General features: G+C 39.0%; 5 protein-coding genes and 1 long non-coding RNA gene across 10 annotated transcripts; 4 read left to right on the top strand and 2 right to left on the bottom strand.

Moving 5' to 3' along the window:
* Positions 1-14689: 14689 nt before the first annotated feature.
* Positions 14690-21302, top strand: LOC130996597 (probable purple acid phosphatase 20). Its single transcript, XM_057921897.1, has 3 exons — positions 14690-15588; positions 15668-15756; positions 21005-21302. Exons 1-3 carry the CDS (start codon positions 14713-14715, stop codon positions 21219-21221), a joined length of 1182 nt encoding a protein of 393 aa, XP_057777880.1. The 5' UTR covers positions 14690-14712; the 3' UTR covers positions 21222-21302.
* LOC130996598 (uncharacterized) lies at positions 15859-17501 on the bottom strand. Its single transcript, XR_009092688.1, has 2 exons — positions 16317-17501; positions 15859-16225 (listed from the first exon to the last, which is right to left on the bottom strand). It is a non-coding gene; the product is annotated as an uncharacterized LOC130996598 (long non-coding RNA).
* A 789-nt stretch (positions 21303-22091) lies between the features above and the next one.
* Positions 22092-24837, top strand: LOC130996596 (probable purple acid phosphatase 20). The gene is made up of 4 exons (XM_057921896.1): positions 22092-22511; positions 23191-24063; positions 24357-24445; positions 24553-24837. Exons 1-4 carry the CDS (start codon positions 22362-22364, stop codon positions 24731-24733), a joined length of 1293 nt encoding a protein of 430 aa, XP_057777879.1. The 5' UTR covers positions 22092-22361; the 3' UTR covers positions 24734-24837.
* Positions 24838-37353: 12516 nt separating this feature from the next.
* On the top strand, positions 37354-40613 carry LOC130996594 (transcription factor MYB3R-1-like). 3 transcript variants are annotated; one of them, XM_057921892.1, is made up of 9 exons: positions 37354-37981; positions 38178-38241; positions 38400-38457; positions 38688-38782; positions 38891-38994; positions 39085-39213; positions 39390-40144; positions 40231-40327; positions 40477-40613. In XM_057921892.1, the coding sequence occupies exons 1-8, from the start codon at positions 37893-37895 to the stop codon at positions 40251-40253; spliced, it is 1317 nt and encodes a 438-aa protein (XP_057777875.1). In that variant the 5' UTR covers positions 37354-37892; the 3' UTR covers positions 40254-40327; positions 40477-40613. The 3 variants fall into 3 exon arrangements, with proteins under 3 accessions (XP_057777875.1, XP_057777873.1, XP_057777872.1); XM_057921890.1 differs by having other exon boundaries at positions 39390-40327; XM_057921889.1 differs by lacking the exon at positions 40477-40613 and having other exon boundaries at positions 39390-40428.
* Positions 40477-42092, top strand: LOC130996595 (elicitor-responsive protein 3-like). Of its 3 annotated transcripts, XM_057921894.1 has the most exons (6): positions 40603-40736; positions 40890-40963; positions 41224-41289; positions 41406-41532; positions 41633-41747; positions 41884-42092. In XM_057921894.1, exons 1-6 carry the CDS (start codon positions 40603-40605, stop codon positions 41950-41952), a joined length of 585 nt encoding a protein of 194 aa, XP_057777877.1. In that variant the 3' UTR covers positions 41953-42092. The 3 variants fall into 3 exon arrangements, with proteins under 3 accessions (XP_057777878.1, XP_057777877.1, XP_057777876.1); XM_057921895.1 differs by lacking the exon at positions 40603-40736 and adding an exon at positions 40477-40574 and having other exon boundaries at positions 41633-42092; XM_057921893.1 differs by having other exon boundaries at positions 41633-42092.
* Positions 42093-47396: 5304 nt separating this feature from the next.
* Positions 47397-51478, bottom strand: LOC130996593 (digalactosyldiacylglycerol synthase 2, chloroplastic). The gene is made up of 5 exons (XM_057921888.1): positions 51191-51478; positions 50258-50641; positions 49661-49927; positions 48634-48983; positions 47397-48206 (listed from the first exon to the last, which is right to left on the bottom strand). The coding sequence occupies exons 2-5, from the start codon at positions 50537-50539 to the stop codon at positions 47717-47719; spliced, it is 1389 nt and encodes a 462-aa protein (XP_057777871.1). The 5' UTR covers positions 50540-50641; positions 51191-51478; the 3' UTR covers positions 47397-47716.
* Between the last annotated feature and the right edge of the window lie 673 nt (positions 51479-52151).

Genomic DNA, 52151 nt, shown 5'->3' with positions numbered 1-52151 from the left:
CACAAACTCGACTGATATATATATATATTAATAACTCGAAACTATAATAATTTTCAAATAAAATTTGCAAAGGAAGTAAATGGTTTTGGGCTGTGACAGAACTACTATTTGGAGTTTTTATTTATTTGTCGTTCTATTTGAATTGAATCCAAATAGAACAATTCATTTTGAGTGTAGTATGATTTTATATTTTTATTTTATTTATAATTATTATTTGAATTGATTTTAGTCTATTTAAATTTTTATAACAATGAAAATAGAATTTACAAAAAATAAAGATCATTGGACGAGTTTGGCCCGACCGCTCGATGGCCTGAATGAGGCTGGGACACGTTTGTAAAATTGCAGCCCAGTCGAATTCCGAACAAAAAATAATACTCTCTGGTGAAAGCTTGATTCTGAGCGGTAGTTAGGCTGATTCTTGGTCAATGGCAAATAGCCTAAGCTGCAACACTCTCTCCTAGAAATCAACTCCATCTTGTCCAACACCAGCGAATTAACTACTGCTCTGAGTAGTACTGTCTGTTCTAACCATGACATCTGGTCAAGAGGTTGGCATATGTATGTCTCTGCGCATTGAAGTTTATCCACACCACGAGACTCCAATTAACATGGCCATGCTCCAGCTTATTCCCAGATCTCAAATAAGTGCTTCATTGTGCCCATTCCAGCCTCTTCGAGCCCTGCCTCATCAGTGTGTCCTCCCAGACACAAAACAACACAAAACAAAGAAAAACGACTCAATCTAGACCAGGACACGACACGGCACAAATTACGCATTTAAAGCAAATTACGCAAATAAAAAAAACATGCTCTAAAACACCTTAACGGTGATTAAATCCACAACATGCTAAGAACAATAAAAAAATTCTTCGCGGCCCATTTGTGGAATCCCATTTCTAATTTATTACATTAAAAAAGAAAAAAAAATGGATGATAATGGGCAAAAACAGCCCAAAACAGCCACCAAATTGGGCCCAAAGAAAAAGCTGACCCAGCAAAAATCGGCCCAGAACCCAGGCCCAGTCAACCCGCCTCTTTGACCCGGTCAGATTAGGGTTTTCAGCCCCAATTCTCAATTCTCGGTTTCCGCGCCGCACACCAGCCTTTACGCCTAGGGTTTCGCGCCGCCTGAGCGGCGCTGCACAGCTTTTTCCCGCCGCGCTGCACAACCGTCGAGCAGCACCAGCACACGCCGATATCAGGCGCCGTCGTCTACCATCTACCAACTGCCGTGCATCACAACCATATTTTGACATATGATTCACGTGCCCGTGATCCATTTCGGATATCAAACGAATACATACAAAAACCAAGTGCCTATAGGAAGAGGATAGAATCTTACTTGCAAATCCGGCAATGATCTACTCCAGTGTTGATCTTCCAACTTGTTCCCACGGCAAGACTTGACGTTGGATGGCAACGATCTTCAAGTCCTCTCCTTTTCCTATGGAAACGCGCCGCCTCACTTTCTGTGCTCTCACAGATTTATCTCTATTTTACCTCACGTAATGTCACAAGTAATTAGAATTAGGGTTGTACCTATTATTTATACTGGGTTTTAAAACCCTAAATAATAAGCCCATCATCTAATTAAACTAAAATAAAGCCCAAAGGCTTAAGTGAGAAATAGATGGACGGACGCCCCATATGGAGTGAAGCCTTTATTGAGCCAAGCGGGGATCTACTAGCTTGAATAAAGTTTGGCCTCCCAGTGCTCGATTTTCCTATTTAGTCCAGAATAAAATCGAGACACAAGTATTAATTTATTCCACTAGAAAATTAATACTGAATTACCTCTTTATTCTTTAGGTGAGTCGGGGCTAGTATTAGACTTAATTAATCCCTGTGTTTAAGATATCCAATATCCATTAATTAATTAATTCCTCTGACGATCAATTAATTAATTAATTAGTCGTTTAATTATAAACGACATCTCGAGTGCTACCACTTAAACATATTATCGTATCGGAACTAATTCCACCTGCAGGGTTTAATACGATAAACTTATTAAGTTCCTCGAGAGGATATTATCATCATGTTATTAGAAGGACACGGATCCTTATTGCAATATAATCGCATGTCAAATAATAATTGCTATCACCCAAAGTATCGAGTATATTGAGCTTCAAGAGAACTATCACCCATGATAAATCAAAGCAATAGTCAATCTCTTATTCACACCGATTAATCCAACTAAGGTTAAGACTATTTAAGTCGCCGAGATCTTGATTCTTAATTAGTCGGAATATAAGAATTCATCTCACTGAGATCTTGTTCAATATACGAAGGTACTAGCATAAATAAATAGCCAAGACAAACTATTTATCCATTTATACTACAATCTAAACCAGCAACTCGTCCATAGTTGCCCCGATTGTGAACTCAATTTATATCTCAACTTTTTCCAATTATATGATCTTCTGTGATCTACAACACACCATATAATCTATAGTATGAGATAAATTGGACTATAATAGGATTATGCAATAACAATATTTCAGATAGAAGGATCACAGTAAACTAAGGAATCAATGTCTACAAGCATAAAGTCTTGCTTTCAGTATACAACCCTTCACTATTGGGGGCCGTGGTGGTGGTGGTGTGCTCGTATCTGGTCCCACCGGCGCCGGTGTGTGGTGGTGGCAGGAGGCACCCACGGGTGGGAGGAGGGGGAAGTTAGGTTTTGGGAGATTGAGGAAGATGATAATGTGGATGTTTTTTTATTATTTTTTTTATTTTTTTCCGCATGTCTTAAATGTGCCACCGTGTCAATTCTAGCTGCCACCATGTCATTTTTGGCGTCGGCGTAAGAAAAAACCGATTACCGAACAAAAACAAGAAAAAAATGAAAGGTTATGTATTTAGAGGCAAATTTTTTAAAATAGGAGCAAAAACCAATTCCGTGTAAACGTTATGGATTTACAGGCAGATTATTTTACGTAATCAATTAGTATACAAAACTCATTGAATTTAATATTATACTCATGAAGTTGATAACATTATTATTACACACTATTTTAAATCAAGTACTAATATTTAAATTAACATAATTTTTTTTGTTACCAAATAATCTAACTAAAAAATAATGATATTTTGATATTTTTGTATAGTTTAAAATTTTAAAAACAAATAAATTTATTGTATCTTGTGCATCGCACATGAGGGCATACTAGTATTAATATATAGGGGTGACTAAACGGGACGGGTCGGGTACCATACCTGATTTTTGCGGGTACCCGACCCCGGTTTTTCTTCCTGCGAGATACCCGACCCCGACCCCGACCCGCCGAGTGATGTCGGGTACCCTAATACCCGACGCGGGTACCCGATGTGGGTATTAGGGTACCCGCATACCCAACATTTTGGCTATTTTTCAGATTTTTCCAGATTTTCTTTAATTTTTTCAGATTTTTTATGGTTCCATGTTGGGTACTTGGGTGTGAATATGATTATGTGAAGTGTGATTTCGAATTAAAATGATAAGTGTAAAGTGTTAATGTGAAGTGTGATTTCGAATTAAAATGATAAGTGTAAAGTGTTAATGTTAAAGGTGCCTTCAGTAGTTGCAATTAGATGTATTTATTTAATTGTTTCTTGTTATTTTTTTAGTAAGTAGTATAATTAATTATTAATTATAAAAAAATTTAATGTTGAAATAAACTTGTAGATTGTGATTTGTGTTCGTGGATTTATTAATATCAAACTAATTCGAAACAAACCAAAGTGCAAGAATTTATTAATATCAAACTAAGTCACTTGTACCTTTGAATTTTTACCTTATATTTTAAGTTTAAATGTGTAGTATAGATTATTCATGGATTTATTAATATCAAACTAATTCGAAGCGGCATTGAGCATTCAAGCCTTGAAATGCACGTAATGCACAATATTCAATTTATTCAGTATTCACGTTAGGGCACAACAGCGTTCAAGCCTTTAAATTTAAATTGTTGAATTAACATTATTAAATTATATAAAATAATAAAATTATATGTTAGTTAAAAATTAAGCGGGTATCAGGTATACCGTGTAGGCAATTAAATTTATAGCCTATTAAATCCTACCATGTGGAAATTACAAATTAAATATAAAATTATATATTTTATTTTATATTTTGGAATTAAATTAAATATAATTCCAAGATTAAATAAATATATAATTAATATTTGATTATATGGATTTATTGACCAATCAGAAATTGACATGTGGAAAATCTACATAAAATATTAAATATTTTATGTAGATAAATATAAATATTGAGGAGCCAATCAAACTGTGCCACCTCAGCCCTAAAAGCCCAAAATGATAGGCCAAAGCCCACAGCCCACTCCATTCTTCACCTATAAATATGGGTCATTTGTGGAGTCAAAAGAAGAGAAATCATTTTGAGAGCTCAAGCATTGAAGGAGTAAATCTCTACAACGAAGTCATCTCCAACAATCAAGGCGTTCTGTAAAGAAAATCAAAGAGTTCTTCATCAAATTCATCCAAGTCAACGTTTGATTCAGAAATAAGGTGAAGCCCTCTGGATTGACGTTATCAAATCAAATTCAAGTCAACATTCAAGTTCAAGGAGATCAAGAAATTATATTTCCCTCCAAGGATTTGAAGAAGTTTGAAGAGGAGAATCAGATGATTAAAGTAGAGAATCGCAACCCGCAACAAATTCATTTCAATCCACATATTTTAGATTTGTACACGTTTTTATATTTCATTTATTGAATACAATAAAATTTGTGTTTACAAATTTTGGCACGCTCGGTGGGACCTCTCTACCTCTCATCTCTTCTCTTCACCAACAACAGCTCAAGCAAATTCAAATGGCTAACAAAGCTTCTAGTGCCGCCACAAAAATCACTTCAGAAAATGTTGGTGTTATCACGCTAGGAAAAGCTAGACAATTGGAGGAGATTTCCAAGTCTGCTTCAGAAATGGATGGGCATTCAACCGCGAGCTAGTCTCTTGAAGCTCCCGTCATGGTGACAAACGCTTCTATTCTGGAGGAACAAATTGCTAGTATAGCTAAGCTTGTCGAAAATATGAACAAGCATATATTGGAGCAAGACGCCAAGATCTCAAAGATCATCTTAGAGAAAGGAGAAGGAAGTCGAGTGAATGACGAAAAAGATGAAGAAAGCGATGATTCAGAGTCATTCGAGAAACACCATGAAGAAAAGACACCTCCAAATAACATCCAAGTCTCTTCCGATGGTTTCATTCAAATCGACCAACTCAAAGAATTCATCGAAGGAACTATGAAGGCTAGTGGTAGCTCCAAGTCATCCATGATCTACTCCAAACCTTATACTAAAAGAATTGATCAATTAAAGAATCCTCTTAGTTATCAACCTCCCAAGTTTCAACAATTCGATGGAAATGACAATCCTAGACAACATGTGGCTCATTTTGTTGAAACGTGCAATAACGCTGGCACCTATGGAGATCATTTGGTCAAGCAGTTTGTTCGTTCACTCAAGGGAAATGCTTTTGATTGGTATACAGACTTGGAGTCAAACTCAATAGATAGTTGGGAGCAATTAGAGCAGGAATTCCTCAACCGCTTCTATAGCACCAAACGAACTGTTAGCATGGTGAAGCTCACAAGTTCGCGTCAATTCAAAGAAGAGCCAGTCATCGATTACATCAACCGGTGGAGAAACCTTTGTCTCAACTACAAGGATCGATTGTCTGAATCGTCTGCCATCGAAATGTGTATTCAAGGGATGCATTGGGGCTTACAATACATCTTGCGAGGAATTCAACCTAGAACATTCGAAGAACTAGCCACTAGAGCTCATGACATGGAATTGAGTATGGCGGTAAGCGGAATCGAAGGGCCTCCGATCCAAGAACCTCGCAAGTTCAACCAAGAATTCAAAGCCAAAACACCAACAAAAGAATCTATGGCAGTGAAGGCAACTTCCATGAAATTCTTGAAGAAAGAAGCTGGCCAAGAAAATGATCAAAATGCTCCCCGAGACATGGGGCAGAGAAGATCGATGTTGAAAGAAAGGCAACAAAAACAATACCCATTCTTAGACTCTGATGTTTTAGAAATTTTTGATGACTTGCTCAAAGAAGGACTTATCGATTTGCCAGAAATGAAGCGACCTAATGAAGCAGGACGAACGGATGACCCAAAATATTGCAAATACCATCGGTTGGTGGGACATCCCATACATGATTGCTTCATCTTCAAAGACAAAGTCATGCGATTGGCTCGAGAAGGAAATATATCTCTTGAAGAAGATTGTGCTGCTGCAAATGTCGCCACCAATGACTTAAGTGACATAATAGAAGATGTTGGAGCTCTGTATGATACATCCAATCAAGTAGATGAAAAATTCAAACTAAATACGAATGAAGATGATGATGTCTTGGCAATCACATTCTCCGATGAAGATTTGCAGCTTGGATCTGAACCTCATAACAGACCATTGTTCGTGAGTTGCTACACCCAGGAGTAGAAGGTCAATCGAATTCTCATCAATGGAGGCTCGGCGGTCAACATTTTGCCACTAAGGACTTTGAAGCAATTGGGGATTCAGGTGGACGAACTATCAAATAGCCGATTAATGATTCAAGGTATCAACCATGAAGGACAGAGAGCTCTTGGCACTATAAGGCTGCGATTGCTAATGCAGGATATGGATTCGACGACGTTGCTTCACGTGATTGATGCTAAGACCTCCTACAACATGCTTCTCGGTCGACCATGGCTTCATGAGAATGGTGTTATTCCTTCAACATTGCATCAATGCTTCAAGTATTGTCAAAATGGTGTTATAAGAAAAGTGGTTGGTGATCAAAGGCCGTTTACAGATGCAGAGTCACACTTTGCTGATGCAAAATTTTATTTGGAGAGAACCAAAGTTACAATGGTGAAAGATGATACACAACATGATGAGTCGGGATCTTGCCAGGAGAAGAAGAAGGTAGAATCATTTTTGGAGATGGAAGGATTCACAATGCCTTTAACGAAGATTGATGCCAAGAAGCCTATTCTCCAACCGCTTGAAGAGTTTGTCCGACCAAAGAAAAATGGCACCACAAAGCACGGGGATCTCTCAGACAAAGAACTATCAAAGCACTTTGGTCCGAAGGCATATACACTTCTTGTGAATGCTGGATACAATCCTCAAGAAAGCTCTATGTCAAAGTCAAAGACCAGTAACACGAGCCAAAACCCCAAAGCAGGCTTGGGGTATGCAGTGCAAAGTGCCATTCGTATTGCCATTAAAAGAGCTGCTAGTAACTATGCCAACACCCAACAAATCCAGGAATATTCAAGCATTCAAAGAGTTTCTGTTTTCAAAAGGATAGGTACAAGAGAAGTTCAACGAGCATCTGTCTTTAAAAGACTTGGCAAAGGCAAATCATGGAAAAGAGGCAACACAAAAGGGAGTTATGGACTGCACGTGACAAAGAAGCTAAGGAGCTCGATCCCTTCTCGTATGAAAAGATGTACCACTTTACTTGTGACATGTGGGAGAGAATTGAAAGCCAGAATGAAGACTGTTATCCTTACAAAGATGGTCGAAGATGAAGAAGATAGAGAAAATATAGCTTCTTCCGATTCAAAGATGCTCGAAGACGAAAAAGAGAGAGAAAGCGTGGCTTCATCTTACTACAATACTAATAGTGCTAGTAATCCAATTCCTCATACTGCTCAAAGTCAAGTGCGCCGAGAAATTGAAAGTCTCATTAGAAGTGGCGTTATCACAACAAGTGTTGCAGAGAATATGGTCTTCATACGCCAGAGAAATGGAAGAATAAGGATGTGTGTTGATTTCAAGGGTCCACGCCAGCAAGATGAAGATGTTGTCACATCAAATCATATCACCTGCGAGGAAGTAGTCGCTGGAGAGGAGAATCTGCACTTGCGCGTCAAAGAACTAGAAACCCTGGATGTGGAGAGATCAGAAGCTCAGCAGAAATTGGAATACTATCAAGCTTATCCCCCAATATCCTTCAACAAAGCAGCACAAGTGCGCTCTTTTCAAGTTGGAAACCTGGTCCTCGGTGCAAGGAGGTCGATTGTCATCACTCTCAACGGCAAGTTCTTAAAGCACTACTATCCTTGAAAGCTGGTAGATGTTGAGGCATGTACATATGCATATATTTAAAAAAAAATAAAAAAAAAAGAGCAAAAAAAATTAGAAAATGGAAAAGCTAAAAAAGAGATGAAAAAAAGTCAAGCCAGAAAACAAGAAAATAAAAAATAGAGCATATGAAGACAGCTCCATGACGCACGAGCCTAAACTGCATGTTACTCCTGGCCCATATGAGTATAAACTATGTACGGCACCCACCAAAGAAAGTGTATGTGGTTAAACTGCTAAACTTCTCCCACCAAAAGGTAAATTATGTGGCTAAACTATTATATGCTCCACTTTGTCTATATAGTGGTAAAATAAATAGTCACGCCTGGCCCGCAAGAGTATAAACTGTGTACGGCGCCCCCCAATCAAAATTCAAGTTCGCCTTTGAACTACGTTTTGACTTGATCCCTTTCAAAAGGGTACGTAGGCAACTTAGATATCTCTAAGTTCAGTCATAAGTTGGAGTTGTCCATCCTTTAAATTTGGGGAGTAAAATGAATGGTGGGCATATTGATTGTTATGCTTGGATGATTGAAGTCAAACGGTGCATTAATCCAAAAGAAATAATGAAAGAAGACGAGTGAAGAAACAAAACAATAAGAGAGTCAATAGTTGACAAAACTTCAATAAAACGGGCCCAAACCTTCAAAGCGTTTTGATCAAATTTAAATTCCGAGTCTCTACATCTCTTTAACACACTTTGAAAGAGCTCTCTCCAATATTGAAGTTGATTCTTGGACTTGATCTTTGAGCTTCATGACGTTGACGTGAAGGGTCTTCGCTTTGTTCGAATGTTGGATCTGACTTAAACTTTGGACTTTATAATATTGATGCATAGGGAACGTTGATGCAGACCTTCGTCTTGCTTCTAAAGTATATGTCAGTGTGGAGGGCTACACCTTGCTTCCAAAGTATATGCCGTGGTGGAGAGTTTTGCCTTGCTTCCTAAGTATGCGCCGAGCTGCGAGCTTTATAGTGGAGTAGAAGCACGGGCTCACCAAAAGTAACAACTCCTTGAACCGGTAGTAGTGCAGTGGAAGCACGCGCTCACCAAAAGTAACACCTCCATTAGAACTAGACTCGAGCGATCTTTAAAGGTCGAACTCACAATGGCCCAGATCTGAGCGCACCCAGAATCTGAATAAAAGCCAATTGAGAGCCACCTAAAAGTGCAAGATAAACAGCTCTGATGAGTAGATGAAGAAAGTTGTATCAGCAAAGCTCCTCGGTTGAATGCACTTGATCAAGAGTTGAAGTTGGGGCAACATAGAACTCCTATATGGAATAAACCAGCCAAAGATCCTCAAAAAGCAAATATCCGCGCTCCCAAGAAGAAAGTTGTATCAGCAAAGCTCCTTGGTTGAATGCACTCGATCAATCCGTATCAGCAAAATTCATCAGTTGAATGCACTCGAATTTGTATCAGCAAAATTCCTCGGTTGAATGCGCTTGATCAATTTGTATCAACAAACTTCCTCGGTGGAATAGCACTTGATCAAGAGTTGAAGTAAGAGTCGAAGTTTGGGCAATTCTCCATCTCTAAAGCCCCAAAAAAAAAATCAATCTCCTCAAATTGAAGAACTTCTCCGTCCAATAGCCTCCCCAATCCCTCGATGAATAAAATGGTCGCCTCTAAAAATGGTGAGGAGAACACCGTCATCGGTCTGGAAGTCGCCTCGCTCAAACAACCACCGCTTTGCTCTGCTTCATGTCAGATTTGGCAACTAAAGGGCGCCGACCTCCTTGTTCCTATCGACGAGAATCACTAGCTCAAAGGCTACAACAACTTGGAGAAGAACGCCTCTGAAGGTTGCCCCATCTCATTCTCTCGATCTACCCTATCTCTCCGCAAATTAAGAAACTGCCTCTTCCATTCGCCCGCCGCAGCCGACCCACTCCATCCCTCTGTGCTCCAAGAGGGTTCCAGCTGCTGCTGCATCCACTCCGAAGAAGTCGCGATCGCCGCAACCTGTCGTTGCTTCTCCAATGCTCGCACTCAAATTGAAGGTCTCCATAGAAACAGAACCGAGTCTGCACTCTCCACTTCTCTCATTTTCAAAATATGTCGACGATACTGCTGCCTCGAATAGACATCGCACCGCTGCCATGGTTTGCCGTCATGCTTGCTCCGCTTCAGCCCCCATATCCTGAAATCCGGCGAGAAGCCTCTCAACTCCACTCCCTCTACGCTCCAAGCTGTTTCCGACTGTTGTTGCGCCCGCTAAAAAGAAGCCAATGACTGCTGCAAAACCAAAGCCAAAAACCGCCGCCGCAAGAACAAACACGAAGCCTAATCAGGAACCAAATCGAAGAAAGTAAGGCAAAAGTAGTGAAAATCCTCTTTCAAGCAATCTGTCGAACATGTGAAGGACATGACAAAGAATCAGATTTCTCAAAGCTATGGAAAGGAGAACTCAGCAAGACTTCAACACCAAAGAAAGAAAACAAGGAGGAGAAGGTTTTGGATGCAGATTTCTGTCTGAATATGAAGAAAAAAATACTCCCTCCGTCTCACAAAAACATGAACAAAGAGAAATGCACGGATTTTAAGAAATGTTAGTTGAGAGTTAAAGTAAGTGGAAAATAGGTCCCACTTTAAAAGGTGTTGTGAGAGTAATGAATTAATTAAGGAAAAGTAGTGGTGGGCCATGATGTACTAAAATGGAAAGGTTCATGTTTTTGTGAGACACCCCAAAATGGAAAAACGTTTATGTTTTTGTGAGACGGAGGGAGTATGAGCTTTAAAACCCTTTTATAATGGTAATCTTTTATCATTGATAGAAGTCTTTCTTTCATAGAATTGCTTGAAGTTCGAAAATTTCTCCTACTTATCTACTCATCTGCTTAAAGTTATCCAATAGTCACATGAAGAATTCAAAACGATGGAGTTTCTTTTCATTGTTATCTGCTCAAAGTAATCCAATAGCCATATGGAGAATTCTGGAGATTTTCACAAAGTTATCCGCGTTGTTGCACTTGCTCGAAGAAATCCAAAGCCTTTGGATTAGATTATTAAGTCCGAGACAAAGAAGAATTCTATTGCGAAAAGAGTCCTCTCGCCGCCATGACATCTGGAACCTGAAGAGCAGAGATGGTAGCCTTCGTAGCTAAGGAAATCTGATGCGCAACTTGTGAAGTCTGATACATCTGAGGCGTCGCAAGAATTGTAATTCTAAGAAATTGGCTCGGTGAAATTCTTTTTGGGCTAAATAATCACTTTAAGTTAATAAAGCCCAAATTGATGGACTATGTCATCAAATGCGAAAAGAATGGGCTGTTCAAATTACAAAGATTATGATCCCAATACTACTATTATGTGGTAAATAATATTTGCATCAATTCGAATTTTTCATTAGTGGTATCTGCTATTTGTCTAAAATAGTGGTTTCATTGGTGACAAATTTGTTAAAGTAAAAAAAAAAAAAAAAGAACTCCTAAATACGAGTCTAAACTATTTACAAAGTCAAATTTGAATTCAAATTCAAGAACTCCTAAATACGAGCATAAACTATTTACAAAGTCAAAGTCAAAGCCAAATTCAAAAACTCCTAAATACGAGTCTAAACTATTTACAAAGTCAAATTCGAATTCAAATTCAAGAACTCCTAAATACAAGTATAAACTATTTACGAAGTCAAAGCCAAATTCAAAAACTCCTAAATACGAGTATAAACTATTTACAAAGTGAAGCCCAAATTCAAGAACTCCTAAATATGAGTATAAACTATTTACAAAGTCAAAGTCAAATTCAAATTCAAATTCAACTCCTTATTATGAGTTTAAACTATTAAATAAGTTCGAGACTCGTCCATTTCCAAAGACAAGATGTCCATGAACAGGTCTCGATGGAGCAATTTGTAGGCAATTAAATTTATAGCCTATTAAATCCTGCCATGTGGAAATTACAAATTAAATATGAAATTATATATTTTATTTTATATTTTGGAATTAAATTAAATATAATTCCAAGATTAAATAAATATATAATTAATATTTGATTATATGGATTTATTGACCAATCAGAAATTGACATGCGGAAAATCTACATAAAATATTAAATATTTTATGTAGATAAATACAAATATTGAGGAGCCAATCAAATCGCGCCACCTCAACCCTAAAAGTCCAAAATGACAGGCCAAAGCCCACAGCCCACTCCATTCTTCACCTATAAATATGGGTCATTTGTGGAGTCAAAAGAAGAGCTCAAGCATTGAATGAGTAATTCTCTACAACGAAGTCATCTCCAACAATCAAGGCATTCTGTAAATAAAATCAAAGAGTTCTTCATCAAATTCATCCAAGTCAACGTTTGATTCAGAAATAAGGTGAAGCCCTCTGGATTGACGTTATCAAATCAAATTCAAGTCAACGTTCAAGTTCAAGGAGATCAAGAAATTATATTTCGCTCCAAGGATTTGAAGAAGTTTGAAGAGGAGAATCAAAGGATTAAAGTAGAGAATCGCAACCTACAACAAATTCATTTCAATCCACATATTTTAGATTTGTACACATTTTTGTATTTCATTTATTGAATACAATAAAATTTGTGTTTACAACCCGATACCCGCATATTTTAGCAACACAATACCCGATCCCGACCCGCACCCCGTAAAAAGCGGGTATCGGGTACCCAAAATCCGCACGGGTATCGGGGTGGGTCGGGTATACCTGATACCCGCAATCTGTTTAGTCAACCCTATTAATATATGATCGGAGTTGGCAGCCAACAGATAATTGGTAAAATTTGAACATATAATTTTTTTCGTCGAATCGTCGTGACGAGATTAGCTACCCAATCACTATGTGTAGGGATGTTATTCAATTCGAAATATGCTAGTTGGTCCCCATAAATGGATAATTTAAAGGGTTAGGAGTTAGGATTGAAATTTTTTAGTTCAATAAAATTTCAATTTGAATGGTCCGAGCTAAATAACCTAATGACTAGATAGGGTTAGCCGGAAAATAACCTAAATCTTATAGGGCTAACTTGAAAACGATTTGTTGTCCTGATTATATGAATATTTTCTAATTATTTAATTTTCAAACATCATTACTTTATTTGTGAAAATTAGTATAATAATTAAGTTTTTTTTTCCCCGAAAGGTTTGCGGAATGCATTTTGATTCAATATTCAAAAATTATACTCATCATTTTAGTTTTCTATGTTTTTAATCTAATACTTAACCTAAAATATTTAGATGTAAAAATGATAATCATTTAAGAAAAATATGTGCATCTATCCTTATCCCTTAAAGTGTTGCATATTAGTTACTCCATCCGTCCACTAATTTAAGGCCTACTTTCCTTTTTGGTCCGTCCACCAACTCAAGGCCTATCTATTTTTAGTAAGTTTTTATTCATATTTTAATTGGTGGTTCCCAATAATCAATACACTTTTTCTCCACTCAACTAATAAATAATACACTTTGTGGGTCCCTTTCTCCACTCAATCAATAAACAATATATTTGTCCCCTTGGGATGACCTAGTGGTTGGGGTGGTTGCCTGTTGTCCAAGAGGTCACAGGTTCGAGTACTCTCGGCCACAATAATTACTAGGTGGGGTGTGTGTGTGACTTGTATTATTTATAATGTAATTTCATCAAAAAAAAATATACTATATATTTTGTGGGTCATTTTCTCCACTCAACTAATAAAAAAATATACTATATATTTTGTGGGTCATTTTCTCCACTCAACTAATAAAAATATATTTTTTCTTAAAATTCGTGCTTTTTCATGTAGGCCTTGAATTAGTGGACGGAGGGAGTATTATATTAGGCGATGTTGAGATGTCACTTATTTATATGTGTATTTGCTTGTTCCAAATATAAATTATAGTCGAGAAATATATTAGTTAAGGTTTTTTTTTTTTTTTTTTTCAATTTTTTTAGTTCGACTAGCCTCATGAGTTAGCCTAAGAAAGCCAAAAGTTTAAAATTTGGGTAAAGAATATATAGCCCAAAAAAATTTAAACTCAAATTAATAGCCTATAACGAGATAGCTCGTAGTCCAATAAGATTAGCCCAAATTTCGGTGTGTTGCCCGATTTAAATATCCAATCCAATCCAATTAATTAAAAGTCCTTTTCCTTCAAATATCCACTGCAAAATTTTGGGCACAAAAAACAGGTATTAGTAATGAAAAATGAATGCACATTTTGCGAAAATTAGCATGGAATGAAAAAACTCATTACTACGTACATCCTTGTCAAATATCATAAAACATGCAACTTAAATATTCATCACTTTCCGTTCAAAAGAAGAAAAAAAGAAACAGATTGTTCCTAAAAAGGTCTTAAATTTCTAGTGTTTCTTTGTGGCAATGGCGCCAACAATTCGAATTATGTTCTCGCTGATATTTACTGCCCTCAAATTTTATGAAGCTTTCACACATTCAGTATCCGCTGTTGAAACTCCAGTGCTCATGGAAAACCCGCAGCAGGTAATTGTAACTTTCTTTTTTAAATTAGGTTATGTATAATCCTTTTATGGAGATAGGTCATTGATTCTTTATAATACTCGGCTAAATAAATAACCGGTCGACCTTCCCCAAGTACAGTTATTGGAGTGAAATAAAAAAGATGAAATTAAGAAACATAAATTGATGCAGGTGCACATATCTGTGAGTGGCAAACAACACATGAGAATATCATGGATTACTTTGTTTCCATCTTCACCAACTCTATACTACGGCACATCGCCGGGAAAGTACACTCACACTGCAAAAGCAAGCCAGAACACATACCGCTTTCTCGACTACGACTCCGGCGAAATACACGACGTCGTCATCGGCCCTCTCACCCCGAATACCTCTTACTACTACCGTTGCGGCTCCACCAACTCTCCTCCAGAATTCTCCTTCACAACTCCCCCCTCACAATTCCCCATCAAATTCGTCGTCGTAGGAGATCTCGGCCAAACCGACTGGACGAGCTCGACGCTGGACCGCATCGCAGAAACCAAGTACGACGTGCTGCTGCTGCCGGGGGACTTGTCGTACGCGGACATGAACCAGCCCAAGTGGGACCGGTTCGGGATCATGGTGCAGCCGCTGGCGAGCCAGCGTCCGTGGATGGTGACGCAGGGGAACCACGAGGTGGAGAGGATCAAGCTGCTCCACCCAACCCCCTTCACCGCCTACAACGCCAGGTGGGTCATGCCCTACGAGGAGTGCGCCTCGCCTTCCAACCTCTTCTACTCCTTCCAAGCCGCCGGCGTCCACGTCATCATGCTGGGCTCCTACGCCGACTTCCGCCCCGCCTCCGACCAGTACCGCTGGCTGCAGGCGGATTTGGGGAAGGTCGACCGGAGGAGAACGCCGTGGGTGGTCGCCGCCGTGCACGCGCCGTGGTACAACTCCAACGGCGACCATCAGCAGGAGTATGAGTCGGTCGGGATGATGCAGGCCATGGAGGACTTGCTCTTCCGGGCGCGTGTCGACGTCGTCTTTGCCGGCCATGTCCATGCCTACGAACGCTTCGTAACATCTCTTAATTATGTTTATGTAATTCCATTCCCAAATTAATATTTAGTACTTTTACTCGTATTAATTAATTCAGGTACGTGTGTATAAGGACAAGCCTAATGAGTGTGGGGCGATGCATATCACAGTAGGGACGGGGGGCAATCATGAAGGCCTTGCTTCATGGTGAATACTATTGTTCATTTAATTTAATTTTCTCCACATACCATACATGAAGGTGTTGAAAGTAAATCTACAGAAGTCAAGATTAGCAAGCAGCAAAAGTCAGAAAGAGAAGCAGCGTGCCTTTATTTATCTGTCAAAGATTTACCACGGATCCCTTAATCATAGGGATCCTGGTAAGACTTTAATATCATGTAATACATTATAAAAGATGATAGAATTCTTCAGAAATAAGGAGCAATACAACATCAAGAGAAATACAATAACAATCATTTGCTTCTCTTTATCTTTCTCTATGCATTATGATAATAGCATGTTTTAACATGGTATCAGAGCAGGTTCAGCAGGTTCAACCATAGGAACTCAGAAACGAATCATCATCGTTCATAATCCAAAACCAAAACCATTCCTAGCCAATACACCAAACCATTCCTAACCAATACACCAAACCAAAACCTCTGTTCTTCATTTCCTGAAAAAAAATGCCAGGAGAGATTGAAGCCATAAACCAAACAGATTCAAATGAATCAATTCAACAAATCCACAGAATGGATCGAACTTACCCAAATCCACTCGACTGGTGTGAAGAAGGGATCAATAAGCACAGAAAACTGATCGGAAATCACCGATTATTTCAGTTCCTCTCCGGATTTGATAGGAGATATGACAGACTTCGTCGGGACATTCTCAAGGAAGTTCCCTCAGCCGAGTCGGCATTCTCAAGAGTGAGATGGGAGGCCGCCCGGCTACAGCCGGCAACCAACCCGGACCCTTCATCATCGGGAGCCATCGGGACCGGGATTGCCACCGTCCACTGCCATACGCCTCGGCCGGAAGACGGCTTTCAGCCGACCACCACCGGCAGAGGTCAGCCAAACCGCTCAGGCAGCTCTTCATCGAACTCTCCGAGATATCAAATTCACCGTCAAACAGCAGCGGCAACTCCTCCGCTGCTGCAGCTGCTGCGGCGCGGATCTGATCAACGGCATCGCCACGCCACGGCCAGGCAGCAACATGTCGCTGACCGCCGACGTGTCGGTGAAGAACCCCAACTTCGCGTCATTCCGGTACCCGGAGACGACGTCGGCGCTGTTCTACCGCGGCGCGGCGGTCGGCAAGGCGCGCGGCCCCGCGGGGAGGGCGCGGGCACGGCGCACGGCGAGGATGAACGTGACGGTGGAGATGATCGCGGATCGGGTGCTGGCGCAGCCGGATCTCGGGTCGGATATCAACTCGGGGCTCCTGACGCTGGGCAGAATGGAGTATCGGGAATTAAGGGGGAGGCGGCTGGAGGAAATTGGGGAGAATTAAAAGCAGGTATAGGGTTTGGTGTTTTCACACCAAACCCTCCATCTTTTCCTTATTATCATAAAAGACCCCATTTTATGCCAACTAACCCCCCAAGTTCCGAGATATTACAAAAGCCACCCCTTGATTCTAATGAATTGCAGAAATTACCCCATGTTATGCAAAAAGACCCACCTACTCTTATTAAATATCAGAATAGCCCCCATTTGCAGCCTAGTCCCTCGAAATTTAGGGATTTATATAGTATACCCCATTTTATGCAAAACCAACCCCAAAAAATGCATAATCATGATATTGACCCTAAAAGGCCTTCAAACTTTTCCGCTGTGTACCAGATGTCAGGTAATAATAGGGATAGAGATAAAGGGTGGATTTTTGATTGTGGAGCCACTGATACAATGACTTTTGATAAAACTGATATTATTAAGTCATCAACATCACATCGTACGCATGTTCAGACTGCAAATGGTGATTTGACTCGTGTTAAAGGAGCCGGAACTATAGAAATTTCCCCTACTTTACGTCTCTCAAATTGTCTTTATGTCCCGTCTCTTTCACACAAACTCTTATCTATTAGCCATGTTACAAAAGAATTCAATTGTACCATGATAATGCATCCCCACTTCTGTTTGCTTCAGGATATCAGGACGGGGGAGATTATTGGGCGTGGCACTGAGCGGGATGGATTGTACTATGTGGATGAGATAGCTCAACAAGGCAAGGTGATGCTGGCTCACGGAACTGCTGACCGGGAAGCCTGGCTTTGGCACCGTCGGTTAGGGCATCCATCCATGGGGTATCTTAAGCTTTTATTTCCTAAATTAATAAAAAATGATGAGAATTTATCTTGTGAAACTTGTGTTTTAGCTAAAAGCCACCGAAAATCTTTTAAGCCTAATGACACACAAGTAAACTCCATATTTTCTCTTGTTCATTCTGATGTTTGGGGTCCTTCACCCGTGGTAGGGGGACAAGGTTTTAAATATTTTCTGTTATTTATTGATGATTGCACTAGGATGACATGGGTATATTTTTTAAAACACAAATCTGAGGTTTTTGAAAAATTTACTCATTTCCATACTATGGTTCAAACTCAGTTTCAGAAAAACATCCAAACCCTTAGAACTGATAATGGGGGGGAATTTGTTAATAATTCAATGAAAATATTTTGTCAAACAAAAGGGATTATTCATCAAACTACTTGCCCCCACACTCCTGAACAAAACGGAGTTGCCGAAAGAAAAAACCGAATTTTACTTGAAATGACTCGTTCTATGATGATTGAGTCTCATGTTCCCTCCTCTTTTTGGCCCGAGGCCGTGAAAACCTCGGCTTACCTTATTAACCGTCTCCCTACTAGGACTCTTAAACTTCAAACACCATTACAGAAATTGTCTACTCTGGCCTCCATACCTCTTGCCCTTACACTTCAACCACGGGTCTTTGGGTGCTCTGTTTTCGTTCACATTCCGAAACATGAACGCACCAAACTCTCTCCTTGTGCAGTCAAGTGTGTGTTTGTAGGTTATGGAGTTAATCAAAAAGGATATAGGTGTTACAATTCCAAAACCCGTCAAATCATCACCACCATGAACTGTGATTTCCTTGAAACTGAGTATTTCTACGATAACCACCTTACCAGTCAGGGGGAGAGTGAGAGTGAGATCGACTTGTTAAGTTGGTTACCAATGCCAGTCTCGGAAGCAGATCCAACAGAAAAAGTTAGCCTTGCCACCGAGCATGTTTCATCCACTCCAGAACAATCTAGTCCGCTGCATGAGCCTATATCTTCTCCGCCACTGATATCTGAGGTAAGATCTTCTGAACCTACTATTGTGGCTTCTGATTCTGCTGATAATATTTCTCAAGTCATTGAAGAAGAACAGGAGGATAATACAGTAGATGGAGATACTGGGAGATATGTGCTACCACCCAGGAGTAATCGGGGTGTACCTCCTAAACGGTATACCCCAGAGAAAATTGTGAGGAATTCGCGATACTCAATTGGGAATATCGCCAAGGGAAACTTGTCCAAAAATGCCACAGCCTATGAAGCGGCCTTATATGATGAGGAGATTCCACAAACAGCAGAGCAAGCCCTGAAGATCGAGCATTGGAGAAATGCTATGAAGAAAGAGATAGGAGCCCTAAACCGAAACCATACATGGGAGAAGTGTAGACTACCAAAGGGGAAGAAAACTGTAGGATGCAGATGGGTCTTCACAATCAAAAGGAGACCGGATGGATCTATTGAGCGTTACAAAGCTCGATTGGTCGCAAAAGGATACACACAGATGTATGGAATCGACTATGAGGAGACCTTCTCACCTGTTGCAAAGATGAACACTGTCAGAGTGCTCCTCTCAATTGCTGCTAATAAGGACTGGGATCTTCATCAGTTCGATGTTACAAATGCTTTCCTACATGGAGAGCTTGAAGAAGAGAGAGAAGTCTACATGGAGGTGCCTCAAGGCTTTTCAGGAGATTTTGGAGAGGGTGAAGTTTGCAAGTTGAAGAAAACCTTATATGGGCTCAAGCAGTCTCCCAGAGCTTGGTTTGGAAGATTCACCGCAGCCATGAAGAAGTTTGGGTACCAGCAAAGCAACTCAGATCACACCTTATTCTTAAAGAAACGAGGTGATCTAATCTCTTGTTTGGTCATTTATGTTGATGACATGATTATAACAGGGGATGACACAGAGGAGATTCAAAAGTTGAAAGAAAGCTTGTTCAAAGAGTTCGAAATGAAGGACTTAGGAAAACTAAAATACTTCCTCGGAATTGAAGTTCTCAGATCAAAGAAGGGGATCTTCATCAACCAGAAGAAGTATACTCTAGATCTCCTAGCTGAAACTGGGATGCTAGATTGCAAGCCAGCAGAAACTCCTATTATCGTAAATCATGGGCTACAAATTGTGGAAGGAGCTCAGTTAGCCGATCGAGGACAATATCAGCGTCTGGTAGGGAAACTTATCTATCTTTCCCATACTCGACCTGACATTGCTTATGCTGTTGGTGTTGTTAGTCAATTCATGCACCAACCACAGGCTGACCACATGGAAGCTGCGCTCAGAATTGTGAGATATTTGAAGAAGACTTTTGACTATGGAGTGCTGTTCAAAAAGGCTGGACACCTTGAGATACAAGCTTATACCGATGCTGACTGGGCAGGAAATCCAAATGACAGAAAGTCAACAGCTGGATACTTTGCATCTGTGGGAGGAAATCTTGTCTCATGGAGAAGCAAGAAACAAAAGGTGGTTGCACTCTCAAGTGCAGAATCAGAATTCAGAGGAATCAAGAGTGGGTTAACCGAAGTCCTTTGGCTAAGAAGATTGTTGATGGAATTAGGCCTTCACCCAACAAAGACGTGCCAAATGTACTGCGACAACAAGGCTGCCATCAGCATATCTGAGAACCCAGTTCAACATGATAGAACTAAACATGTCGAAGTGGATAGGCACTTTATCAAGGAGAAGATTGAGGAAAAGATTGTGGAGCTCCCGTTTGTGAGGTCCGAAGATCAGCTCGCTGATATCTTAACCAAGGCTGTGGACTTCAAAAGTTTTTCAGAAGTTCTTTCCAAGTTGAGTATCGGAAATCCCGTCACTCAACTTGAGGGGGAGTGTTGAAAGTAAATCTACAGAAGTCAAGATTAGCAAGCAGCAAAAGTCAGAAAGAGAAGCAGCGTGCCTTTATTTATCTGTCAAAGATTTACCACGGATCCCTTAATCATAGGGATCCTGGTAAGACTTTAATATCATGTAATACATTATAAAAGATGATAGAATTCTTCAGAAATAAGGAGCAATACAACATCAAGAGAAATACAATAACAATCATTTGCTTCTCTTTATCTTTCTCTATGCATTATGATAATAGCATGTTTTAACAGAAGGAAGGGTACATGATTAAATTTTTAATTTGAAATTGTGAATTATAGGTTTATGGATCCACAGCCAAAGATATCTGCTTTTCGGGAGGCAAATTATGGGCATGGACAATTTAGTGTAGTGAATGCGAGCCATGCTGTTTGGACGTGGCACAAAAACGACGACGGTTTAGGTGTTGCATCTGACACAGTCTGGATAAGAAGCCTAGCATCTATTCCAGCATGTGCGAAGCTCTCATTTTTCAACTTCAAATTCATCCATATGTAACTTATTTGAATTACATGATCTAATTTTGCTTGTCTGGTCTGAAATAAATTTTGTACGAGGACAATTCCGTAAATATGCAGGTGTATGTGTTGGGAAAGGGTTTGGAATTGGGCTGACATTTCATGAGGCCCTTTTTTTATCTAAACCATCTAACATGGCCTGGTAACATGGAGAAGCCCAGTATGAGTTGTAGATTCTGAATAATGCCCACGTCGTAAGATTTAAAACTCTCATTTCAATTTTTGGTCAAATTTCTTAGTCCAAAACCAACTCCTAGCTAATTAATGAACATTTTTTAATTCCAAAATTGATATAGATTTAAATTTATGTCCGCATTTGTTTGTACATAAATTTCTGATAAAATAAACGTCCTATTTTTCAAAAACTATAATAATTGCTATTCCAATTTTGATACGCTCCTTGAAATTATATTGTTTGATTCAAGTGACTACCATATGTTAAACAAATATTCTTCCTTACAGATATACTTCCTATTAACATTCATTTCTTAATCTTGAAAATATTTCTTTTGAATTATTTTAATAGGGAGATTTTGTAAATTGGATAATGTATAATCTAGTAATGTTTAATGAACTAATTAATATCGCGTTAATAAAAAATTGACTTGAGAACTAATATCATCCAATTTTTTCTTTATAATAAAACGTAATTAAGATTGTTAAATCACAAGAATTTCATTCACATTTATTTGTATTGTTCAAATTTCACCAACCGGAATACAAATCTTACAGAAATTATAAAACATAAACAAAATAGTTTCGCTTATGTTATGTATAAATTGGTCAAACTTATTTTGGTAATATTTCTGTATATTAGGAACAAGTCCAAAGTTAATGTAGAATGCAAATACTGTAAGACAGAGAAACGAAATATAAATAGCAAAGGACGCACGTAATTATATGCAAAACCGTGAGCAGCAGTCTGCTGATAAACGCTAGTTTTGAAATTGAGGTCTCCCTCAAGTCTGTTGCGTACCGTACGTGTGCTGTTTTTAAACCGCCGCGAATCTCATGCGTCTCGCGTTATCACCGTTTTCAATATAAAAACACAACCCTTTTCTTTTCTTTTCTTTTCTTTTTGTCTTCAATCGTTAATCCATTTTCATTAATTTCTTTTGTTATGATGGCCCCGACATCTTTAATTTTGTCACTGGCCTTTGCCGTGGCCATTGTTTCAGCCGCCGGATACCGCCGCCCGCCGCCGCGGGGATCCCTTTCTCGGTCGCTCTTAGAAGAACTCGATCACATTGATTCCACCACTCCCCAACAGGTGCTCTCTCTCTCTCTCATAAGTGAATTTGATTCTGACGGAACCAAGTATATCAATATTATCTGGTGATGAGTGATGGATTATCTTGCTTGCATACTTAGCCTTTGAGTTGGTATTTCGTCTTCTTTTTAGCATTTTTCCATCAACTCCAAAAACCTTATTAGGAGAAACATAGGGAAGATATATGGTAAGAAAATTGAGATGATCGATCAGCAAGTTGGGGCAAGTAGTTTAACCAAGAAACTCTTATTTCTTCCTAGTAATGAAAGATGTAGTTGGGAGATGCGCCTCTGTCTCCCCATGAATTAGTATATCCAAAGGAAGTGACCTACTAGGAAAGGATGTACCAAACATACCAAATTTACATCACCTTCCAAATTACCAAAATGCTGAGGTAGTACCGACATCATTGGATTCACAAGCAAATATTTTAAATCCATTAAACTTCAAACACATATATTTGAAAGTATGGAGTGGTTCAAATTTAATGTGTATTTATCACTGTTAAATTAATTTATAGTCTAGCAAGGACAAAAATTTTACAATTTTTAAAATTCATTACTGTTACGGAAAATTAATAATATTACATAGCAAATTCATAATGAACTTATTTTATATGATAAATGTATGATAGTGTACATTTTAATTTTGGATTGAGCAAGAAGCGTTGTTGATGCAGGTGCACATATCTTTGAGCGGTGCAGAGCACATGAGAATATCATGGATCACATCAGATCCGAGTCCAGCAGTGGTGCACTATGGTACAACTCCCGAAGCTAACACCTCCTCCTCAAACGGAACCACAGCAACGTACAACTACTTAATGTACCGGTCGGGCGAGATACACGACGTCGTAATCGGCCCATTGCACCCCAACACGGTATATTACTACCGATGCGGCGCATCCTCTTCTTCTTCTCCGATCTTCAATTTCAAAACCCCTCCATCACAATTCCCGATACAATTCGTAGTCACCGGCGACCTCGGTCAAACCGATTGGACGAGATCGACGCTCAAAAGCATCGGAAAATCGGATTACGACGTATTGCTATTGCCCGGAGATTTATCCTATGCTGATACGATCCAAAATCTCTGGGACAGCTTCGGGCAACTGGCGCAGCCTCTGGCTAGCCAGCGGCCGTGGATGGTGACGCAAGGCAACCACGAAATCGAGAAGATCCCTCTCATCCACGGCGAGAAATTCACAGCTTACAATGCGAGATGGGTGATGCCCTTTGAGGGGAGCGGCTCCACTTCGAATTTGTACTACTCTTTTGAAGTGGGAGGTGTTCATGTGGTCATGCTCGGGTCGTACGCGGAATTCGGGCGGGAGTCGGAGCAGTACCGGTGGCTGCGGGCGGATTTAGGGAAGGTGGATCGGAAGAGGACGCCGTGGGTGATCGGTGTTGTACATGCGCCGTGGTACAATAGTAATGAAGCGCATCAGGGGGAGTATGAGTCAAGTGGGATGAAGGAGGCCATGGAGGAGTTGCTATTTCGAGCTCGTGTTGATGCAGTTTTTGCAGGCCATGTCCATGCTTATGAGCGCTTTGTAAGTTTTCATACTTTTTTTTTTAATGTTATTTTTTATTTTGTTTTGTGAAATTCAGCCAAATAATTTTATAAGCCTGAAAACTTTGGGATATCTTGGCCCAATGGGCTCAGGTTGGGCTAACATATTACTGAATTCATACTGTAGACTCAGAAACGGCCCGTAAAAGTGCTATTTTCGACCTGACGATTTAACATGTATTATTATTATTATTATTGATCGTGATGCATCTTCATATTTGGTTATTTATTTTGAAAAATAATGTGATCTTATATTCAAAATTATATATATAGGAGCGAGTTTACAATGATGAAGCCAATGAATGTGGTCCGATACACATAACCATTGGCGATGGAGGCAATCGCGAAGGACTTGCTAAGAGGTAGTATTTGTTATTTTTTAATTATTATTTAGAATTTACTTTTGATTTTCATGAGGAACAGGAAGCTATTTGTGTAGGAAATATTTTAATATTTGTATGATTAACAGGTTCAAGGAACCACAACCGAAGATATCTGCATTTAGAGAGGCAAGCTTTGGACATGGACAACTTTCTGTAGTAAATGCAAGTCATGCTTTGTGGACATGGCATAGGAATGAGGACAACGACGTCGTCGCATCTGACCAGATTTGGCTTACAAGCCTTGCCTCTGTTGCCTCATGCTCTTGACTTATAGTTCTATTCAAATTCTACTTTTTAATATTATGTAAATGCACAAGACAATATTTCCTGAAATACGGCAATTGGTACAGGCTCCAAAATTATATTCCAAAGCTTTCGATTATTCTCCATTATTAATTTGCATATCAATAGCACTTGCGGATCCAGGATTATAAAATTGGGGGGACGATCGATAGAAAAGATAAAATTATTTTATATATAAACATTGTCTTATATTTAAAATGCATAAATATCGTTACAATTGAGCATTAAGCCCGACCCCACGAGTCTTCATTTTCTGGAATCGATCAATTACATCATTATCAGGAATTTGTAGGAACATATTTTTCTCAATATAAGTGACCAAACAATCATTTAATAATTGATCACCCATGCTATTCCGCAACCTATTTTTGACATAGGTCATTCCCGAAAATACTCTTTCCAGCGATTGGGAGAATCAACACCAACTTGATTAGCAAATAAATTGCCTGATAAGTCTCATGCTTTTTTTGTTTCTACAAAGCAAAACGCCGCATCTTTCTCCACACTATATTCAAGCCACATCACATTTCTTAAACCAAGAAACACTAAATCTAGGCATACCTCCTATCTCTTTGAGGAAAACCAAGAAAATTATTTTCTGTAAATCCATAACGTTTACTCGAAATTGATTTTTGCTCCTAATTTTAAACACTCTACTTTTAAATACATAACCTTTTGTTTTTGTCTCAAATTTGTCTGGTGACTATTTCTTTCTTACGTCGGCGCTGGAAATGATTCGGTGGAGTCGGAATTGACACCTAGACATATTTTTGACATATGAAAAAAAAAATTAAAAAAAAAAAGGAAAACCCCCCTCCCATTGTCTTCTTCCCCCTTCCCCCCACCCCTAAACCCTACTTTCCTCTCCCCCCACCCGGCGCCGCCCCCTACCTCCAAAGGGTTGTATACTGAAAGCAAAACTTTATGCTTGCATACATTGATTCCTTAGTTCACTATGATTCTTCTATCTGAAATATTGTTATTGCAAAATTCTATTATAGTCCAATTTATCTCATACCATAGATTATATGGTGTGTTGTACATCACAGAAGATCATATAATTGGAAAAGGTTGAGATACAAATTGAGTTCACAATAGAGGCAACTATGGACGAGTAACTGGTTTAGAATGTAGCATAAATGGATAAATAGTTTGTCTTGACTATTTATTTATGTCGTACCTTTGTGTATTGAACAGGATCACAGTGAGATTAATTCTTATATTCTGACTAATTAAGAATCAAGATCTCGGCGACTTAAATAGTCTTAACCTTAGTTGGATTAATCGGTGTGAATAATATATTGACTATTGCTTTGATTAATTATCCTGGGTGAGAGTTCTCTTGAAGCTCAATATACTCGATACTTTGGGTGATAACAATTATTATTTGACATGCGATTATATTGCAATAAGGATCCGTGTCCTGCTAATAACAGGATGATAATATCCTCTCGAGGAACTTAATAAGTTTATCGTATTAAACCCTGCAGGTGGAATTAGTTTCGATACGATAATAAGTTTAAGTGGTAGCACTCGAGATGTCGTTTATAATTAAACGACTGATTAATTAATTAATTAATCGTCAGATGAATTAATTAATTAATGGATATTAGACATCTTAAACACGGGGATTAATTAAGTCTAATGCTAGCCTCCTACTCACCTAAAGAATAAAGAGGTAATTCAGTATTAATTTTTTAGTGGAATAAATTAATACTTGTGCATCGATTTTATTCTGGGCTGAATAAGAAAATCGAGCACTGGAAGGCCAAACTTTATTCGAGCTAGTAGATCACCGCTTGGCCCAATAAAGGCGTAATTCCATAGGGGGCGTCCCTTCTCAATTATTTTCTCTTGGGCTCTATTTAGTTTAATTAAGTTTATGGGCTTATTATTTAGGTATAGCTAATACCTAGTATAAATAATAAGAAAGCCCTAAACCTAATTACTTGAGCATTAACGTGTGAGTAGAAAAAGCGAGAGTTCTGTGAGAGCAGAAGGAGAGAAAGGGAGACGCCATTCCTAGAAGGTGGAAAGGACTTGAAGTTCGTAGCCACCCTACGTCAAGTCTTGCCGTGGGAAACAAGTCGGAAGATTCAGTCTGGAGTCGGTCATCGCCGGATTTGCAAGTAAGATTCGTTCTCTTGTAAGAGGCACGTAATTTCTGTATTTATTCGTTTGGTGTCCGGAATTGGTCACGGGCACGTGAATCATATATCAAAATATGGTTTCTTCACCACCACCATACGCCAGCGCCCGCCGCCCCCTTCCCTACAGAGCGGTGGAGATACAGAGCTCGATTGTAGACCCCTCGTCAGCCCTTTCCACCACCACCACCTATCTAATTTCAAAAACACGCCCGCCGCCCTCTGCCACCACCACCCATCGTCTTTTTAATAGAACCCTACAGTGGCTACGTTGAATGCAATTAAGTTAGATAAATGCAATTAATTCTGGTACATAGACAAGAATGTGAGAGAATTCTGCTCGTGGGAAGTGTTCCCGTCGCGCGAATCGGGTTGTGGATCGCGACACAGGCGGTGAGGCCGGCGGCGAACGCGGTGGTGGACGTGGAGAACACGACGTCACAGCGGGTGATGGAGAAGGTCGGGTTCGTGGAGAAGACAGCAGCTGGATTTAGTTTTTGAAATTAGATGGGTGGTGGTGGTGGGAAGGGCTGACGGGGGTTCTGCGACGGGTCTGGGAAGGGGGCGGCGAGCGCCGGCGTGTGGTGGCAGCAGGCGGCCGCGGCAGGTGGGTGAGGGGAAATTATGATTTGGGAGTGGGGGACGTTGGGGAAGATGATGAAGTGTGTTTTTTTTTTGTTTTTTTTTAATTATTTTTTTCCACATGTCATGAATATGCCAAGTGGAGAATTTCGACTGCCTCTGTGTCAATTCCGGCTACCATCGTGTTATTTTCGGCGTCGGTGTAAGAAAAAATCGATCAACGGACAAATTTGTGACAAAAACAAAAGGTTATGGATTTAAAAGTAGAGTTTTAAAATTATGAGTAAAAACCAATTCAGGAAAAACGTTATGGATTTACAGACAATTATACCCCAATTATCTAATGCAATTTTTTATTCGTGAATTCTATTTCACTAAAATAGAGTACTAAATAAAATAATTTTAAAATAAAAAACAACAACATTTATTTGAAATTGGCTTAAATTAGATATCTTATGAAATGTATATCTATGTAGAGTATTGACTCGTAAAATTTTAAAAGAGAAACTGCAACATTTATTTGAAATTTACCTAAATTAAATGTATATAGCTGCAACCAGTTACTGAAAAAATAAATAATTAATATCAATTATGACTTTAACTTACAAATGTTCAATAAATTATTAAATTTATAATTATCTCATAATCTATCAAAAATTTCATCATACACCATGTTAGTTGTTGTGTCATGCGTATGACCACTCTTATCATATACTAAAATCTTTAGACCTATTTTTCTAGTGATTCTTGAGAGCCACATACAGTTGTCCATGACTAAACACAAGTTTCGGTAAGTATAACCCTACATTCAAGACAAATTGTCTATGACTCTTGTTTATTGTCATAGAAATACAACCAATCAGATGGAATTGCCTTCTTTGAAATCGAATAAAAAAATTAGTGAAATCCGATGGACTCATGATCATTCTAGCAATAACAACTTTCTTGCCCGTATTTTTTTTCTGAAATGAGTTTGTCTTCAATTACTCGTTCCCCAAATTGAGCTATTACCAACTTAATGTCATTGCAAAGCTTATTAGGTGGATCAATCTTTATAAGAAGCATGATTATGCATCCCTATTTCAATTTAATTTCAAGATTCAATAATCTTCAATATTTGATCGTGTTGAAATATTCAACCGAGAATACTTCTTCATTGAGGTCAACTTGTGTATATTATTCGCAAATATTATATGAAATTAGGTAAATAATTTCTTTGGTGGACATTAGAGTCTAGAGACATAATATAATCATTAATTGTATCAATCATCTCATTGGTGGGGACCAAGATAACTCTATCCTTAAGATTTTTTTGATCAGATGCATTATTCATTACATCAGGGTATGTGTTTTCAACTATAGCTGCAACAAGATTTGTTGCATCTCCTATAAGAATATCTTATGATAATGTTTTTTTTTTGTTTGAAACGGATCTTATGATAATGTTACATCAAATTCTCCATCACCAAAACTTTCACCGACAGTAGCGTCACGTACTTTAAGTATTCATTCTATAAATTCTTTAGTTCCTTCTACATCCAAACAGAAGCATTTGCCTGATTTTTTAAGAATAAATAATTACATGTAATATTTATATGTTTTTCGAAATCAAAAGGTATATTTATCAAAGGATAAATAATTATTTTTAGGATAAATTGCATGAAAATACCTGACTTTATACCAAAATCTGGTTTTTTGACAATCTTTTTAATTGTAACAAAAATTTTAACGACCAAATTAAATCTGATTTGGCAGTCGAACCACTAATGAGGAAGTCGAAATGCCAATGTGGCATCAGAAATACCAAATCACACCCACACACCCACTCTTCACTCCCTCTCTCACACACACTCCTCTCTCTCAAACCCTTTACACACTTATCTCTCTCACAAATCCTCCACAGAAGTCACCGACATCCGCAGCCATAGTCGTCGGCTTCCCGCAGCGCCTGATCCGCCATCACCCACCGCCATTGTCGCCGGCCGCCGCCATTGTAGCCATTTTTCCATTAAAAAAAAGAATCTCAAGATTCGTATCCAAAGTAATCTCACAACACAAAACTTCAATGACTAATCAACCAGCGGCGGCGCAACCACCACCGTCGCGACGCCCTCTAAGTCAAAGAATCTCCCTCATCTTCCCTTTCATCTGGAGCATACCGGAGGCCCTCATCACGACGGAGCTCTCCACCGCCTTCCCCGGCAACGGCGGCTTTGTCATCTGGTCGACCACACCTTCGGTCCCTTCTTCGGCTCACTCATCGGCACCTAAAAATTCCTGTGCGGCATCATCAACATCGCCTCCTTCCCCGTGCTCTGCATCGATTATTTGAAGCAATATTTCCCCATTTTCGGATCTGGAAAACTTAGAACCCTCGCGATTTTAATCTCCACCACATTTCTCGCGTTTTTGAACTACACCGGCTTATCAATCATCGGCTACGTTGCGGTGGCGCTGGGGTGATCACCCTCACTCCGTTTCTGCTGATGTCACCGTCACCGACGCGGTGGAGGTCGATCAGAGCCTTTATGTTAGGTAGGTGGGAAGGGGTAAGACACCTGCTAACAGAAAGGAGTTTTGACCAAACAGGGTTGACGACTGATACTGAAAAACTCTTCAGTAAGGAGTTATCAGTTAAGTTACTGGAACTTAACTGATGTACGTAAGGGCTTCAGTCGAGTTTGCTAAAACAGAGATGATATCACTCTTCCTGACTATCAGAGGATAGATCAGTTAGACTAATATCAGACGCAGCGGAAATAACTTTGTTTCGTAATAGCCTTGGTTGAGCACGTTGTTAGTCTTAGGTTTCTCTTTGCAGTTAATCAGAATTCAGTTTATCAAATGAAAGAACGCAAGTAAGAATGTAAAACTGAAAGATGTAAATAACACAGAGACTTTTACGTGGTTCAGAAAACACTTCCTACATCCACGGTCGGTTGATCAGACCAACAATCCACTCCGCAAGTGCTTAACTGGTGCACTGCAAACCGAATCGTGTACTTACCGGGTGCACACAACCGTACCACTGAAGATTCCACTCTTCAATACCAACACTTCACTCGCGTTGGATTTCTCACTCCTAGCACAACCCGCGCTAGGATCTCACGGAGTCAGAGTACCTTCCTGAACTCCTTTACCACTCAAACACTTGATTCTATCTCTCGAAAGGAGGTTTGAAAACTAGCCAACTATACTTCAAAGAATAAGTTCTTTGGAGCAAGTTTGACCTAGGCTTCTGGGTTAACAGAGGTTTGCCTAAGGTCTAAGAGAATGTGTGTAATCAGCAGTGACAGATTTTTGGCTTTGGAATTCTCTTCTTCGATTCAAGCTTTGGGGAGGTTAAGCTTTTGGCTGAGAAACTATTTTGGCAGAGTTTCAGCTTATGTCGTTGAATCGGTGAAGATTGAAGTGATACTCGAGCGCTATTTATAGGAGAGGTCTTGAATAGATCTGTTGGCGGAGAACGTCTTCAAGATTTCTTCTGGAGAGCTTTTCGAATTTGGGCGGAGGCTTCAATCTTCGAGGTTCCTTGTTTGGTGGGAACGGCTATGTTGAAGAGCAGGAGATGTGACGTCTCTGATAAAGTAGCCACCAAATAGGAATGACCTCTGCAGAGAGGGATGATCCTGAGATCTCTGCATTTAATGCGACTGTACTTTTGGAGTACGTGGCTTCCTTTGAACGTTGGAAGTTCAGTCAGAGGAAGAATGTTTAACTGATACTTGACTTTAGTATCAGTTCGCTGAGTCCACGCGGCACGCATTAAGTAATCAGTTTCGAACTGATACTTTAGTTGGTATCTTCAGTCTTCAGTCTTCAGTCCTTCGTTCTTCAGTCTTCAGTCTTCAGAACCGCAAGCTAAACTAGAAACGAACTCTAACACTTGAGTTCAAACAGTTCTAGTCTATTACAATTAAGACCTATGGATGTATCATCAAAACAAGGATTAGGATATTCCATAAAGTTCCCAACAGATTGTACTCAGATGTTTACGATCTAGAGGTTTTTCTTCTTCTTCGTAGATATTGCTTTTTTCATTTCTTCCTTTTCGTGCCCTTTTCCCTTCTCAACGGTCAAATATTTTGAATGTGATTGGAACATTCTCTTAGTGGTTTTCTATGCGAAATTTCGTATGAATTCAAAGATCGATCCCTTACAATTTCAGCATTCACGCTATTTATAGATTGTGTGACCTAATGGGTAATTTAGTAATTTTTGCTCTTAATGTGGGGGGAGGGGGTATTTCTATCACTTTACTTCCCCTCTTCCTTATACGCGAGGGCAAAATCGCCATTTCTACTTTAGGGCATCTTCCACGTCAGCCGATAGATAGTTAGTTAGGAGAGCGGTCCCTATAAAAAGGAGAGACAATGACTGCCTTTCTGTTACCTCGAGTGTGTGCAGGTGTGCAGGTGCACCTCTCTTTTTTCCGTATAAAGCTATTTTTTACTCGTACCTCCCTACTCTGCTTGTTTGATTCAGCTCTGATGAGGACACGAGATAGACAACTCCCAGGTCTGCTCTGACGAGCTAAACCATTATCCCACTTTAAAGTATAGGGATAGTCCTCAATATTCTGATTTCAAAAGAGATCTTGTCTCATAGAGTCGGGGTGGTAATTCTTCTTGTCCAGCTTTGAAGATATTCAACCATGGACACTTTAATGAGGTCTTCGGGCTCTTGGGTCTTTCCAGAGGCAAAGACCCAGCCTCATCATTATATAAGATTAAATACAATATTATTAATTCTACAAAAAATTATTTTTTGTAGTTAACCCTATCGGTTTCATTATGCTATTTTCTTGGAAATTGCACTTTTTTAATTTTAAAATTCATAGGTAAAAAAAATAATAACACTTGATCCCTACTTAATACTAAAATAACATTCCGTTAATTGGGATACTAAAACAACGACCAAACTTCCAAAATATTTTTTAGCCCTATCCGAAGATCTCATAACATCCCTAAGGCTTTTATCGAGTGCTTCAAAGCAGTATTTGTGCCTTATTGGTTCCTCATCCCAAATAATAAGCTTTGTCGTCTCGAGGAGTCCAATTAAATCGTTATCTTAGTTGATCTTGCTGCATGTGAAGTTTTCGTGGCAGTCCATTGGTATACCGAATCTAGAATGTGCAGTCCTATCCCTAGGTAGCAGTAGCGAAGCTATACCACTCGAGGGTAACAGGAGTACTATATGCCCCTCCCTCGTCATTATCAACCATTGTCATTATTTTTTCATGACTAAATCGTCCTTTGCTCATCTATCAAAAAGGGATATAGCTTAGCGTGCTCATCTGTCATTTCTTTTATGTTGTAAGACATCTCTTCTAATATCAGTAGATTTTCTAAATTAGATATGACAGTTTTGTTTGGTAACGACATGTCACGAAAATTAATTAAAATATAATAAATGTGACTAAGAAATGGTGAGATTAAAGTAAAAAAAATCCTGAAATAAGTCTACATATGAGAAAATAAGGAGTAGAAAAACCTTTTAAGCATTATCTCCATTTCACCATTAATTATGGTTGATCATCTAGGGCTAATAAAAAATCCGGTTGCATGCTTCATTGTGGAAACTTTGGCTACACTTGAAATAAAATTTAAATTGTGAGCAAAGCTTTGTAAAGTTAACTTAGTTGAATATTAATAATGAATATTGTAACTGATTAATGAAATATGAACATATGAATGTCGATAGCATAGCAAATTGTAAAGCTATCATTATTGGCTCTTTATCTTCACTTGGCATGTTTTCCAAAAACATTTTGACTTCATCAGCATATGATTCTCACAATATGCAAGTTACCTGTGGGCCATAATTACATATATAATTAACAACATAACTAAAAATAAAATAAAATAATATAAATCATTATTAAACGAATAATTGAAAAACATACCCTGCATCAGCTAATATTGTGTCACACATCTTAATTTTGCCATGTTTCATTTCTACACAATCTATGTTAATATTTTTGGCCTTGACCTGCACAATAATATTTGCACATGAATGATATGCTATAAGCAAATTATATAATAATATCATAAAATTTTTATATAACATATTTGATCACTATTTTAATAGCAACAAAAACTGCAACTAACTCAGTATAATTGTAGCATCAAACAACAAGCAGAGTATCGTATCCTCAGGAATTGACAAGCGAAAACACAATCTGTAATCCTAATAAATACTAAATCAATATTCAGGCAAGATAATGAAAGATGATGAAAAATAAAACTAGACTAAAGATAAAATAAATAAATCCAAAGAATGAAATTAAATAATAAAGAAACTGATCCTAGATTCCTAGGGAATGTATTTACGTAAATTAAACCTATGTATTTAACCTATTGATTCAAGGGAAAAGTATCAAATAAGCCCCTATTATAGTGGCCCTTATCACGTTTAGATCCCTATAGTTGAAGTTGGGCCAACTAAACCCTCAAAGTGCCTAATTTTTAACAATCGGGCCCTCCGCCCTAACGGCTGTTTAACACCGTTAAGATTTTTTATTATTTTTTTAATTTCGTCAGCATTTATGGGCTCCCAAACCTTCCTCAACGGATACCTCATCCTGGAAAAACGCTCGCAACCGCGCCGGCACTGTTGCCATCCCTGGCCCACACGGCCTCCCCTGCTTCGGCAGCCTCCTCACCCTCAGCCGCAGCTTAGCGCACCTCTCCCTCGCCTCCACCGCCTCTGCCCTCAACGCCACCGGTCTCATGGCCTTCTCCCTCGACCAAACTCCGGCTATGGTGGCGTCAAATCCCCACACCGCCAAGGAAATCCTCACCTCCCCTCACTTCGCCGACCGCCCCATCAAGCAGTCCGCCCGCAGCCTCATGTTCGCCCGCACCATCGGCTTAGCCCCGAACGGCGCCTACTAGCGCCAGCTCCGCCGCGTCGCACCTCTTCTCCCACCGCCGCATCGCCGCCCACAAGCCCGATTGCTGGAGAGACTGCGCCGCCATGATACGGAGCATCTCAGATAAATAGTGTGCCAACGGCTCCTTCTCTATCAAATAGCATCTGCAGGCCGCCGCCTTGAACAATATCACCGGTAGCGTCTTCGGCCGCCGCTACGACTACGAGATGGATGAGATTCAGAAAATGGTGAGAGAAGGGTTCGAGCTTCTCGGCGCCTTCAATTGGTCTGATTACTTGTCGTGGTTGTCTCACTTTTACGATCCTCGCCGCATTGCCATGTGCTGCGAGGCCCTCGTGCCACGTGTCAGGAAGTTCGTCACTGGAGAACTTAGGAAGAAGAGAAAATGAGTGGTTGATACCGCCAAAATTTGGAAAAGCGGAAGAGAAAATGAGAGGTGTATTTTCCGACGAGTTTCCGGCGACTTTAGTGAAATAAAAAAGAAATAAAAAAATTCTTAACGGTGTTAAACAGTTGTTAGGGTGAAGGGCCCGATTGTTAAAAATTAGGCACGTTGAGGGTTTAGTTGGCCCAACTTCAACTATAGGGATCCAATTGTGATAAGGGCCACTATGAGATGGGCTTATTTGATACTTTTCCCTTGATTCAATTATAAATTTAATCCAGCCCTGCTGAAAGATCACAATCATATTCATCATCGTCTCTAACGAACAATTATGAAAGTTGATTTTTAAAAATTCCCTATCACATTCAAATCTAAAAAGAATAAATTAACTCCCAAAGGCACATAAAGAATACCTTCCTATAATTCACCTATCACATTCAAGTCTTAAGGTAAAACTATATCATGCATTCCTGAATCGATGAACAATTATCACATTCAAGTCTCAAACTCAAACTAAATAGCTAGACATGCAAATTATTGATTAGGTAATTCACAAGAATCAGGAACCAGGAATCATAAATCAAATATTGAAGGAAAAAATAATATCAATAAATCAAATACACAAATTGAATAAACTACATACAAACCTAGAATCAGAAAAGAAACTAGCCAGACATAAGTAAATATATAAAAGACAGAATTAAAAGAAAGACAATTGGAATAAATAAAATTGATAAAACCTTAAAATAATTCAGAATGAACAGCTGGAATCTACAACCTAAAATCTACGAAAACAATACATTCTATAGCTAAAAACTGAAAAAAAAAATATGAAAATGGAGAAAGAGAGGTGAAGAGAGCTTTTCTCAACTTTCCGGTGCGTTGGAAGTAATGTTCCGATGGTCTGGCTCCGCGAGTTATCTGAACCTAGCTGGCTTTTGTTTGCGTTGGGTATCTTACGAAGAAAGCTTTGCCTTCTCTCGAGCGGTTAGGATGCAGCTGAGCTCGTTGTATTTGGTTGTCAACATGTGTTTGCTCTTCTTTTCCTGAGATACGTTTCTCTATGGTGGTCCTTGTTTCAAGCCTTGGATCGCATTAAGACTTCACGGCCTGGTGTGTTGTTTCTTCGTCGTGGTCGACTTTACTTTGGTTGTCGGTCGTTGGTTGCAGGGATGATCTCTCGCTTTGAATGCTCGGGTTTTAGGGTGATCTTGGAGTTTTTTTTAGTTTTTCAGTGCGTTGGAAGCTGGGTTATGATGGTCTGGTCCCGTTGGTTCTTTGTCCCCCGATGATTTATTTGATTCACGTTGGGGGTTCTTACGAGATTAGTTTTGCCTTCTCTCACTCGATTGGGATGCAGTTGAGTTTCTCTTTCTTCTGGGCTGTTTTTGCTCATTGTTTTTTTGGGTTTTTTTGGTTTTCTATTTCCTTCTGTTGTAATAGACATGTACTCTGTTTTCTTCATTGATGTTTTTTCACTGGGAAGGTTTTAACGAAACTTGACCCTTAGTTAGTGTTTCTTGTGCATCAATAGATGGGTTCTTAGGGTTTTTTTTTCTTCTGTAAAATTTTTAATTCAACTAATTTCCAATTTCTATTTTTTTAATTATTATAATTTGAATTCATTTTTAATTATTGTATAGTTTTATATTATTGCAATCTTAAAATTAAATTTAATATAATTTTAATTTTAAATTTAATATTTATTTTAATTTTAAAATACATTTAATATAAAAAAATAAAAATAAATTTTATAAAATCTGATTGAAAAACCTTTACCAATGGCTGAGTCCGATTTACCAAGAGCCCCTTATAGAAGTAGGGATCATTTAAAAGTATCTCCTCTAGGGGTGTAATCGAACCGAGCCGAACCGAATAGTGGTGTGTTTAAGTTTGGTTTGTTTAGTATCGAATCGAATCCCGAACTTTACTTACCGAATACTTTGAGGCTCACGAGCCTAATCGAGCCTATACGAACTTTCTAAATTTATATTTATATTCAAAATATTGATTATTTTATTTTAAAAATAAATTGTTTTATTCAAAATAATAAATATATTAATTATTTTTTTATAACAAACAAAATTATTTAAAGATTTAATAAAATTATTATTAATTTTAGTGGATAAATATAAGTTGTATCTACTAATAATTTATATTTTTCAAGCTGAATCACTTGACGAACATGTTCACGAGCTAACGAGCCGAATACTTCTAAGCTCAAGTTCGGTTTGTTTATTTATCGAGAATCTCTAAACGAACTTGAACGAGCTTTTTTCGAGCCGAGCTCCGAATAGTTCACGAGCAGCTTGGTTTGTTTACAGCCTTAATCTCCTCACCATTTAGTGAATGTTTTTAAATCAGACTCTAAAAAAACATACCTTCTGTTTATTATATTGTTTCTACTTTATTTATTTTGATCCGTTAATAATATTATTTTTATTTTTATTTATAATATTAAAATTTATATAATATTTTTTATTTTTTTCTATACATTTATAATGAAATCCAAACTACGTTCAGACCAATAATCACTGTTATCAAATTATAAATGGAGTAATATCCGATGCTATCACTGTTTCTACAGAATCTTGGTAATCCACTCATCTACTTCCACATGCACTAACTCTCTCTCTCTTCAATGTCTCCCGCGAAATTTTCACCGCCTTTTTCTCTCTCTAGGCGCCTTCGCCAGTGACAGTCACTCTCTCACTTCCCAGAATCTTCGTACTTTCCATTATATACAAGAAAACTTTTTTGATTTCAAACTGTTGAGTTGTAACTAATATTCCTGCATAGAGAAAAAGAGATTTCCTCCTGCCCCGGTATATCTTGTTTCCTTCCGTGGAGTCTCTCTTTGTTATCAACCCCTTTTTTCTAGCCGTTGAGCCCTTCCTTAAATTACAAAACTTGTATATGCTAATGTTACCTTAATTATGTTTTTTTCTACAATCCCTTCCAAGATTTCTTGTACATATTGCTTATATATATAGGTTACTGACCGTTAGGCAGTAAAAGTTCGAATCTTTTATGAGAATTTGATCCGAGTGATCAAATCTTGTGTTTTGTTTTTCTGGGATTCTGCTAAAAAGTTTGATTAACTGTGGGCCGAAAATGGAAGAAGTTAAATGTAGTAAAATTGAAGCAGAAAAAGAGGATGGCAGAAATAACAGTGCTGCTGCTGTTGATGATGATGTCCATGGGTTTGTGTTCTTTTTCTACAATTTGAAGTCCTTTTGAATATGTGACAACAATTTGCAAAGTGAATTTTGCAAATTATATCAAGCTTTTATGTTGATTGTTGGTGATTTTGCCAGTTATAAAATCTACAGCTATATTGTATGAGTGAGTGGTTATAACCTGTTGATGATGTTCATTGATTTAAATGTAATATGACAGCAACTCAAGAAAATTGTCTGGTCCAACAAGAAGATCATCCAAGGCAAACTGGACAGAGGGAGAGGTGATTAGCACTACTCCTTAGTTTGTTATTTCTTCATTGTAGGACTTATGTTTGATGTGTTCTTACGTTGTTCGTAGCTGATTTTGTTATTCATATATCTGTTGTATGGAACCATGTTGATTCTCAAGTATAATGTCTTGTTGTTTTTTGTACAATAGGATAACATTTTGCGAGATGCTGTTAAAAAATATGAAGGGAAGTCGTGGAAGAAAATAGGCAAGTTTTTCTTGTTTATTTTACCCTTTTTTCATGCTTAAACACACAGAATTTATACTCTGATGTTTCGATGGTTTTCTCATATTTGTTTCAAAAATCTAAGGAGTATGCAGTAACAGAGAAAAAAAAATATCCATTTTAGTTGATCTTTGAGTTGAATGCAAAAAAGATAAAACTGATGCTGCTTTCTTACATTATTGGCTCAATGAGTTTGAGAAATTGTTTTGCAGCTGGATGCCTCCCTGGTCGAACGGATGTTCAGTGCTTGCATCGTTGGCAGAAAGTTCTAAATCCGGACCTGGTTAAAGGGCCATGGAGTAAGGAGGTCATACCATACCTAGCTATATTCTATGCAAACAAATTCCCCTAATGAAAGTACCTATCTTTTTTTCTTCAAAAAGTGTAACATTCTCTTCTTGTTTGACTTCTGCAGGAAGATGGCATTCTCATTGAGTTGGTTGAGAATTCCGGTGATCATAAATGGTCTGAAATTGCAGAACAGCTTCCAGGCCGGATGGGGAAGCAATGCCGGGAAAGGTGTTATCTAGTCGCAGTTTTTCATGCCCTTGATGTGTTAAGCTACTAATTTGTTTATGAGAACCGTAACATGCCCTGTGATTTCTTTAGGTGGTACAACCATTTGAAGCCAGAGATAAATAAGGCGGCGTGGACAGACGAGGAGGAAAGGATTCTGATCAGTGCTCATGCTGAATATGGGAACAAATGGTCCATATTAGCCAAGCTTTTACCTGGCAGGTAGTTTTTCTTTCGAGAATCTCAACAATTCAGCTTATGTCAATTTGATATTTGGTTATGATGCTTGTAAAATGTGTTTTGCAATGCATTTTGTGTTATGGTTTTGGTGAATCTTGGATCCAAGTGTACCTAACTAGGACTTTATTCGTATCTGATTTCCTCACTGAATCTGGTAGGACTGAGAACTCAGTCAAGAACCACTGGAACTGCTCTCTGAAGAAGAGACTCTGTAGCTACCCGGCCTGTGGCTCCATTGCAAATCATCCTCGATTATCTGTACCTCCTTTGCAAGCCAATAGTAAACGAGTTGCTCGAGATTCCACTGAAGCAAACCAAACTCTAAGTACCACAAATTTGGATAGTGGGAGCAATATAGAATTGTGTTCCATGGATTTTTTTCTTGGAAATCTTAGCAATTTATCATCTGCTTCAGGAGAAGCAAGAAATTCATTGCCATCAACTTCCAGCAAGACTATGATTATGGATGACATGTCAAAGGCCTTGAATCATGGTACTAGAAAGACACGAACACAAGGTTTTGCTTCACTAGGTGAAGATGATCCGTGTCATCAGGCTTCTCTTGTATGCAACAATAGGGATCTAATTAGGCCAAGACGAGACAATGATGATAACCTTGAGAGATCATCAGAGTTGTCATACACAGGCTTATGCTATTTGCCGATTCAGTGGGCAGATTTAGATATTTTCTTGTCGACTGGTAGGTTTCCGAGCACTGAGAGCTATATATGCGAACAGTCAAGATCAAGACAGGATGTGAAGGAACCGCCATGTGATGCATACAGCAGAGCTAGGGCCATACTGAGGATCGCAGCTACGAGCTACCGTAATGTGCCGTCTATTATTAGAAAACGCGCTATCCAGATGCTGCACGGAAGTGTTTCTGCATTGGATAATGATGTTGCAGTGAGAGGTAATCAAGTCTCAAAAGTAATTGATGATGATGATGATCAAGTTCATACTTGCACTTTTCTCTTACAAAGCTTGAGAAGTTTGCAGCCGTTGAATCTGTGGGGATTTGAACGAGAATCTGGCGATGCATGAGATTGAAATGATGTCAGGAGAAACAAGGGATTAAGATGGTTTCTGTGATCAGGTTTGATGAGAATATTACTTTTTGTAGCTCTTGATATTTGCTAATGCTGCAAAACAGTGTGTTTCTTGCTGCTGCGTGGTTATATATATATTTATTTACGATTATGATTGTTGTGTAATCTCTTCTTGTCTTTTACTGGTGTATTTTAGGATCGATCAGAAACTTCCATGGAAGTCAGGAGTAACTAACTTACAATAATGTAGGAGATTGACGGCAGAGAATTAATGTTTACACCAATAAAATTTTGGTATGTTTAATGAATATGATTCTTGAAAATGGTGGTTTTTGTAGTAATTGCATTAACTACCACCTTTCATGTTTTTAGACATATCATTCACAACGAGCATCTCTCTCTCTCTCTCTCACAAATAGAATATTATGCTATAAATTTGCCAAAAGGGACTTTCCTGTGAGTAATTAAATAAGAGTTTTATTGTTTGAAAATCAAAATAATAATTTATTTTCTAGTAGGAAGAACGCAATTTTTGGAATCATCGAGACACAACAACCTTTCACTCGTATATCAAATTCCTCTCTCTCTCTCTCTGTATTATATCTGCAGAGTCCAAATGCCGCAGGGAACGCTTGAAGTTGTTCTTGTCGACGCCAATGGTTTGGAGAGCACAGATTTTTTATGTATGTGATCTCTTTAACCCTCATTTGTGTGTGTTTGTTTTATAAGATCATCTGATCTGATAATTAAAAATCTCATTCCTGGTGATCTATTCTTGATCACCTTTCCTTGTTATTTGCATGGTAACCATGATTTAGATACGATAGTCACGATTTAGCCAAACATACTTGACAATTTGAACGTACATCTGCAGTTTATTACAACAACAATTTCGACAATAATAATATTACTGGATTTATTTGTTTGATTTGGTTTCGAACAGCCAGCACTGATGCTTATGCCATAATCAAATGCCAAGATCAAGAGAAAACGAGCAAAGTTGCATCAGGTGCATTTTTATTCTTATTCCCATCCCTACAATTAATGTATCGACTTATTTATCATGGATGTTGTAAAGTGATGATGTCTGAAAATTGTTGTTAATCTCCAAATCTTGGCTTGCAGTTGAAGGATCGGCTCCCACGTGGAACGAGACCTTCATGTTTTCCATCTCTGAGGGTGTTAAGGAACTGAAAATCAGGATTATGGATAAAGACACTCTTAGTGCAGATGACTTTGTTGGTGAAGTGACGTATGTAAATACCTAATTTATCTGCTTCTACATATGTATGAACTCTTGTTGTCTGATACTGCAAACTGTATTCTTTTCAAAAAAAAATTTGGATTCTCAGTGTTCCTCTTGAGCCGGCGTTTGAGGCGGAAAGAGTTCCGACAACTATGTACAATGTTGTCAAGGATGGGACATTATGCGGAGGGCTAAATGTCAGCCTCAAGTTCACTCACCAGGTTAAATATATTCATGTGGTCTCTCAATGGGTTTTTCTTGAAAAGGAAATATATGATTCGATTCTCATTACACATGGTATGATTTTCGCGAGATTTCACCATTCTTGGGTGCTACCGATGTTCTTTGTTGTTGCAGAACATACGAAGCAGGGGGTTTTCCAGTGAGGATCTGGGAGGGTGGAAGTCATCATCAGCAATGGATTGATGTTGTTCGACGAAGCCAAGTTTCTGTTTTAGACCAAGATTCTTGTAACTAAATTTCATTGTACCAACTGCATTCTTTTAGAATTTTTATCAGACCTCAGATTTGAGCAGAACAATTTTAGTTTCTCTTAGCTTGTGGCAGATTTGGAGTTTTCAATGAAGTGATGAGTGAATATGGTATAATCCTCAAAAGGGCCACAACGCGATCACAGCGTAACGCTGCTATACAATAAAATATATTAATGCCCTATTACGATGAAGGAAATAAATACTTAGTTCCTATTAAGATCCATGCATGATATGAACAAGAGATCGCTGATTATGGAGTTTCACCGGAAAACACAGCAATATTGTAAAAGATATGGGAAATACCGATCTATTTGATTTGTACGCTGAAGACTGAAATTGAACGGAACAAAATTGAAATTATAGATAAAAGATGAAATGCCTCAAAACCCCTGAATCTAAACCACGAAATGATCTAGGCGAATAATTCCCTAAACCCCAACGTGCATTTGACGCAGGAACTCGGAGACGCTGAATGACACACGGCGAGGGATGAAGAACTCGTCGATTCGTCGATAGGTTGAATCCTTGTTTATCAAGAAGAATTCGAAACTTGAGAGAGAATTAAACTCACTGTTATATTATCAAAATTGTCTGCCTTGTCCAACACATAACATCCCTATTTATAGGGAACGGGAAACCCTACGTAAAAAAGGAAATAAACAGAAATAAAGAAATAACGGAACTTGTTCAGCAAGTCAAAAGAAACCCTAGTGAGAAATCCTCTGAAAGACGCAGAGGAATCAAGTCTGCTCTGGTAAAGCCAGAGGAATCGAGTCTTCTCTGGGCGGCATGATTCCGCTGTTCTGGCAAAGCCAGAGGAATCGAGACTTCTCTGGTGGTTCAACTCGGTAAGCAATAAGGTTTACCACCTTTGAGCTCTGATCCGTCGGTCCTTCTCCAATTGGCCTTTTCAGCTCTTGCCTCCAGATTTCCTCCACCAATGTCATTAAATTAGCCTTGAACGTCCTGGACCTAGCTCTCGTCACTGGACCAACGGGCACGTGCACCGGATCTTCACTCTGTGCAGCCTCTGAAATTCGGTTCTACTCTGCATCCTGGTCTCTACTCTGAACTGCATCATTCCCCCTCTCTTGAAAAGGATTTGTCCTCAAATCCACAGCGTCGCCTACGTCAAAGGGACTTAAGTCAGTAACATTGAATGTAGCGCTCACATTATACTCCACATTTTTCTTGATGACTTCCGTCAAAGGGGCGGCAACACTGCTGAAGTGAGGCACGAATCGCCTATAGAAGCTAGCAAGACCATGAAAACTTCGCACTGCGGCAATGTTCCTCGGCATTGGCCACTCTTGGATAGCTCGTATCTTCTCCTCATCAACCTGTACACCCTGTGCACTAACAACAAAACCAAGAAACACAAGCTTGTCTGTAGCAAAAATGCACTTCTTAAGGTTAGCAAACAACTTTTCCTTTCGAAGTACGTCCATAACAGACCTCAAATGATCAACATGCTCATCAAAATGCTTGCTATAAATGAGGATATCATCAAAGTAAACAACCACAAATCTGCCAATGAAAGCACGCAAAATATGATTCATAAGACGCATGAAAGTACTAGGCGCATTAGTCAAACCAAAAGGCATAACTAACCACTCATACAAACCAAGTTTTGTCTTAAAAGTAGTTTTCCACTCATCACCTTCCTTAATCCTAATCTGATGATATCCACTACGCAAATCGATCTTAGAAAAGACACAAGAACCATGTAACTCATCAAGCATATCATCTAAACGAGGAATGGGATGGCGATATTTTACCGTGATGTTATTGATAGCTCGGCAATCACAGCACCTCATCCACGACGAGTCTTTCTTTGGTACAAGGAGAACTGGTACCGCACAAGGGCTCAAGCTTTCCCGCACATGCCCTTTGGCCAACAACTCGCCAATTTGCCTCTCCAACTCCTTCGTCTCCTCCGGGTTGGTGCGGTAGGCTGGTCTATTCGGCAGAGTAGCTCCGGGCACAAAGTCAATCTGATGCTCAATCCCTCGAAGTGGTGGTAAACCGGTAGGTGTATCGTCAGGGAACACATCAACAAACTCCTGCAACACAGTACTAATAGAAGGAGGTAGAGAAGAGATATCGTTAGTCATAAACAAAGTCTCCTGATATCGCAACAGCAAAATCGGCTTCTCCTCCTGAACACACCACTTCAAATCACTAGCCTTAGCAAGAAAGGACTTATGATTCAGCCCCTGCTCCTTCTTCTCCACGGACGGCTCCTTGGACTTTAGGTTGTCCGCCTCCCGTTGCAATTGCACTTGATCCTCATAAACTTGTGTAGGAGTAAGAGGAACAAGCGACACCTTTTTCTACTTGTAGGTAAATGAGTATTTGTTGGTGAAACCATCATGAATTGCACGGCGATCAAATTGCCATGGTCGCCCCAACAGAATGTGGCTCGCTTGCATAGGGATCACATCACACACCACCGCGTCCTCATACTTCCCAATGCGAAACGGAATCTTCACTTGCTTTGTCACTCTGATAATGCCGGTCTCATTTAGCCACTGCAAACGATACGGCTTGGGATGCTTCTCCGTGGTTAGCCCCAATCTCTCAACCATGGCTCTACTAGCCACATTCGTGCAACTCCCGCCATCGATGATCACACTACAAACCTTGTCTTGAACAAGACATCTCGTGTGGAAAAGATTCTCCCTCTGCTCGCGCTCCGGGGGTGGAGTTTGGACACTCAAGGCTCGCCGAGCTACAAAAAGTTGTCCATTGGGCGCGAAAATCTCCTCACACTCCTCCTCATCAGCGGCACCATCGACATCCTCCAAATTCGGTATATCAGGGTCGGTGTCATCACCATCCGTCACAACTTCGCCGTCATCGCGCATGATCATGATTCTCCGGTTCGGACAGCCACTCATAATATGCCCAAAACCTTGGCACTTGAAACACTTCTTATCTCGATTTCGACCATCGACAACGGCCGGATTGCCCTGATTCGCTGCACCGGATCCCTCTGGTCGGGACCTAACGAACTGCTTCTTCTCCTCTCTCGGCGGAGCGTCCTTCTGCCAGGGCATTCCTCTGGACGAAGAACCGTTAGCAACGGGTTGCGAAGACCTCCACTTGCCCTGACTCTGGCGCTGGTTGCTGTTGTTGTTGCCCCTCCGCTTGAGTTGAGTCTCGATCTTGATGGCCATATGGACCATGTCCTCCAACTCAACGTAGTGCTGCAACTCCACCTTATCACGAATATCCCAATGCAAACCAGCCAAGAATCTGGCCATGGTCGCCTCTCGCTCCTCCTCCACATTGGCTCTAATCATGGCAACCTCCATCTCCTTATAATACTCATCCACACTCCGACTGCCCTGCCTCAAGGTCTGCAACTTGTTGAAAAGCTCGCGGTAGTAATGAGTTGGCACAAAACGTTTCCGCATCACAGCCTTTATCTCCTGCCAAGTTTGAATAGATAGCTCATTGTTTCTTCTCCTACTCGTCACCAGCTGATCCCACCAAACAAGAGCATAATCTGAGAACTCCACCGCTGCCAACTTCACCTTCTTGAGCTCCGAATAGGTGTGGCAATCGAACATAAGCTCCACCTTTCGCTCCCAATCAAGATATAATTCGGGATCATTCTTCCCTTGGAAGGGAGGAATGTTCAACTTGATGTTGCCCAGATTATTGTCCTGCCACGCTCTGCCATCGTCGTCCTCATCCTCAAATCCGGTATCATCGACATGCTCATCATACTGACGGTGGAATCGTCCTCCGCCACCACCACGGCCTCCGCGCCCGCGTCTGCCTCCTCGTGTGAAATTGGATTCTCGAGAATGGGACTGTTCCAGCAATTCAATCTTGTCGTACACGCCCTCGAGTTCGGAATGTAGCATCCTGCCAAACTCGGAGCGAAGAGCCTCCATCACCAGTTTGAACTGTGGATCCATAACAGGGCTATCGCTCAAGTCTATACCCTGTTCAGCGTGCTTAGACATAACAACACGGACAGAAACAAGAAACGTTAGTGAAAAAAAAAAAAAAATAAACAGAAATAAAGAAATAACGGAACTTGTTCAGCAAGTCAAAAGAAATGACGCAGAGGAATCAAGTCTGCTCTGGTAAAGCCAGAGGAATCGAGTCTTCTCTGGGCGGCATGATTCCGCTGTTCTGGCAAAGCCAGAGGAATCGAGACTTCTCTGGTGGTTCAACTCGGTAAGCAATAAGGTTTACCACCTTTGAGCTCTGATCCGTCGGTCCTTCTCCAATTGGCCTTTTCAGCTCTTGCCTCCAGATTTCCTCCACCAATGTCATTAAATTAGCCTTGAACGTCCTGGCCCTAGCTCTCGTCACTGAACCAACGGGCACGTGCACCGGATCTTCACTCTGTGCAGCCTCTGAAATTCGGTTCTGCTCTGCATCCTGGTCTCTACTCTGAACTGCATCAATGCATAAGACTTAAAGCTGGTACAACCTAATAAAGATACTTCCTTCGTCCACTAATTCATGTCCTACTTTTCTTTTTGGTCCGTCCACAAATTCATGTCCTACTTATTTTTAGTAACTATTTATACATTTTTTAATTGGTGGATCCCAATAAACAATACATTTTTTCTCCACTCAACTAATAAACAATGCACTTTGTGGGTCCCTTTCTCTATTCAAAATAAACAATACGCTTTTTCTTAAAACTCGTGTTTCCTCCCCTAGGTCATGAATTAGTAGACGGAGGGAGTAACTGAATAGAATAAATAAGTAATCAATCGAAATCATTCACACTGCTACGCTATTGTCTTCTTAACATGGCGTCAGGTATACACATTTATTCCACCCTGTGCTGCTCCATCATCAAGTGTTAGAAGTTATTTATTTGATCATTTTGGCTAATGTTAGTAGTTTGACATATTCTTGCACAGTATGGTTTTTTGCTGGGATTTTGATGAAGATAGAATCGTATCATATATTATATCTTTAATTATTGATTTGTCTTGTTGGTCAAGTTAGTTTGTTTCCTTTTAGATGTTTAGGGTTTTATTATAAATAGGAGTTTTGTTTATGTTTTAAGGGAGTCGAATTGAGAGTTAAAAGGTAGAGGGTGGGATTGTTCCCTTCTCGCGGTGTTCTTCCGGTATTCATGAGTGAATCAACGGATTAACCCTTATTGTACGTATTCCGGTATACAATGGTTATCAACGGTGTTCGTATATTTATCAGTATCAAATATATTTCACGCTTCTACCTGCATCAGATTTGTTGTATGCTGCATAGATTTTCATGTTGCTGAGGAAACACAGGTTTATATCTTGGCACAATTCTGACTGCTTTTCAGACATGAACTTTTGCCAAACAAATGGAACATATTTCATTACAAGAACAAGAATAAGATGATCCTGCAGGTGAGGCTACCAAACAATTTATTTTGCCAAAAAAACTAAAATAGACAATACAAGTATAAGTCATTATCTGCATTGACTTGCTATAAATAAAAATGGAGAAACTATCATTCCTTTCCAAGAAACATTGAGAAAAAAGATAAAAAGAAAGGAAATAACATATACACGAAATCAGTTTTGTCAACTACCCCTAGATTATGTAATCCTTTACGACCACCCAATTTTCTAACAAGAGATTGTTAACAGCTACTGCTGAAGCCTTGACAGGTCTAAACTACAGCAAACTACACAGATCGCCAATGCAGCATGGGGGAATCTCCAACCTCAGAAGGCCCATTTTCTTGAAGGATATGACTTTTCCTTTGAAGGAACTGACAAGCCAACCTGTTTACTTTGCTCTTCGTCGGGTTCCTTACTCACAAGTGCAGTTCCCACGTAATGAAGCAATGCAGACACATCTTCAAGATTGTTCTTCAAATTGAAGGATGTTGACATATAAAGCTTCGAGGGTTTCTTCACCAATTTCTTTACTGTCTTTTCAAGCTGTGCAGATTCTAGGAACCTTTCAGTAGCTGCATCCCAAGAGAGCTCATGCTTTTGAGCATCTGTCAGTGGAGCAGGCTGGTCTTGCAAGGCTTTGCATGTTTCCTTCACAAAGCCCTCACTATCATCATACATTCGGCAATTTGGAAACTGCTTGAAGAAATCATTTGAGGGGTGATTTGCGCACACAACTATTTTGCCCATCGCCAATGCTTCAGCTGTCGTTGTGCAGACTACATCGGTAGTGCTAGGATTTAGGAACACCTTGTAGCTGAATGGGGAATAATTAAAGGACATCAGTGACTAACAGCATTCTTGGAATTTGAGGCAAAACTAGTGAATCAGACAACCTATGCCATGGCATTTCACTTTATGGATAGAAATACAATTACCGATTTAAGACTAAAAAGTAGCATCTTAGGTAGAAAGGGCATCAGAATCAAGTATGTTCGAGTGCATGGTTTTCTTCCGATACATACAAAAGGTTACAAGCACACTCAAAAGCAATATACTGGAAAAGTTGGAAATGGATGAACATCATCAAACCCCAGGTAGCATGCCATCATCAGTGTACTCCTACTTCCAGTAATATATTCTAATTGGCCACTACAGACAGGCACCATTTCTTTTTCTCTTTTTCAAAAAAAATAAAGATAAAAATTTAAGCAAATTTATATCTGAATAGTAAAACTACTTACTCGTGAAACAAGGGATCAGCATGATCGCGCCCAGGGTTAACTCTGACTGTTATTTCCAGTTTTTTCGCAGCTTCTTCAACTTGGTCAGAGTCCTCCCCGCTGCCATATAAATCAACTTCAACGCCAGTTAATTCTTTCTGGTTATCAGATAGAAGTTTGAGCAGCTCCTTGTAGCCTTTGTGCCATACCATCTTTCCAATGTAATATGCACCTTTAGTGAAGGGCTGGGTCTCATTCTGTTGTTGCTCCCTTTTTTTCATGCCAATTTCAAGGAACTTTGGATTTACTCCATGGACATTGCAAATAACAGATCTAGGAAGCTCTTGAGTAGCAGCAGACAGTCGGATCACCTACCATTGTGAACCAGACATGTAAGCAACTAGCAGTTGAGCTATACTAATTGCCAATTATCGAGGTTCAAAACCATGCCAGATTATTTCTGTCGTATACTAACAAAGCTTTCATGTAGAAGTACAGTGAAGCTTATCAGCCATACCAATTAAAGCATGAGATCACATACTCTAGTGCAAAGTATTCAGGTTGTAGCAACACGTGAACTAAGGGTTGACCTGGTTCTCTGCTGATGGTCTTTCTGATGGCTCTGCTTAGCCTAAAGTTGTCCACATTAACCTAGCTTGGACTAGTCTAAAACTAAGAGGAGGATTTTAAAAGTAAGAAAGTGTAAAAGCAGCCATACTTGAGGATTTTCCTAGCAGCATCTTCAGTTGGAAGATTAATAGATATTCTCAACTTTTAGAAGAAAAAAGTTATGGAAACTTTGCTAAAATGTAAATTCAGTATATGATTAGCTAATAGATAACAAGTACGCAGATGGAATATAATATGAACAAAAATGCACTGGTTCCTTGATTCAACTGGGTAATATCTAAATTAGAAAATTCGAACTTCTTCAAACTTCAGTGGCATGCACCATATGGTATTAGCAAATAGAAACTAGAAATGAAAAGCAATTTCCTTCTAATAAATAAGTAAAAAAAAAAAAAAAGGTAGTTCTTGAAATGCTTACCTGGTGGCAGTATATGTTGACAACCCAACTGTTCATATATTTCAGTAAAAAAGCTTGAAACTGGCCATTCTTCTCTCTCTTCACATATTCGAGATAATTTGTGTGAACAACTCCTACAACCAGTCGAAATTTTAATTTCCATCTCTTCCCATGATGATACCATGTGAGGTGCTCAGGCTCCTCAAGAACAGCAACATCTGCCTCTTCATCCGGAATGACTTCAGTAATGTCTCCTAGAGCAATGATGCTCCTTTTATGTATGGAAAACTGCAGCATGACATGAACATGTGTAAGAATATGATTTTCCAGGTGGAAGTTGGTAACAATAGTAAGTTGCAAACCATGCAGTGAAAGAATATGGTGTTTAACTGTAAGAATTCTCAATTTGTGTGCAGACAGCAATACAATGCAGAAAGTGGAACTTTATAATCCACACTCTTCATGACGAACCAGTCTTACCAAAATCAGGGTAAAAATGAGTTCACTATCAAAGAAATCCACCAAAAATCAATGAAATGAAAACACTAATTCACACATTTGTAAGGAGTGCAAGTACACATTAATGTTTCTAGTTAACAGAATTATAGCTTGACTTACTCTTCCTGGGTAAAACCGTATTGTGAAACTTGAGCTGAATCCAGTCCTTTCTTCAAGCCACTGACGCACATAAGTTTCTTGTTCTGATGCTGAATCAAATGTGATCTTGTTGGTATACACATGTTTTTGGTCCTCCAATTTCAACCAAGGGATCACCAAAGTAACTTTCCTCTGATCATCTTTTGCAAGATACGCTGCACGAAACAGAGGGTTGACAGAAGTCCCGGTAAGCCATGGAAGGCTTGCCGTAGTAAATATTGCAATATGTTGTTTCTTATCCATGCATTTATGAGATTTAGCTCCAATACACTCTTCGAAGATAGATCACATCACTCGGGAAAACTGGAAAAGCTTACTTTAACAGGATAAAGAGCGATGTCCTATCTGCGATGATAAGATGAAACAATCGTGTTAGATATCAAATAGTTTGAAGAGCTCACAACCATGTTCTATCTATGACAGTACAAAGGTCCAACAAATCTCCATCAAATAAATATGATCAATTTCCTACATACAACACGTGATCACATAATCAGAAGACATATTTCCCACAGAAGTTTATTACAACTTCATTTTTCTCAACCAGTGAAGCCTCATGCAATTTAGCCACTCATAATCATAACGATCCTAAGGCTAAGGGTTCCTCTTATAACTCAAAGTATTCAAAAAAAGAAAAGAAACAAGATCATAATCTATCAAATTGAAGCATGATCCCCACACACGTCAGCAGAAGAAATAAGCAACTATGCTAAAACTTTCATCAACTCACCAATACCCCCAAAAAAAATTATATTTCCTTCAACAACATTCATATAAACAGAGAGAAGAGAACAATACCAATCAAAAGAATAATATGAAAAAAACAAAAAAACAAAACCATATTTATCCTCCGATTACTGAACTTCTCTTAAAGCAAAATTGACGTTTCTTTACCTCAATAATGGCGTGCCAGGAAACGAGGAACTATCGATTCTGCTACCTTTTGAACAAGGAAAACCAGCAGTTAAATAATTAAATCAAGAAAAACACAATTAGGTTAAATATTTGGATTTTGAGCTAGGTGAGCTGGAAATTAGGGGAACATTCGAAAGATGGTTGCGTTAAATTTTTTTGTAAGGAATGGAAATAGTTGCACGCTCGGAGGCGCGTGGTGACAGTTGTTAAATTTGAGGAAGTACGGAGCGCGTGATTGCTCAGTTGGGTTGATAAAGACGAATATTCCAAACGAAGTAGCAATATTTTATTTTTAGTTTCTGCAAGACAGGGGAAGCAATTGCTTTGACTTTTTAAAAGTCCTATTTTATTTCCTTGAAAATGCCTATTTTGTAATTAACCGAGTTTATGAAAATTAGGAAGAAAAATAAATATTAAGTCAAGAATTATGAAATTTATCTGTCAAACAAAATTACCATACAAATTTACTGATTTTTGTTTTTTTTAATTACCGTACAACATTTCTAAAAAGTGTTAACATAATTTAAGTTGTATGTTAAAAATGTCATATTTTATAAATTTAAGCATTTTATGCCCAAGTTTAAACATTTTACTCTTTGATAGTGACGTGTTTGCATCGATTTCAACGAAAAGTCTTACACATTCATAATAAAAGTTGTTAAGTGTAAGAAAAGCATTGAATCATAAGTATAAAATTATGATTTTCGGTCACGCCAGTCTTGGGAAAAATAAAAAATAGCGTACAAACACATTATTTAATACTTTTAATTAAATCAAACTTTCATACATGAACTATGAGACGCCTTAATCAATGGAATATAAATATAAAAAATTTATATATTTTTTACTGGCACTCGAAACACACTTCGGGAAAAAAATGTGATCGGTCGGAAAAATCATGTGTCCGGCCGTGAAAATCATGTGACCGGCCGGCCGATCG

This window comes from Salvia miltiorrhiza, chromosome 8, assembly GCF_028751815.1.
Source record: "Salvia miltiorrhiza cultivar Shanhuang (shh) chromosome 8, IMPLAD_Smil_shh, whole genome shotgun sequence".
In the NCBI taxonomy this organism is placed as follows: Eukaryota; Viridiplantae; Streptophyta; class Magnoliopsida; order Lamiales; family Lamiaceae; genus Salvia; species Salvia miltiorrhiza.
Note: the sequence above shows the minus strand (reverse complement) of the source record. Positions and strands in the feature narration are given on the sequence as shown.

Coding starts and splice junctions, on each gene's coding strand:
- LOC130996595 (XM_057921893.1), top strand. CDS start 40,603: ATGGTGGTTTTTGTAGTAATTGCATTAACTACCACCTTTCATGTTTTT. Junction 40,964..41,223: donor GGAGAGCACAGATTTTTTAT/GTATGTGATCTC, acceptor GGTTTCGAACAG/CCAGCACTGATGCTTATGCC. Junction 41,533..41,632: donor GACTTTGTTGGTGAAGTGAC/GTATGTAAATAC, acceptor TTGGATTCTCAG/TGTTCCTCTTGAGCCGGCGT.
- LOC130996596 (XM_057921896.1), top strand. CDS start 22,362: ATGATGGCCCCGACATCTTTAATTTTGTCACTGGCCTTTGCCGTGGCC. Junction 22,512..23,190: donor ATTCCACCACTCCCCAACAG/GTGCTCTCTCTC, acceptor TTGTTGATGCAG/GTGCACATATCTTTGAGCGG. Junction 24,446..24,552: donor CGCGAAGGACTTGCTAAGAG/GTAGTATTTGTT, acceptor TATGATTAACAG/GTTCAAGGAACCACAACCGA.
- LOC130996593 (XM_057921888.1), bottom strand. CDS start 50,539: ATGGATAAGAAACAACATATTGCAATATTTACTACGGCAAGCCTTCCA. Junction 49,928..50,257: donor TACGGTTTTACCCAGGAAGA/GTAAGTCAAGCT, acceptor GTCATGCTGCAG/TTTTCCATACATAAAAGGAG. Junction 48,984..49,660: donor TCAACATATACTGCCACCAG/GTAAGCATTTCA, acceptor TCACAATGGTAG/GTGATCCGACTGTCTGCTGC.
- LOC130996597 (XM_057921897.1), top strand. CDS start 14,713: ATGCAGGTGCACATATCTGTGAGTGGCAAACAACACATGAGAATATCA. Junction 15,589..15,667: donor TCCATGCCTACGAACGCTTC/GTAACATCTCTT, acceptor TAATTAATTCAG/GTACGTGTGTATAAGGACAA. Junction 15,757..21,004: donor CATGAAGGCCTTGCTTCATG/GTGAATACTATT, acceptor TGTGAATTATAG/GTTTATGGATCCACAGCCAA.
- LOC130996594 (XM_057921890.1), top strand. CDS start 37,893: ATGGAAGAAGTTAAATGTAGTAAAATTGAAGCAGAAAAAGAGGATGGC. Junction 38,242..38,399: donor CAAACTGGACAGAGGGAGAG/GTGATTAGCACT, acceptor TTTGTACAATAG/GATAACATTTTGCGAGATGC. Junction 39,214..39,389: donor GCCAAGCTTTTACCTGGCAG/GTAGTTTTTCTT, acceptor TGAATCTGGTAG/GACTGAGAACTCAGTCAAGA.